The sequence below is a fragment of the Mesoplodon bidens genome (genome assembly GCF_964165515.1).
Source record: "Mesoplodon bidens genome assembly, chromosome: 3".
In the NCBI taxonomy this organism is placed as follows: Eukaryota; Metazoa; Chordata; class Mammalia; order Artiodactyla; family Ziphiidae; genus Mesoplodon; species Mesoplodon bidens.
The window spans coordinates 93,857,753-93,914,238 of record NC_138178.1 but is presented as its reverse complement, the minus strand read 5'-3'; the positions used below and the strand labels follow the sequence as shown (position 1 = coordinate 93,914,238).

The following is a 56,486-nucleotide window of genomic DNA, read 5'->3' as shown; positions in this document are numbered from 1 at the left end:
CCCCAGGTTCAAACCCTCGTCAGTGAACTAAGATTCTGCAAGCTGCGTGGCACAGCCAAAAAAAAAAAAAAAATTAAAAATTAAAAAAAATAACAGGGCTTCCCTGGAGGCGCAGTGGTTAGTAATCCGCCTTCCAATGCAGGGGACACGGGTTTGAGCCCTGGTCCGGGAGGATCCCACATGCCATGGAGCAACTAAGCCCATGAGCCACAACTGCTGAGCCTGCACTCTAGAGCCCATGAGCCACAACTGCTGAGCCCACATGCTGCAACTACTGAGGGCCGTGTCCCTAGAGCCTGTGCTCTGAAACACGAGAAGCCACTGCAATGGAAAGCCTGTGCACTTCAACGAAGAGTAGCCCCCACTCGCTGCAACTAGAGAAAGCCTGCACACAGTAACAAAGACCCAATGTAGCCAAAAATAAATATATATATTAAAAAATAACAAATAACAAATGCTGGAGGTGGGGGCGGAGAAAAGGGAACCCTCCTACACTGTTGGTGAGAATGTAAGTTGGTGCAACCACTATGAAGAACAGTCTGGAGGTTCCTCAACAAACTAAAAATATTGCCATATGATCCAGCAATCCCAATCCTGGGCATATATCCAGACAAAACTCTAATTTGAAAAGATACATGCACCCCTATGTTCACAGCAGCACTATTCACAATAGCCAAGACATGGAAACAACCTAAATGTCCATCGACAGATGAATGGATAAAGAAGATGTGGTATATGAATACGATGGAATATTACTCAGCCATAAAAAAGAATGAAATAATGCCATTTGCAGCAACGTGGACCTAGAGATTATCATACTAAGTGAAGTAAGTCTGAAAGAGAAAGACAAATACCATAGGATATCACTTATATGTGGAATCTAAAATATGATACAATTGAACTTATTTACGAAACAGAAATAGACTCACAGACATAGAAAACAAACTTATGGTTACCAAAGAGGAAAGGGGGTGGGGGAGGGATAAATTAGGAGTTTTGGAGTAGCAGACACAAACTACTATATATCAAATAGATAAACAAGGTCCTACTGTATAGCACAGGGAACTATATTCAATATCCTTAATAAACTATAATGGAAAAGAATATGAAAAAATATATATATTTAAAACTCAATCAATTTGCTATATACCAGAAACTAACACAACATTATAAATCAACTATTTCAAAAATATATATGGGAGGCATAATAATTATAAGGATAGTGAAATTGGGTTCTGTTACTGAAAGCCAAGTGTGAAAGCCAGAGGGCCTCCTTAACAGCATATGAAGAGGTCTTCGACACCTGCAGTGGGACAGCTGAGGTCCCAGATAATCATCAGAATAGTTTAAGCTCCAATAAGGTTAGAACTCCCAAGCAATGCAGGTCAGCTAAGGGCCCTAGTTAGGAAATAATGAGATCATGACACATGGAATGGGGATATCTGATTGATGCTCCTGAAGATCTTGAATTTCCAGATTCTCCTGAACCCTCTGAACCTAAATAAATGGCCCACCATCCCACACTTCCCTCTTGTAGACAGTACAGAAGGCTGTACCCTGTAAGACTGCATGTACCCTCCTCGAAATCTGCCTGTGTCTCCCTCCTGGATACTCGGCCAATAACCGGGGTTAAAGCACCATATAAGCTAGTAGAGGACATATTGGGACTGATAAAGGAGGAAAGGGACTACCCAAAGGAGCTGTAAGAACTAGCCAAGCATGTAAGGGCAGGAACTGGGAGAGAAGCAAGGGACTGGATTCTGAGGGTGCTTGATCAGGGGACCAGGTTGTAAAATTGGGTTAGGGAGAGTTTATTGATTTGGGAGCATTCTCCTAAGATACAGAATTTATCACTCTGCCAAGGAGCCCAGGAAATGGTACAAATTTGTTACTAGAATGGCTCTTAGAGGCACAGAAAACTTTACAGCCCACATGAGGTAAAAAATGCCAGAGCTACTAAGACAGATGGTGTAGGAAGAGATTTAAAAAACTCAGAGAAGTCAGCATGAGGTGGATGTACTATACAAGGTCAGAAATCCCACAGACTGATTATTTTCTGTGGGAACACCAAAGAGGATACTGCATTCACCAAGGCCATAAGGAATATGACGGTAAGAGGTGCAACAGCATCACTAAAAGTTCAGTGGTGGTTCCTATTTGGGCCAGGACTGACAGTATGAGAGGCTGTTAGAAAACTGGGCTAACTAACAGCAAGGGGGCAATAGGGTCTTGAAACAAGAGGCCAGGTGGCAACACTTAACTGCCAGAAGCCAGGTAGATGCAATTATTATAATGAGTGGAAAGGTCAGAATGACAGCCACAGAAGCCTGAGCCTCAGAGAATCATGGAGATGTTTAACAGAATATAACATCCCGAAGGGCAAAACAGATAGGCAGACAACAAGGGTACTCCTCAATTTTCAATCAGAAGAAATTAAGGTTGCGTGATCAGGGGGCTGAGGGCAGTTGCCCCAATGGAAAGTGATCATCCTTTGCCCACTTTCAGATCTGGGTCAATTTTCAGACCCTGAATTCATTAAGAGATGGTCAGGTCACCAAAAGGAGGACCCTGCAACACCATGGCAAATACACACAGTAATGATTTCCGAGTCCTTCTCTCAAAGTTCACATACATACATGTATTACTATATTCAAATATATTTTTAGATATAGTTGTAAGGAACAGAATACAAGTTAATTTAAAATGGTTAATGAATACATAGTAATTTTTTGGCATATAAACAACAGAAATTTATTTCTCATAGTTTTGGAGGCTGGAAGTCTAAGATCAGGTTGTCAGCATGTTTGGGTTCTGATGAAGACCCTCTTTGGGTGCAGACTGCTGTCTTTTTGCAGTGTCCTCACATGGCAGAAGTGGTGGGAAAGCTCTCTGGGGTCTCTTTGATAGGGCACTAAGCTCATTAATGAGGGTTCCACACTTATAACCTAATCACTTCCCAAAGGCCCCACCTCTTTACACCATCACATTGGGGATTAGGAATGCATAGTAATTTTTGTCATTTTGTATTTTCTCAAAAACAACAGATGTTAAAAATATCTCTTTTGTCCTTTGGGGTGGTCTGCATGAAAAGGGATCCTCACAGCACTTTAAATGTGCATGTCTTTTGCAATGTGTATGTGTAAATAAATGTAATCTCTTGAGAGCAGGGATCTTGTCTTGGTGACTTTTTCGTCTTATTCAGCATCTAGCTCAGTGCCTGAGCTCAGGCATACAGTAGGTGCTTGATAAATACATGTTGAACAAATATATACACATGCAAACAATTTTGTTTGTTTTGATAAAGAGTGGATGGATATCTTGGGATGGGAGAATTTTACATAGATTTTTTTATTCCTTTATGTTCTGCCCTTAAATTTATTTATAAAAAGTAGAAATCATTTTTATAATTTAAAAATTATTCTATTCCCCCAAAAAACATTTTAAAATTATGATGAAAAATTCATATTCAGTGTAATAAGTTCACACAACACCGTGTACAAATTAAAAAATAAAAATCTCCCATCTCCAACACTCTTCCTCCAGCCCCTTCCCACTCTACTGTAATCTGCCTCTCCAACTATAACAATGATACCTGACATTTACTGAGTGCTTACTCTTTACCAGGAAGTATTCTGAGCACTTTTTTAAACTGTGTTAACTAATTTATACCTTATTATAACCCAAAAAGGCAGATATTATCATTATCCTCATTTTACAAGGGGAAACTTTCACAGGTTGTGTTCCTTGGGAAGCCAACTCAAGAGGAAATTTAGAGTACAGAATGTTCATTCATTTCAGTTTTGTCTCAGTATGGACTAACTCCAGTCCATGATGCATTAGAAGACCCCTTGCAGAAAGATCAAAATCAATAGATTTCACTCAAATAAAGAACCTATCTTTCTTCATTGCAGTCAGGGGTCACTGACTATATTATGACTTTCTTTTATTCACACATTTAGAGAGGGTCCTCAGAGAAGGGCACCAGCCTTTGGGGTAGCTAGAAGCAAGGGAGATGACCTGGTCATTTTGGGTCATCTTGGCCATGGGCTCAGTTCCAAGGGTATGCTGGGGGAGAGAGGTCTAGGGGACTTCTCTTAGGAAAAAATCTTTTGGAGTAAAGAGATAGTTGAGCCTTATTTTAGGTTGTCTTCTCTACCTTAATACTGAACCCTTTTCAAGTTAACTGGCAGCAAACTTGACATGTAGGTATGTGTTTAGTTCCAGGGATTTCTCTGTGTATGTTATATCTTCTTTTATTATTATTTTAAAGCATGCACATTTGTGATACAAACTTGCTGGAGAAAATAAAATATAGACAGTAAAGGGGAAAGGAAAAGGGAAACCAGACAGCAAGATCTCATCAGCCTGCCTCTGCCCAATAACAGCTCAGGGAAGACTGAAGCCTAGCTCTCAAGTTCACTACCAGAAGAAAGAATTAATGGACTCCAAAAACTTTTGAGAACAGTTTCAAATTATTATTGCTGACGCTCCCTACCTTATATTCCAAATCCCACAAAGAAGTCACTTCTGAATTTGTTTTTATCAGCTGACCTCAACAGGCATAAAACTGAACTGATTTCCTGCACCCTCCAGTCTCCCCAACCTCCTCTCCACTTGTGTTCCTTATCTCCATGAAGGAACCATCAGCTTCCTAAGCCAGAACCTGAGCATCATTTGTATTTGGAACGTCACCTTTTCCCTCTCCCAACTAATCTTCAAGTCCTGGTAATGCTACCTTCCAAATTATCCAGAATCCATCCACTTCTCTCCAATTCCACTGCTTCTTCCTTACTTGAGGGCATCATCATCTTTTGCCAAAATGCAATCAATAGCCTCTGTGGTTTCCCTGCCTTAGTCTCCCTCTTTTTTAATCCATTCGCCACACTGCAGCCAGAGTAATTTTTTAAAAACACGAATCTGATAATGCCGTTCTTCAGTTTAGAATCTTTCAATACCAAAGTTCAAACTTCCTAAGAGTTTATTAGGTCTGAATGATTTGGCCGCTGGGTCCCTCCGCAGCCTCATCCCCACACACCATACACTCTGTTCGGCCATAATGAACTTTCAGTTCCCTGAGCCCAACTTTTTCTATTATCGCTAGGTCTCTGACCAAGAGGTTCTTTGCTTGGAACACCCTTTCCGCTACTCTTTTTCTGGGTAAATCAGATGCATCCTCCACACCCCAGCTCAGTTGTCACTCGCACAGCCCAGGTAGGAAGGCTTCATCCCACGACAGGTGCCCTCAGCGTGGTCCAGCCGATTCGTGTCTCCCAGGCGGACAGCCCTGACGGTGCCCTCGACACTCCATCAGTGTCGGACAGTTGAAAGGCTCCTTAGAGCGGACCCAGATGCTTGCCGCTCCAGTCCACGACAGGTAGGCAGCACGTGAAGCTTCAGCCCCGCAGGAGAGACACACCCAAATCCTCCAGCGGGCAGCGCTGGTTACGGAACGGCGGTCCAGAGCCCGGAACCCAACCCGGTGCCCCCGCCTCCCACGCTGCGTCGGGGGCGGGGTGGGGCGGGGCTCTGGGCGCCGGCGAACGGCGTGCGACGAGCAGGGGGTGGGGCCAGGGGCGGAGCGGAGCGCGCATGCGCGGTCGCCTTTGTGTGGGTCGAGCAGCGGCGACGGCGGCGGCAGTGGCGGTCCCACTGGCAGGCGGGCAAGAGGGGAGTCCGGGCGGCGTCCGGCGTGGGAGCCGGGGGACCACGATGGTAAAGAAGCGGAAAGGCCGCGTTGTGATCGACTCAGACACGGAAGACAGCGGCAGCGACGAGAACCTGGATCAGGTGAGGGCAGGCCGCGGAGGCGCGGGCCAGCGGAGCGGGAGAGCTGAGTCCCGGCCACGGTAGTCGGTAACCGGTCGGGCCCCGGGCCTCCTGGCCGGAGCGCCCGGCCTGCCTCGTGTCCTGAATGCCCGCTGCCGCCCCTTTCTGCTCTCCCCACGGTGCCCGCGGCCCTTGGAGTCTGGCCGGGGCCTGAAGACAGAGCCCCGAGGACTTGGCGCCTTGGGCGGGGAGGCGGGGCAGGGGCCAGGCTGGTGGGCCTCGGGCTCGGGGGACTGGAGGGGTCCTTGGTCTGCCAGGGCCAGATCGGGGCGGCAGGCTGCAGGCCAGGAGATCCGGGCACGGAGAGATAGGAAGTATCGCCCGCCAACCCGGGAGACTGGGAGGTTTTGGAGGAGGTGCAAGGGTGATCGTGGGGCGGTGGGGGGGGAGGGAGGCCGAGAAGGTGCAAGCTCTGGAAGATGAAGTTTTTCAGACAAGGGTGTGAACAGAGAGGAGGGGAACCTCTGTCGTGCTGGGCGAGGAATACGTAGCTGTGGGCACGAATCTGTTTGGCAGCTAGGGTCGTTTGTGTTTGAGAAGGGTCTCTGTTGAGATGTCAGACCCAAGACAGCTCATGGGAGGAGGAAAGAGGGCATAAGTGGAGAAATATCTAGGGCGTCATGGAGAGACTGTGGCGGGGCCTCTTGGCCCTTTTCATGCAGCATCCCAGAATTCTTTCTACTTGAAAGATGTGCAGGAGACACTGAAACTAACTTTTGGTCTCACTGTCTTGGGGTTGCTTGAACTGTTATATACTCTAGAAAATACTGTAGGGAGGAAGCTGTCCTTTGTAGCAGTGCTCTAGTGATACCAGAAGATACAAAGAGGGTTTCCCCCCACATTTTGTGAACAAATGATATAAAGAAAGAATATGCAAGAGATAATAGTTCTATAAGTTGAGTAGAGAGAGTACTGAACTTAGAATCTGAACTTTTTGAGTTCTAGGCTGGGCTATGCTGTTTTCTAGCTATGTATCTTGGGCCATAACAGTAAAGTCTAGATAAAACATCAGCCTAGTGTATCTGATTGAGTTATTATAAAGGATTGGGCCTCCCTGGTGGCGCAGTGGTTGAGAGTCCGCCTGCCGATGCAGGGGACACGGGTTCGTGCCCCAGTCCGGGAAGATCCCACATGCCGCGGAGTGGCTAGGCCGGTGAGCCATGGCCGCTGAGCCTGCGCGTCCGGAGCCTGTGCTCCGCAACGCGAGAGGCCACAACAGTGAGAGGCCCGCGTACCGCAAAATAAATAAATAAATAAATAAATAAAGGATTAAGTATTTGTAAGAATTAATGTTGGGGGCTTCCCTGGTGGCTCGGTGGTTAAGAATCCGCCTGCCAATGCAGGGGACAGGGGTTTGATCCCTGGTCCGGGAAGATCCCGCATGCCACCGAGAAACTAAGTCCGTTAGCCACAACTACTGAGCCCGCGCTCTAGAGCCCGCGAGCCACCACTACTGAAGCCCGCGCGCCTAGAACCCGTGCTCCGCAACAAGAGATGACACCGCAATGAGAAGCCCGCGCACCATAACGAAGAGTAGCCGTTGCTCGTGGCAACTAGAGAAAGCCCGCGCACAGCAACGAAGACCCAACACAGCCAAAAATCAATAAATAAAATAAATAAATTCATTTTTTTAAAAAAGAATTAATGTTGGTACAAGCACTTAGAAACTAAAGCATTTCTATAAATGACTTCTTGGGAGTCCTTTGTATTAGGTCAGAGGTCTCAGAAATTAAATATTAGGGCATGAAAGAGGAGGACTTTAAGAAAGAGGGACTGAAGATGTGTTGAAGAAAAGAGGGCTGTTTTGAAAATGGTGGTATGGAGGTGGGAGGTGGGGAGTAGTGGGGCCTGTGGAGAAGTATCAAAGGGATAGACACCTTGTTATGGGATAGGAAGTAAAAGATAAATTGAAAATGTTCTCACCCGAAAGACTCCTGAAATTTATAAAAATATTTTTTAAATTTATTTTTTAAATTAATTTATTATTTATTTATTTTGGGCTGCATTGGGTCTTCATTGCTGTGCGCAGGCTTTTCTCTAGTTGTGGCGAGTGGGAGCTACTCTTTGTTGCAGTGCGTGGGTTTCTCATTGCGGTGGCTTCTCTTTGTTGGGGAGCCCGGGCTCTAGGCACGCGGGCTTCAGTAGTTGTGGCTTGCGGGCTCTAGAGCACAGGGTCAGTAGTTGCGGTGCGTGGGCTGAGTTGCTCCACAGCATGAGGGCTCAAACCCGTGTCCCCTGCATTGGCAGGCAGATTCTTAACCACTGCACCATCAGGGAAGTCCTAAAAAATATATCCTTGACTCTAAAAGTTTGTTGATAATTTTAGACTGGCACTTAGGAGGATTAGAACTTTTTTAAAAAAACTATTTTCTAATCTAGAAATATAGATATTTCTGATGATAACATTAGCTACCATTTACATAGGGCCTGGGATGAACCAGTCACCTCAATTAAGTGCTTTATTTATATTGTCAGGTTTTCAAATTATGGTGAAGTTGGTACCATTTTCCCCACTTTATTTTATTTATTTATTTTTTAAATTTATTTTTGGCCGCGTTGGGTCTTTTGCTGCGTGCGGGCTTTCTCTAGTTGTGGCGAGCAGGGGCTACTCTTCGTTGTGGTGCATGGACTTCTCATTGCAGTGGCTTCTCTTGTTGTGGAGCATGGGCTCTAGGCGCACGGGCTTCAGTAGTTGTGGCACGTGGGCTCAGTAGTTGTGGCTTACGGGCTCTAGAGCGCAGGCTCAGTAGTTGTGGCACATGGGCTTAGTTGCTCCGCAGCATGTGGGATCTTCCCGGGCCAGGGATCAAACCCGTGTCCCCTGCATCCTCTGGTGGATTCTTAACCACTGCGCCACCAGGGAAGCCCCTTCCCCATTTTAGATATGAGGAAAATGGAGGTTGAAGATGTAACTTATCTAAATTCACACAACTTGTTAGTGGCATTTCAACCCAAATCTGTACAACTACAAGGCCTATACTCTTTCCACTATACTAACTTAATCTGTTTTTAATATTGCAAAATGAAAATGATGTTTCATAGCCATTTTCTGTGTTGCTAGAATTCATGTTTGTCAAGTATATTGAATAGTTTAGAGAAAATTGATACATTAGTTTAAAAAATTATTTGGGGGACTTCCTTGGTGAAGCACTCTTAAGTCACCTGTTCTGATGATGCATGAACTAAGCTGTAAATTATTCTGTCTTTGGTGATTTTCCACAGAAGTCTGACATATGAAATGAGTTGAGAGCTTCCTTTTGTAGTAGAGAGATTTTTGTGATCCACAGAAAGCTTTTCCAAAGTGGGAACTGGAGGGATTGCAACTTTAAACCCAACTTTATCTATTTGTGAAAAGAAATTAGCATAAAATTTGTAAGTAATACCTAATGCATTTTAACAGCAATTTCAACTTCCTCCTTTTCAACTACTCATTGGAGTTCTTTTATCACATGGGAACCAGATCAAAATTCCCTTTTCCTGCGCATCCTAACAGCCACTAGTGCCTTCTCTATATGTTTAGCACTGTGCGAGGCTCTCAGAGGAATCAAAAAGATCTATGCTGTCTAGAAGATCTCCCAGAGATCTTTAGCAGAAGTACAAAGTCAGCCTAGTTTTGGGGTCTTTAGGACTCCTCTGAACAAAATTAATGCATTCTGGACCTTTCCTCACCAAGATGCCTTGGACTGCTCCATCTAAGTTCTGGGTCTTCGTTGGGGGGTATAACATTGTATTTGCTGTCTAATGGAAAAGAACAAACCATGACAAATCTCTGAGTGTCAAGTGTGAGAGTGGAGCACAGTTAATAAGGAGATCCTTTGTCTCTGAGTATTCCAAGTGGGAATCTAAGCCATTATGTCAGAAATATTACCTCCAAATTAGTCCTTAGCCTTCTACATTGGCTTTTCCTGGTGGTGAGAGGAGGAACATGTGTGTCAGAAACTGCTTGGGTTGCTTGTTTAAGAGGTACTTTGCAGGGGCTCCCATCCCAGACCTACTGAATCAGACTCTCTGGGGACTCTCTCCTCTGCATTTTTACCAGGTACAGCCCAGGTACTTATTTGTGTTAAACACTGAGACCACTGTCTGTATGCAAGTTAATCTTTTAGTAAGACACTGTAAGTAGTTTGGGAGAGAAATAGCTTCCTGTCTCAGCCATAGTGTGTGCACATATAACCAAAAGAACTTAACAGAGATGTTCAAAGTGGCAAAGCTGCTGGTTTTTCTAAATCCCTGAAGCTGTTTGAATTGTTGGGATGATTTTTTTTTTGAGGCCTGTTTCTTTTTTCCCTTCCTTCTTCTTGGTGGGAAGAGGTATGTAGTAACTGAATCGGAGTCCTTTACAATTTGTTGTAACTTTCAAAAGTTTTAAAATCTCAGACCTTTGAGAATTTGAAGGATTTATTTTAACATATGACCTGCTAGTGACCTTACTTTTTTATGTTGGCCACACCCTTTCTTCAACATTTCAGAATTGCAAATCATGGAGATACTTGCTTTTGGTGCTTCTTGGAAAAAAAATAACAGAATTTGAGCCAAACCTAGGCTTTTTTACCCCACCACGTACCTCCACGGAGATAACATGTGCACTCTTTATGGAATAATATCTATGCAGTGGGTCCTATAACATGAAAAGCATCCAAGATAATAAAGGAATCAGAGTTATCTATTCAGATCAATACAACTCAGTATTTATAAAAACTTTGCCGTTTTCAAGGAAAAAAAAGCTACATGCATACTGGGATGCTTTATTTCATAATTTCCATCCTTATTTAAAATGGGGATTGTGTTGTCCTGTCCTCTCTTTCTCTGCTCATGCTACTTGAAGTAACCATAAATTAAAAATTTTTTGAAACAATAGGCCCCTAAGTATTTTCTAGGAGTTATTTTTAGACATTATGTGTTACAAATAGCATTGTTATAAAGTATCCTTCCATAAACCTTCCCTATAAAAGGTGGGAAGTTTAAAAGTTGTGCTTCTCACCCAAGTGTCCATTGACAGATGAATGGATAAAGATGTGGCATATATATACAATGGAATATTACTCGGCCATAAAAAGAAACGAAATTGTGTTATTTGTAGTGAGATGGATGGACCTAGAGACTGACATACAGAGTGAAGTAAGTTAGAACGAGAAAAACAAATACCGTATGCTAACACATATATATGGAATCTAAAAAAAAAAAAAAAAAGGTTCTGAAGAACCTGGGGGCAGGACAGGAATAAAGATGCAGACGTAGAGAATGGACTTGAGGGGGGAAGGGTAAGTTGGGACGAAGTGAGAGAGTGGCATGGACATATATACACTACCAAACGTAAAATAGATAGCTAGTGGGAAGCAGCCGCATAGCACAGGGAGGTCAGCTCGGTGCTTTGTGACCACCTAGATGGGTGGGATACGGAGGGTGGGAGGGAGACGCAAGAGGGAGGAGATATGGGGATACATGTGTATGTATAGCTGATTCACTTTGTTATAAAGCAGAAACTAACACACCATTATAAAGCAATTATACTTCAATAAAGATGTTAAAAAAAAAATAAAAGTTGTGCTTCTCATTGATAAAGTCTTTTTACATTAGAGCAGAGTTGGAAGTCTAGGATGAACTTGTGAGAAGTGTTGGGGTTAACTTGTGAAGTTTTAAATTTGTGTCATAATGTTGCATCTAGCCTGATGTAACTCATCTGCCAATTTCACTTGATTTTCTTTTAGAAGTAGTGCAGGGAAAACTGAGTCCCATGGGAGCTTTAACAGAGAGGCTTTCAGGAAAAATTCAAAACCTATCTTTCAACACTGGTTCTCTTGATGTACTTATTTGCTCCCTAGACCATAAGTTCCCCAAGGGCAAAGATTGTTTTTTTGTTTTTTTTAATCTTTCAACAAATGTGTTAGACAGTGCAAGGCAATAGGGCTATTGGGTGAACAAAATCGAAGCAGTCTCTACCCTCAAGGAGCTTAGGGGATGGGGGGCAAAGGGAGGGACAGGGTCAGGCATTGCTCAGAGAGTCATTTCCTTACACTTGCGTTACAGGCTATGAAGGAAGAGCAAGGGTGCTGTGAGAGTTTGACCAGGGACTCTATGCTCGCCTGATGGGAGTGACATTTAAACCGAGATCTGGAATATGGGTTAGGGATAAGGAGATAGGAGACTGAAGAGTACAGGGACGTGTGAGTGTTCATGGTTGAGGGAGCAAAATGTACAAAAGCATTGAGGCAGGACGGACCTAGCACCCTCATGAAACTGAAGGAATCAGAGTAACTGGGACATCACTAGTTGGAGGAAGAGTGGTACAAATGAAGCTGCAGAAGTAGTCTGTTTGGACCCTTTGAGGATGGAAAAGCCAGTTTAGTGAATCACAGCCAGTGTTAAAAATAAAAACAAAATTGAATCAAATAGAAAAAAAAATCATATGTCAGACCTAGTAAAGATAAGTATTGTTTCATAAAACTTGTGTTTCACATATATGCATGTATGTACATACTGGGTCATAAGGTATAATTTATCTTTCTGTGGGCGGGGTTAAAAAGATGTTTAAGCCACTGGCAGGTCCAGGTTGGCAATAGTAAGGACTGTGGACTTTATTCTGAGGGTAATGAGAAACCACCGAAGGACTTTAAGCTGAAAGAGGTGTTCCAACTTGTCTTTTGAAAAGTTTTCCCAGGCTGCTATGTGGAGAGTAATCTGGAGAAGGGACACTAGTTAGATGGCAGATAAGGGAGTCCAGGTGAGAGATGGTGGAGAGCATAAGTTCCACTAGAATGGAAGCTCCAAGAGGGCAAGGCTGTTTGTTCAATGTAGTATCCCTGCATCTAGAACAGTGCCTGGCCTGCAGCATATACCTTGTCAGTATTTGTTGAATGAATGCCTGACTTGGACTGGTGTAGTTATAGAGATGACAGAAAGTGGATTAATTGGACATAATATTCAAGCTATAAAACTGAGTGGATTTGATGACTGGTTGGATGTTAGGGGTGAGGAAGAGGAGATTCTGGCATGAGATGGGGAACCCTGGAGGAAGATCAGGTTTAAAGGTGAAGAGCATGTGTTCAGTCTTGTATGTGTAGAGATTAAAGTTGTCTATGAGATACTCAAGTGGAGACATTTAAGTACATAGTTGAAAATAATGCCTGCCTGACACAGAGTAGACAATTAATAAATCTTTGTTGAATAAGCAAATGCTGCTTGGCATATCCACGGTAGAAAGTTAGATTCTAACTTTTCTGATTATAGTAGTATTACTTGGAGGTAAAGGGACACTGTAAGATTGGGAGTTCTTGCTTTAGCCCCTCTGCTGTAATACTGATACCTGTTCTATAAGGCATGGAAAGTGCATTAGTTAGAAAGTGTATTAAAAGAGGGATCCAAGTAGAAACAAGTAACAGTAGTAGAATTTAAAAAAACATTTTAATGTACGTTTTATTTTGAATGTGTTGAAAACTGGTTTTATTTTATCAATTCTATGACATTGTGGGCATTTATGTAACTCAGTATTTTATCTATAATTATAATCACTTTGCTAGAAATTGGAAAGGGAAGTTGCCACATTTCATGCCAGTCATGTGAAATGTAAAGGAATGTTACACTGTCACTTTGGAATTACTACTTCAGAAGGGTTTTCGTGTGTATGTTCATTGTTTTGGTTTGTTTTCTTTTGGTTTTTTTTTAATGATAAAAATAGTACATACTTGTTGAAACAGTTCCAGCAAAACAAAAATACCTCCCTGTTCCACAAACGTATATGCACGCAATGGCTCTGTTCCTTACTCCTGAAAAATAACCAGTGTCCACTGTTGGAATGATGTTCTTCAATCAAAAATTTTGATATGAAAGAAATAATAGAAAATAATGTCTCAGATTTAAACCTCTATGAATTACTACTCTTTTCTTAGCTTCTCTCAAGTCCTCCCACTTCTCTCTGTCCCTGTGGCTTCTTACCTTGTCCAGGTCACCATCTACTCTGATGACCCTGCTGTGGACTCCTCTCCGCACTTCCTCCCTGGCCCTGTAATCTGTTCCTCTGTCAGTCAGAGTGCTATTTTAAAAACCCTCAGAGGATGGTTACTTCCCTGCTTAAAACCATTTGATGGCTCCCCACTGCCTTCAAGTAAAATTCATTTTCCTGATCCTGCTGTATAAACCTGGGAATGATGTGATTTCTTCTTACCTTTAACCTGCCTCATTCCATCACCACCCCCCACCCCCGTCCCCTTGCCTATGAAGCTCTAGTCACCCTGGTTCCCTTTTAGTTCTTTGGTTAAGCCAAACTATTGCCAATTTCAGGGCCTTATCTATTCTTTTTTTAATATATAAATTTATTTATTTATGTATTTAGTTTTGGCTGTGTTGGGTCTTCATTGCTGCATGAGGGCTTTCTCTACTTGCGGCGAGCAAGGGCTACTCTTCCTTGCGGTGCGTGGGCTTCTGATTGTGGTGGCTTCTTTTGTGGAGCGTGGGCTCTAGGCACGCAGGCTTCAGTAGTGGCATGCGGGATCAGTAGTTGTGGCTCACGGGCTCTAGAGCGCAGGCTCAGTAGTTGTGGCTCGCAGGCTTAGTTGCTCCGCGGCATGTGGGATCTTCCCGGACCAGGGATCGAACCCATGTCTCCTGCATTGGCAGGCGTACTCTTAACCACTAGAGAAGTCCAGGGCCTTATCTATTCTATCTGAAGACTTCTATCCAGAAGACTGCACCCCTGTCTCTTCCCCCCGTTTCTAGTCTCAGCCTAAATACCATTGCCTCAGAGAAGCCTTCCCCCAATCACCCTATTGCAGATAGGTTCCCCACTCACTTTGATTCACTTCCTTCTTAGCACTTATCACTAAATATACTTGTTTCTTTACCTGTTTATTGTCTGTCTCCCTCTCTTGACTTTATTTATTTTTAAATTTTTATTGGAGTATAATTGATTTACAATGTGTCAGTTTCAGGTTAGTACAGCAAAGTGAATCAGTTATACATACACCCCCTTACTTGATTTTAAATTCTGTGAGGTCAAGGACTATGTATCTCCTATTCCTGGCTTTCTACCCACAGCTTGGTATATAGTAGGTGCTGGTAGCAGGGGAACTATCTGTCCCGCTTGCCAGGAACTGAGTTTCCCAGAATTCAGGACTTTCAGTGCTAAAACCAGGACAGTCCTAAGAAAACCAAGATATTTGGTCACCCTAGATGGTAGTAATCACTTGCATTAGTTGTATTTGTGGAATGAATATGTGAAAAAGAGCTCAGCGTGCTAATTAGCTATAAAAAACCTCTGAGGTTTATCCATTTGGGCTTTTATTCTCCTTTTCTGGGGTGCAGAATCTGTATCCCACTTTTGTGTGATCATGGGAGGCTTTATTAAAGAGATGAGATTTAATTTCCTTTAAGTAAGTAATTTCCTTTAAATAAGTCGCTTTATTACAGATTGATCCCGACATGGCATTGCAAAAATACACTGTGAATGATGGGGTGGGGGAATTAAATCCTAAGGTTTATGAGTCTTCACATATTGATGGATTAGAATTCTAATTTTAACCAGAATAACACTATTTTAATAAATATTACCTTAGTGCAATTAGGCTTGCAATTTGGCTGTCTAGTTTATTGTTAAATATGGTTTTCAAGCAATGTTAATGAAACTGCTCTAGAAGCCAGATGTGGCATCCTACACAGTCATACCTATAGTGTGTTAGGCATTGGCATTACTCTCAGCAGATCTTTAATTCAGCTTAAGTTTGATAAACCATGTGGGCACCCCACAAAGCCATTCCATCCTAGAGGAATGCTGAGATAAGTAGGGGAGGTTTTCACTAGATGTGATGAAGTATAGGGAGGATGGTGAGAGAGAACCACTGGACACACAGAAATGTCATCTCAACCAGTGTGGCACAGTGAAGCGGGCTAGCAGGAGAGAGCTGCAGAAGGACCTACGCCCTGTGCATGAATCAGTTTTAGACTGGCTTTTTTGAGTATTGGTGCTGGATAAATCAACCGCTACAGGTAACAAATCTGATGATCTCTTCATGTGTGGAGTGTTGGCAAGACCTTTCTGTTGCACATTAGTGTGTCCAGCTGTATTTATGAGCCCTCAGAATATAAAGGACTTGGGCTTCCCTGGTGGCACAGTGGTTAAGAATCCGCCTGCCAGTGCAGGGGACACGGGTTCAAGCCCTGGTCCGAGAAGGTCCCACATGCCACGGAGCAACTAAGCCTTTGCGCCGCAGCTACTGAGGCTGTGCTCTAGAGCCCGCGAGCCGCAACTACTGAAGCCCGCGTGCCTAGAGCCTGTGCTGCGCAACAAGAGAAGCCACTTCAATGAGAAGCCCGTGTACCACAAGGAAGAGCAGCCCCTGCTCGCGGCAGCTAGAGAAAGCCCACACACAGCAATGAAGACCCAACACAGCCAAAAATAATAAATAAATAAATTTATTTATTTAAAAAAAAAGAATATAAAGGACTTAACTGTGAAGAGTAGCCTTGCCATGAGTTCCCCCAGTAACTTCCTATACAATTCTCAGCTTGTGGAAAGGGTATCTTTCACATTTTTTAAGAAGAACGTCTTTGCTGTCTCTATACTATTGTTAATATGGTATTTAATGTAGTAGAAGAAGAAGGACTGTGCCTGTCAGATGCAGTTGTTTGCTGATGGAGAGATATTTTTTACGTTTTTAGTATAAAGTGGAATCTCTTTAACAGGAAGGCGATACTAACACATTAACACTTTAGTTACTTTTAATGGATATCTACTGCTTGTAATATATCTACTGCTTGTTTCAGGAAAGGATTTGATTGCTAGCATGTCCAAATCCCTGTTATAATGAGTTGGTATTAAAACAGAATTCTAGTGCATTTGTGAACCTCAAAGGGCCAGGAAGTACACTACCTACCAGAAGTCTTTTTAATTTTTATAAATTTGCATGAAGGTAATGTGGAAAAAAGATAATAGTAAAGGTCGTACACAAATCACCATATAACCCAGCAGTACCACTCCTAGGTATTTATCCAAGTGAAATGAAAACTAATGTTTACACAAAAACCTGTACATGAACAAATAACTGCCCCAAGATGGAAACAACCCAAATGTTTTTCAACTGGCATATGGATAAAGTGTGGTGTATCCACACAATGGAATACTACTTTACAATAAAAAGAAACAAACTGCTGATACCTTTCCAATCTCAAATGCGTTATGCTAAGTAAGGAAACCAAATTCAAAGGACTACACACTATATGATTCCATTTATGTGATATTTTACAATAGGCAGATCTGTAGAGACAGAAAACAGGTATGTGATTGCCAGGGGATGGAGGGAGAGAGATGAAGAGCACTTACTTCCTGAAAAGGCTTCAGATCATAAACACTCTACTTTTTCATACCAAAATGGTAACTACTATTGACCAGTGTAAATTACAGCAAAATTTGGGGGGATGATGGAACTGTCCTATATCTTGATTGTGTGAGTGGTTCAACTGTATGTATTTGTCAAACTCATAGAACCATCCATAAGAAAGGATAAAAGGTACTGTATCTAAATTACACCCTCAAGTTTTTAAAAGACTGTAAACACACAAACATTGCTGTAATTTGCATTTGGTCAATAGCAGTTACCATTTTGATGTGGAAAAAGTAGAGTGTTCTTATGATCTGAAGTCTTTTCAGGAAGTTAGTATGCTAGCTCTGTCTAAAGAGATGAGAAGAGTAACATTTCGTTACTGCTTATGAAGAAGAGATGGTGTCAGCTGTTAATCTGAGAAGGTCATTTTCTCATTCTGGCCAAGGAGGGTATACTCCTAAAATAGAAAGAGACTGGAAGAAGAAAACATATTTTATAGCAGTCTGTTTTTAAAAAATTTGTCTTGGCACTTAACCTATAATTGTATAGCACCAACATCATCAAGGAATAATACTACTAGTATTTATTAGTTATATTTTTCTCTCTTTTGGCCCAAGGGGAAAATGTAAACCATGATTGAAATAGGAGCTAGGATTTTATCTGCCCTAGTTTGAATCCTGGTTCTCTCATGTACTAGCTGTATTACCTTGGGTGAGTTACTTAACCTCTCCTGCTCCTTAGTTTCTTTATCTTTAAATGGGGAAGATAACAATACTTACCTTAAGGCGGTTGTGAAGATTAAATGTTAGATGCTTAGAAAAGTACCTGGCATCTAGTAAGTACAATATAATTTTGGGCTGGTATTGATATTAGCAGAAAGCAAGAATCAGAGTGAGTATCCTTTTGTTGTGTTTTTGAGTGACTGGACTGAGTTGGGGAGAAGTAGCAGGAGCGGGAAACCATGTGAGAGAGCAAATCCTGGTTGTAGCCATGTCTTACTAAATGGCGTATCTCTTCTCCTTTAAGCTCCCTTAAATCACCAGGACAAGGCAGAGGTGGTGAATGGGAATATTGGGGTTGTCAAATTGGGATTCCCATGTAGAGGCCAGCATACTTACTGCTTGACCCTGGGTTCAGCACCAGAAATATACTTTTTTTTTTTTTCCTGGTTTAGGCATCCAAAATAAAAAATGACCTCAGAAATTTGTAGTTTGTCAGCTTATTCAGAACAGCCCCACAAATGCCAATTTTACCATGAATTATATATAATAAGAGGGTGCTCAGAGTATTAGCTATACCAATAAGAACAAGGAGCAGATTACCTTTGTAGACATGGTTCTTATCATATCAATTGCTGAGAATCAGTACTTCTGTAACTTACAGAGGAAACTCGGGGGTAGCCTCCAGTTTAGTTTTCTAGTCACTTTTCCATCTCAGACATACATTTCCCATTAAGAGTGAGGGAACAGATTTTTTTTGGCTGTGCCGTGCAGCTTGTGGGATCCTCGTTCCCTGACCAGGGATCGAACCCGGGCCCCCTACAGTGAAAGATCAGAGTCCTAACCACTGAACAGCCAGGGAATTCCAGACTTTGAAAGCATTTCTTTAGCACTTAGGAGTGCTGGCAGTTGGTCTGTTCATGTGACCAAAGTTCCCATTGATGATGTCCTTCAAGTGAAACCACAGAGAAGTAGAAGAGATCTAGAGAAGGTGGGCATTTTATTATTTTTGGATATATTTTCTCTGTGAACAAAACTCACATGGCTACTTTTGCCCTCTCAGGAGCTCTTGTCCCTGGCAAAGCGGAAACGAAGTGACTCTGAAGAGAAGGAGCCGCCTGTTAGTCAGCCTGCAGCCTCCTCAGACTCGGAGACGTCTAACAGTGATGATGAGGTGGGTGTGGAGGGCTAGGCCTCTGGGACTAATGAGTGTTTGAGGGTCCTGAGTTGGTGACTCCTGGCAGCCTCTTTTCCTTAAACTGAGACCTTCCTGCCTAAGATCTATGAGAACTTCTTGGGAAAAGAAAATTGTGTATGGAAAGCTCTCGCATTGTGATGTTCTTTGTACTGCTAGTTACCTAGTGGGTACCTCTGCAGTGCATTCGTGGCCATTTTTAGTCTTTTATTTTCAGCCCTTTTGCAGAGGGAGCACAACTTGTTAGTCACCATCTCTTTTATTTTTTGTCACCTTTTTAATCCCACTTTTATGTTAGAAAAGAAAGTCTATCAGTAATGCCTGATAAAGTATTAGTGAGAAATACTTTAGCAAGGTAAGAAGCTTTCTTTGGGTAGATGGAATCAACATCTCTCAGAGTAGTGGCATTAGCCTTTAATGAGAAACGTCCAGCTGTTCATTGTTTAAGCCAAGGTGACTTTCCCAAACTGCTGCCCACCACCAAACAAGGCCCTGAAAGATCCAGAACTTTAATGGAAGAGAGAGAGATTAGGGCAAAGGTCTTTGAAGCACTCCTACATGTTCCTCATTTGATTTAAAATACTTTTTTTCCCTTAGTAATTTCCTGGGGGGAGGCTGGATATCATCTTTCTGTTTAATCTCTTACCCTGCAGTCTAGGAAAATATTTTTAACAGTGTACTAACAGTATTTTGTTTTAAAGTTCCTCTAAAATAAAAAATGTTTTTTATTATAATGAAATTTAGTTAACAGCTAGAACAGTATTTACCAGTGCCCTGCATATGCAAATTAGGAACGATTGCATTCTGATTGACTGTACTGATATTCTCTTAATCTTAAATAATTCAACAGACCTAAAATTGCTTTGATAGCAAGAGGTAGTGAATGTGCGAGTTTTATTCTTTTGTTTCGTTTATTTTTCATGGAGGTACTATAATTCCTCTAAAATTGATAAAGTAACCCAATCTGCTTAGAAAAACAGTGGATTTTATGAAATAATTTGCTTTGTTTTGTTTTTCTATTTTAAAAAAATGCAAAGATAATATAGGAACATCTTGAAATAATTCCCTTTCCCACTATTCCTACATCAACTCCTTTCATTTTCCATGTTTCAGAAGTCAGCTGCTGTGGGATATTAAGTTTGAATCTGTGTTGTGTTTGGAATACCCTGTAACATGTTTATTGTCTTTGCACTTCCTTGAGATACAATCAATAACTATCCTTTGAAGCATTTTGTTTTCCATATTCCTTTCATTAAGTCACTCCTGAGTATGCAGTTGCTGTAGGGATTCGCTTCATCCTTTTGAGCTGCTTCTACCAGAAGGTCAAAGTATGTATCAACTCCACAGCATTAGAGAAGCCCAAAACTTGTGCTAGGGTAGATCCAGCGTCCATAAAAATGTTTACAGCTTAGGATTCCCTTTGTCACTTGCAGCTACTTAACCAAGTCTGAGAGTCTTCACCTTAGAATGCTACCAGCTACTTATGTACTTATTGGAGAAAAAGCTGACAGGCCAGCTGTACCCTGTCTAGTGGGGATTGAGAGTTTGCGTAACTTTCCTCCCAAGGTTCTGAGCTCTTGCTGCTGCCTCCCCGTCCCAGCCCCCTGGCCCACTGGCTTCTGGCAGCTCTACTCTAGTCCCTCCTCACCCTGCACTGGGAATAGCAGTCTCTATAGCATGGCCATTCTGAAAAGAGCCTGTTTTTTTGGTCTGCATTATCGCTTTCTGGCCCAGGCTACTAGCTTAAGCACAGAGCACCCCAAAGTTAGGGTAAATACTTCATTATTTTGGACAATTAAGAAAATCTTTTTAAGAAAAATCCTACCAGCCACTAGAGAAATCAGTGGTATTGTAAACTCAGATTTATGGCTGCCATAGAGATATTTTAGAGTGGGTAGGGGACTTCTGAGAGATCCTTAGAATACAGTGTTTGAGACAGAGGCTCTTGTTTTTTTTTCTCTCTCATAATGAATATTCATACATCTTTGTAGGTGAAACCCATATACTGAAATAATTTGCTATGTTTTCTAGTTTCTGCTATGGCTTTAATATCCTTGTTACCTACGAACTAGCCTTTTAGAAATTTGGTTGTTAAAATGTCAGTTCTCAGTCAGATGGAGCCTGCTTGTACTAGAAGCTACTCTGGAGTTTTTTTCAAATACACTTCCCAACCCCTTTCCCCTCCCACGTGACTCTTGTTTATTGTCATTCATGATGATGAATACAGGTAGAAAGAAGTATGTTGTTCTCCTCAGATTTGCTAGGACAGAAAACTAGTCAGGAACAACCGATTTAGGAGGTTAATGGGTAGTTTGTTTTAAGGAGAGACATGCACTGACTTTAGAGCAAGAAGATATCTAGCTAATTGTTGGGGGTGGGGAGGGGGACATAGCAGTTATGAAAGTTTCCTATCCAGAAAAAAGTGGGTGCATTGGTTATTAAGTGTAAGGCCCAATTAGGGGGAATTCCTTGGTGGTCCAGTGGTTAGGACTCTGTGCTTTCATTGCCAAGGGCCCGGGTTCAATCCTTGGTCAGGGGGCTTCCCTGGTGGTGCAGTGGTTGAGAATCTACCTGCCAACGCAGGGGACATGGGTTCGAGCCCTGGTCTGGAAAGATCCCACATGCCGCGGAGCGGCTAGCCCCGTGAGCCACAATTACTGAACCTGCGCGTCTGGAGCCTGTGCTCCACAACAAGAGAGGCCGCGATAATGAGAGGCCCGCGCACCGCGATGAGGAGTGGCCCCCACTTGCCGCAACTAGAGAAAGCCCTCGCACAGAAACAAAGACCCAACACAGCCATAAATAAATAAATAAAATTTTAAAAAAAGCAAAAAAAAAAAAAAAAATCCTTGGTCAGGGAGCTAACATCCACAAGCTGTGCAGCGTGGCAAAAAAAAAAAAGGTTCAATTAAGGAGAGAATAGTAGATATCTTGTGTATTATTTTTGATGAGTGAATTATTCTCAGTCATATCTTAGGCACATGAGAAGTAGAACTCTTCCTGTCAGGTTTACATTGACCAAGCCTGGGCAATTGGAAAGCACAACCTCAGTGGTAGGTTATAATGCTGTGGTGTGGCATTTTGGTGGTGTCACTTCCTGTCCCTGAAAGCATTTGGTAATAGAAGCACCACCAAGGGTGCAGACAGGAGTGGCCGGGAAGAAAAATAACAGGGTTAGGAGGAGGGGAGCTAGCAGTGCTCATTCATGAGATTTAAAGTTTAAAAAAAAAATGGCCAAAACAAAAAAGTCCATTTGTTAGGAGGAACAGAGTCCTAAATCGGGTACTTCAGAGTCCTTTTGAGAAACATGGTGAATCTCGTGGAAACAGATAGCTGCACCTAGATAAGAAATAGGAATAAAGCCTAGATTTTCCCTTGTTACCAGTAAAAATCATGTTATCAATAGATACCAAGAAAACCCTTTATTTGTTGTTCAAAATTGAATATAACTACATTAGACAAAGTAAGGAAACAGCTGAATTATGTTCTATTGCCCTGTGCCTGAGCGAGAATGATTATTTTAAAAAGCTTCATGTACAGTCCTGTTTTCAACATTTTTGAGAAATAAAAACATTTGGCCCAGCCGTGTAGTTCAGCACTTGTCACCTGTTTTTTCTTTCCCGGAACTTCCTGGATACATTTTACGCTCCAGTTTACTACCTCTTCAGAGACTTTGGCCTCTTCTTGCTTTTCCCCCATTCCATTTTTTTCTACTTTCTTTCTTTCTGAAGCGTCTTCTCTTTCTCTCTTACCCCATTTAATCTTTTGAGCGCTCCCACTTTGATCTAGTTGCACTCCTATTCCCACTATGTTATTGCTTGTTGGCTCCAATATTTTTATTAATAGAACATTTTGAAAAAGATACAACTTTTAATTAAAATTCATTTAGTAATAATTTTTCCAGGAAGTCAGCCTAGATACCCAAGAGCATTTTGTTGTTGCTTTACCATGCAGATAATACATAATCAGCACATACTGATAAAGGCCTTCACTGCTAAGCTAATAGTTTCCTGTGTGTATATTCATCTAGTAAGGTTTTCATACACACAATACCTCTGGAAAAAGATGTTCCATATAGATGAATTATCCCAATACTAAAACTAAACTTTTGAAAGTTTAAAATATAAAACCACTATATTTGAAAAATTTTTTGATAGATCTTATTATATATAGTTTTTTAACTGATTTAGTCATGATTATGAATGACAGTTCTTATACTGTGAAATAGTGACTTCCAAAATACCAAGCTCTGTGGTGCTGGTTTTTATCTTTCCTTTCTCCCCCAGTACCGAAGGTAAGCAGTGGCCATTGTTCTCATCTCCTAGTTATCTGCTCTACTTCCATCTTCCTGTGTCTCTGATCTGCTCTGGGGTCAGGAAACCAGGGGACCCCATAGAGTTCAGGTTGGAATACTCTGCTTTAGTACTTGAATTTAACAATAGCTATTTGAATTTCTCATAAGCATTTTTTAAAAATAAATTTATGTATGTATATATGTATTTATTTATTTATGGCTGTGTTGGGTCTTTGTTGCTGCACGCGGGCTTTATCTAGTTGTGGCGAACGTGGGCTACTCTTTGTTGCAGTGCGCGGGCTTCTCATTGCAGTGGCATCTCTTGTTGAGGAGCACAGGCTCTAGGTGCCTGGGCTTCAGTAGTTGTGGCACACGGGCTTCAGTAGTTGTGGCTCGCAGGCGCAGTAGTTGTGGCTTGCAGGCTCTAGAGCTCAGGCTCAGTAGTTGTGGCGCACGGGCTTAGTTGCTCTGCAGAATGTGGGATCTTCCTGGACCTGGGCTTGAACCCGTGTCCCCTGCACTGGCAGGCAGATTCTTTTTTTTTTTTTTTGTGGTACGCGGGCCTCTCACTGTCGTGGCCTCTCCCGTTGCGGAGCACAGGCTCCGGATGCGCAGGCTCAGCGGCCATGGCTCATGGGCCCAGCCGCTCCGCGGCATGTGGGATCTTCCCGGACCGGGGCACGAACCCGTGTCCCCTGCATCGGCAGGCAGGCTCTCAACCACTGCGCCACCAGGGAAGCCCTGGCAGGCAGATTCTTAACCACTGCTCCACCAGGGAAGTCCCTTTTTTTTTTTTTTTAGCATGCTTCTGGGTTCTTGGCTATGTAGATTACCATACAGTAGCACCTCATTTATCTAGATACCTAAAATCTCATCACAAGAAAAATAAAGTGATTTTCATGTACCACTTGCTTAAACTGTATGACAAATTCTGACACTTCCTACCAAACAGTGCAGTGGAGTACTGATTATATTTTACATTTTTTTGGTATCATTTGTTTCACTTTTGTTTTTATCTCCATAACCAGACTATACGTTTTTGTGATTGAGTATAGGGATTCTCTGTGTTTTCCAGTTAAATATAACTGATTGCTTGATTATAAGATACAGTAGTGCCCTTTGTACTTTGTCTGATTAATTACAAATAATTTCTTTTAAGGGAAGAGAAAACTTAGCTATTCCTCATTGTTCTTTAGGCTGACATTTGCATATACTCTTCAACTTTGCTGACCCTTTTCTATCTTCAGTATCTTCACAGGGAAAAAATACCTAAATCAGGAACCAAGCCCTCTCCGCACACCTCTTTGTTGGCCACTGTTAAGATCTAGAATAATGACTACCGAATCGTTTTGACAAACACTTCAATTTAGTGTAACACTCAGTTCATATAGAATCCTACAACTTTAAAACTCCAAGGGGTCGTAGAGATCTTTTAGATTCCCTTATTTCAGATAAGAAAACAGGCTCCCAGAAGTTCTGGTTTCCTTTTTCCATCATAAAATAGTACCCTCCATTTATATAGAACTTCATGGTTTCTGATATGCTCTTAGCGTCTTTTATTCTGTCTCCTTTGAGTCTCATACTACCCTGATAGGTGGTCAAGGTGGTATTATTATTCCTACTTTACAGATAAGGAAACAGTCTCAGTTTGAGGACTTGGGCCTTTATTCCAGTTCTTTTAACCTCTAGTCCCATAGTTTATCACTAGCCCAGCTGTTCTTGAACCCTACTTACCTCAAAGTATTTCATTTCACTGTAAATTCGTTTCAGGAGTAACTGGGCTGCAATGGTTTCTACTCTGGGTCCTGAGACCTAGAATATGATCTTCCTTGTCCATTAGAGATAACCTCTCTGAAATGTTGAAGTTTCTTAGCTTTTCTGCCTCCAGGATAAAAGTACTCAGCATGTCAATGGCACCCACGTCCAAGGCAACCACTCCCCACCCCATGTTCCTTCCTGTCTTTCAGCTGAATGCCAGGAAGGTCAGCTGCTTCCCAGAGTAGGGACCTGCTTATAACAACCCCTACACTCTCAGTCTGGCACAGGATTATGTAGTACTTTCTAACCCTCCTTGTATCATTAGATAATTGCCGTCCATTAGAGTATCAGTTACAGCAGTGAGAGTCAAAGTGCTAATCTCTTTTAATTTATTAGTTAAGACATCTTCCTTCTAGTCACTGTTTTAGGTTTTCATCACTGCATTATATGTAATACTTTCCTGGTGTTTTGTGTGAGCCTGCATGCATGTAGAATGCTTGGGAAAAGCAGGGTGTCAGTGTGTATTAGAGTCCTGACTGACAGTGGACCCTTTCCCTTTCCCAGATTGTTTTTAAGCAGCTCTCCTTGGGGGATGCTCTGGCCTCTGTACTCAGATGCAGATCAGCAGGCACTCATTTTCTCATTCTTGCCTTCTGTGTGGTGCATTTTAGAGCACTTTTAAGGTCACAACAGAGCTTGCCTTTCAGTGAAGCCATAGTTCCCAAAACAAATTAAGAAAAGCCAGGTCATTTCTTCTACTCTCTGATGGATGGGGAAAGCCTGAGAGCATCTCTTTAATCCTGTACTGTACTCTTTAGACTCCATTTACTACCACACTCTGGCAATGAAAGAATTAGTTTTCCTTCTGTCTTGGAGTCAACAGAATAAGGCTTTTGCAGGAATAGTTGAGCAATCTCTGGGCTAATGGCTGGGTTAAGATATTTCTATGTCAGTTTTGCCTACCACAAGTCTTGACCATCTCCTTTATGGTTTATTAGATTCTGTGATCTTGAGAGAAGAGGTACTGGGCAAATATTTAAAATATGTGCTCAGACCAAAAAAAACACTCAGGAGCCTCTGGTTTAAAGGAGTAAATGTAAAATATTACAAATACGATCTATTCTGCAGGAAAAAAAATCTTTTGGGAAATTATCAGTACCCATTTGAGTCTCTTTCTCTATATTAAATAGGAGTAATGAGACTGGTCCCCATATTTTATTTATTTATTTTTTTTTTTGTGGTACGCAGGCCTCTCACTGTTGTGGCCTCTCCCGCTGCGGAGCACAGGCTCCAGATGCGCAGGCTCAGCGGCCACGGCTCACGGGGCCCAGCCGCTCCGCGGCATGTGGGATCTTCCCGGACTGGGGCACGAACCCGTGTCCCCTCCATCGGCAGGCGGACTCTCAACCACTGCGCCACCAGGGAAGCCTGGTCCCCGTATTTTAAGTGATTATTTTATTTCCCTAAAACCCTGTCATATATAGTGAGTTTGGTTGTTTGCCATTGGCATGACAGACTCTATTGAGTTAGCCTCATGGGAGGTGAGGCACTTTTGTCATCTCATTTCTTTTGAAATTTGTGTTGGAAGGAAAAAGACCAAGGTTCCCTTCCCACACTCAGGTTCAGCCAGGCAAGCCCTTGTTAAATTGAAACATTTTATTTCTTCTATTTTAACTCTTATCTTTTCTCTCTCCCCTCCAGGGGATAAGCATCATAGGCTATAGATGACAGTTGCTAAGCTTAGGCAATGGTAGATTGCAGCAGATAGACAGTGGAAGGATAAGGAAACCAGATAGCTTTCTAGCACCTCCTGAATTGGATTCACATGTGTGACTTCACATTTAAGCCTTTTTTTACTCTCATACACAATCCCGCTTTTCCCCCCCGACCCTGGAAGTTCAGAGTTTGACTCTGTTGCAGGTGAGAAATCCAAATCTGTAGGTGAAAATAGATCTATCCACTCTAACACACATGTGACCCTGGTAGCTCACCCTTTACGCTCTCAGCCTTTTCATATTCCCATTGGGTAGAAGTACAAAGGGACTTCTTTGTAAAAAGAAGGGATTTCTGTACAAAGAAGTACAAAAAGATACCCTGTTTAGAGGAGATGGGTCATGCTCATTTTCATAACCAACCAATAAATATTGACTATTATGTGCATAGTTGTGCTATTTCCTGTAAACAAAGCCAATGCAAAAGATGTTTTATACATTATTGCCTCTAGTAATATCTGTATTCTCAGCATAGGAAGTTGATATATTTTAGCTCAGTTAACTATGAAACTGAACACTTTGGCCTCTTTTGGATTCTTTCAAACTGACCTAAAAAGTATCTTCCTTGAATGATTAAGATTTCAAATGGTTGAAAAATAGCTTTTAGAAGAGAAGCATTAGGATTTCTTTCTAAATAGTGATCTAAGTGTTGAATTGTTAAAAGTTTGAGAAGTAAATTCACTTATAAAGAGAAGTCGCTGTTAATGTATATCACTTAATACGTAAGTGGTATATTACTTAATATATCATTTATTCACTTCATATATCATTCTAGAACATGGAGCTGTTTATTTTCACTTGTCCCTCCTTCCTAGCTCCTGAGTACAAAAATAAAGTGGCAATTAAAATAACTAAGAGTAAATTAAAATAAAAAATCAGAAGATTAAAATAGTGCCCTTTCACAATATTTTATCAAGGTAAATTAACAGACTGTAGTTCTTAAAAATAGCTCATCTGGAACATTTCTAACGTGGAAACCTCATCAGAACTATCCCTCCACCCCACACCCAAAAAAAACTCCAAAGTAAATTTACTTCTGATCTTGGCTATTGTGAGGTAGGAGGTAGATTTATGATCACATTATAATATGATCACATTATAGAAGGAGCAAAGACTTGGTGCTTTTGTTAAATATTAGATGTAGAATTTTTATGTTAATACCAGATTTATAATTCAATCTGTGACGATGGAAAGATGAATAGTATTTTGATTTTTTTATCCTCTCCCTCCTTGGTTGGTTGGTTGGTTTATTTAGTATTGTCTCAGTTTGTTTTACAATTTCCGTTTTTTTTTAATATTTATTGAAATATAGTTGATTTACAATGTTGTGTTAGTTTCAGGAGTACAGCAAAGTGATTCAGTGTTTTTATATACACTTAAAAATTTTTTTAATTTAATTTAATTTTTTATTTTTTTAAATAAATTTATTTATTCATTTATGGCTGCATTGGGTCTTTGTTGCTGCGCCGGCTTTCTCTAGTTGCAGCGAGAGGGGGCTACTCTTCGTTGCAGTGCACGGGCTTCTCATTGCGGTGGCTTCTCTTTGTTGCAGAGCACGGGCTCTAGGCCTGCGGGCTTCACTAGTTGTGGCACGTGGGCTTATAGTAGTTGCGTCTCGTGGGCTCTAAGCGCAAGCTCAGCAGTTGTGGTGCATGGGCCTAGTTGCTCTGCAGCATGTGGGAATCTTCCCGGACCAGGGCTCAAACCCATGTCCCCTGCATTGGCAGGCAGATTCTTAACCACTGCACCACAAGGGAAGTCCTGAATTTTACTTTATTTTATTTTATATATATATTCTTTTTTAGATTCTTTTCCATTATAGGTTATTATTGAGTATAGTTCCCTGTGCTATACAGTAGGCTCTTGCTGGTTATGAATATTATTTTTAGAGTACCTAAAATAAAGTTTCTAAGTAAAGTATTTTTCACCTAAAATCATTCTCCTAAATTGACAAGTTAAAATATCAAAGGAGGTATGGTTTAATGTAACTAAGTAGTCTCTGTGAATTTAAAAAATGATTTTATGGTCTTTCAGACTTATAATTAAAGTGCTTGATGAAGATGATTTTTTTGGCCTTGGAGTGATCAACTGTGTATTGCCTGCCTGTTAGTTTGATAATACAAGTTACAGGTTCCTTATATTTAGATGTATGGGATCTCCTATTGAAGATCCAATGTAAACATTATGTTGTAGGGTAATATATGCAGATTTAAATATATATATATACACACATATATATATATATATATATTTTAATGATCTATTATACTTTCTGACTCCTTGGAGTTGGTACCAGTGATGCTACCATCCATCAAAGAGTGGCCTTCATCATTTTCTCCCTGTGTTTTCTGAAGTTTTCTCTTGCTAAAAAGCTTTATTCCCTGCTTTCCTGGGACCCACTTCAGAACTCAGCCATGCACTGTGTACTGAAACCCAGACATACCAATCTCTAGCAGTTGCTGACCTCTCTGCCACAGGAAACATTAGAAGCTGTTTCCTGTACCAACTGAGTTTTAGTTAACTCAGTTGACTTGCCATTAAGTTGATATATTTGCTTTTCTATTGATAAAAAGTATACTAATTAAATTTTAAGTTTATTATATTATATTATTATATTATATTATATTATTACCTACTGACATTAAGAAATTACAAACCAGAGGTTATGAAGTTTTAACAAAGGTTTCAAGAATCAATATCTTTCATCTTATAAAGTGTATTTGTTTCAGATCCAAAGCAGTAGAGACTTGTAATCACTTTGATGAATGTCAGAGACTCTTAAGTCTTGAAACTTACAGCTTTTCTCAATAAAATCCCTGGTTCAATTTTCCTTTTTCTTTTTTCCTTGTAGTGGACTTTTGGGAGCAATAAAAATAAGAAGAAAGGAAAAGCCAGAAAAATAGAAAAGAAAGGAACCATGAAGAAACAGGCCAATAAAACTGCTTCCTCAGGCAGTTCGGACAAAGACAGTTCAGCTGAGAGCTCAGCCCCTGAGGAAGGTGAGTCAAGTGGTGCAGACTTGGGAGTGAACTCTTATTTAGTAGAAGCTGCAGTCAGAAATGGAGGGAAAAGGTGCCTGCATTACAATTACAACATGGCCTCTGCCTTTATTGCAGGGGTCTCTCATCTTTTCAGTGGTCATGGTCTGTTTAGAATCTGAATGAAGCAAGAAAAATACATGCATTCCAAAGCATTAGTGAGGCCCTTGAAACCCATCCTGGAAACCCATGAGGATTCCCTGCGTTAGAGTCTCCATTTACCTTAACTTGAGTGCCTTCTCTTTCCTTTTTCTTGGTTATTCATAGGGGGAAAATCCTTGAACCAGATACAAAACTCAGTAAAAAATGTTGTTTTGAAATGAGAATTTTTGCTAACACTAGTTTGAAAGTGAACTTGTTCCAGGACTAAAATGGTAAACTTTATATTTGTTTTGAGTAATAATGTTTATATACAAACCGGCTTGTACAGAATTGGCCTAACCTGCTTTTTAAGCACATGCCTGTGAATGTTAGCTCAAATTGAGTCAAGCACAAAATTGCTAGTTTAACTTAATAAGTACTCAGTTACAATATGTAATGCTTTTTGCCATCACCCTTTGTCCTGCCAAGATCCAATATCATTAGGAATTCACTAATCAATTTAATGACTTATTAAAACATTGATTTTTTAAAATGCCAACTAATGTAGAAGAAAGTATAGTTAGACAGTCACCATTTTCAACCATCATAGTAATAACTGATTTACTGAAGTGTTATCGACGAGTGTTAAAACCACTGGATGATAGTTTGTTGAGGAACAAGATGTTTACACAGTCTCAAAGCATCTCCCTATACTTATTATGAAAATTGAATATGGACTATATGTCAGATAATACTATTTCTTAAATGTTAAATTTCCTGAGTTAGATCATTGTATACTTGGTTATATAAGAGACTGTCCTTTTTGCAAGAAGTATTTAGGGGTGAAAGGTCACAATCTCTGCAGCTTACTCTCAATTCAGCAAAATAAATGATAAAAATGTGTAAATTGTTTTATGTATGTAGACAGAAAGTGAATTGGCGATGTTAACAATGGGTGAACCTAAGTAACAGATGTACGGGAGTTGAATTATTCTTGCAACTTTTTTCTGTAGGTCTGTAATTTTTTCAAAATACAAAAGTCAAATTAAAAAGATCATGCTGGTTTCTTAATCCAGCCTATGTTTCTGTAACCTGTGTTTGCATTTGCCAAAGGCAGACCAAGGGTTTTCCCAAGGGAGGTGAGATGACCATGTTCCACTTCACCTAGAAGAGCCAAGGGGTAATGATTATCAACACTGTGGGGCCACCTGTGGCTCTGTCTTCTGCAGCATCACCTAATCTTGTGTTTGGTCCTTCGTTGCAGGTGAAGTGTCAGATTCTGACAGCAACAGCTCCTCCTCCAGTTCAGATTCAGACTCTTCCTCAGAAGATGAGGAATTCCATGATGGCTATGGAGAAGACCTCATGGGAGATGAGGAAGACAGGGCCCGTCTGGAACAGATGACAGAAAAGGAGAGAGAGCAAGAACTGTTCAACCGCATAGAGAAGAGGGAGGTGTTAAAAAAAAGGTAAAGTGGTAGTTCCTTAATGATAAAATAAAATAATAAAGTAATTTCCCAAAGTTCACATTTGGAGCCCTGTCTTCACAGGATTCAAGACTTGAAATTTCTCCTCATTATTTATGAGTTAGGAATCTAGCCTCCCAGCATGCTTTTTGTATTTTTTTTTAAGCTCAAATGTTAAATTGCTTTTTGATATACAAAGCTGCCTCAGTATTTTGGATTACTTTTGCCATATTTAAATGGCAGAAGTTTTTCCTTATCTCCTAACAGAATTTCAAGGTGAAAATAAACTTGACTTTGCCTCAGGAGATAAAATAGTCCTCACAATTTGGATCCTTCCCTACCTACCTAATATTGCGAAATAAACAGAAGCATTTTCCTTGGCAGCAGTTAGTCCCATTTCGTCTGGGAGCCTGTCTGTCCCTTCTGGAGACCATATTAAGTCTGGTGAGTTATTCTAGACAAGAATGTTTGGCTTTCACTCAGCAGCAAGTAATAGACATTTGTTTTGAGTGTGAATGCTTCCACGGTTACCTGTATTGGAACAAACAGGACTTAAGAAACTATCACAGTTGCCACATGGTTAAGAATGACTTCTGAAATTTGTATTTCTGAATTGTGGAGAGCATAACAAGAGGTTCTCATATAAGGCCAATAGGGCCCTATGATAAAATCACAAAGTAGCTCAAGAGTAGTGGGTGGCTGATCTCAAACTTGGGTTTTTTATTTTTTACCTTATATGAATGAAGCAGTTGACTGACTGATTCTGTGACTTTTTTAGTGATTGGAAGAATGTTTACAGTGATGATAATTAAGACAGAAGTTCAGAGCCATTCACAGAAAATGGAGGTTTTTGTAGATCATTTGTTTAGCTGCAAGGCAGTACAATATGGTAACTCAGAAACTTTCTTCATCTTTTTAATGTAAACACCATTAGCATCCTGTTTTATAGTTGGCAACACCAGTAGTGAGGTATCATTTTTGGTTGTTAGATTCTTCACCTATTCTAGAGCTTCCTCTTTTTTTATTTAAATTTTTTTTTTCTTTTAAGGTAAGTGCAGGCAGCATAAAGGTAGCTTGGTTGTGCAAAGAGCACTGACATTTTCCATCAGAAAGTCTAGGCTCAGGACTTCTGTGGTGGTCCAGCAGTTAAGGATCTGCCTTCCAATGCAGGGGATGCGGGTTCAATCCCTGGTCAGGGAACTAAGATCCCACATGCTGCAGGGCAACTAAATCTGCGCACTCTAGAGCCTTCATGCTGCAGCTAGAGAGCCCGCTGCCACAGCTACTGAGCCCGTGTGCCACAAGGAAACATCCCACATGCCACAACGAAGATCCCGTGTGCTGCAACTAAGACCCAATGCAGCCAAATAAATAAATATTTTTTTTAAAAAAAGAAGAAGAAGAAAGAAAATCTAGGCTCAAGTCAGACTCACTGGCCAGGTTATCTGAATTAGTCACTTACCCTCCTCCTGCCTCAGCTTCCTCGTTGGGGATTGTTGTAAGTCCTCAGTGAGATAATACGTATAAGAACATAATGTAAATATAAGCTGTTAACTTTTCTAAAATTGAAGTATAGTTGATGTACAATACTATATAAGTTACAGATGCATAATTTAGTGATTCACAGTTTTTAAAGGTTATACTCCACTTATAGTTATTATAAAATATTGGCTATATTCCCTGTGTAGTACACTATATCCTTTAGCTTATTTTATACATAATAGTTTGTACCTCCTAATCCCCTACCCCTATATTGCCCCTCCCTGCTTCCCTCTCCCCACTGGTAAGCACTCGTTTGTTCTCTATATCTATGAATCTGTTTCTTTTTTGTTATATTCACTAGTTTGTTGTATTTTTTAGATTTCACATGTAAGTGATAGCATACAGTGTTTGTCTTTCTGTGTCTGACTTATTTCACTTAGCATAATCTCCTCCGAGTTCATCCATGTTGTTGTAAATGGCAAAGTTTCATTCTTTTTTATGACTGAGTAGTATTCTGTTGTATGTATATACACCACATCTTTATCCATTCATTCCATATTTTGGCAATTGTAAATAATACTGCTATGAACATGGCGATGTATGTATCTTTTCAAATTAGCATTTTTGTGTTTTTCAGGTATATACCCAGGAGTGGAATTGCTGGGTCATATGGCAGTTCTATTTTTAGGTTTTTATTTTTTTTTTAATATTTTTAAAAATATTTATTTATTATTATTATTATCTTTTGGTTTCTTTTTTTTAACATCTTTATTGGAGTATAATTGCTTTACAGTGGTGTGTTAGTTTATGCTTTATAACACATTGAATCAGTTATACATATACATATGTCCCCATATCTCTTCCCTCTTGCGTCTCCCTCCCTCCCACCTTCCCTATCCCACCCCTCTAGGTGGTCACAAAGCACTGAGCTGATCTCCCTGTGCTATGCGGCTGCTTCCCACTAGCTATCTGTTTTACGTTTAGTAGTGTATATATGTCCATGCCACTTTCTCACTTCGTCCCAGCTTACCTTTCCCCCTCCCCGTATCCTCAAGTCCATTCTCTAGTAGGTCTGCATCTTTATTCCTGTCTTTCCCCTAGGTTCTTCATGACCTTTTTTTTTTTTCAGATTCCATATGTATGTGTTAGCATATGGTATTTGCTTTTCTCTTTCTGACGTACTTAACTCTGTATGACAGTCTCTAGGTCCATCCACCTCACTACAAATAACCCAGTTTCGTTCCTTTTTATGGCTGTGTAATATTCCATTGTATATGTGTGCCACATCTTCTTTATCCATTCATCTGTTGATGGACACTTAGGTTGCTTCCATGTCCTGGCTATTGTAAATAGAGCTACAATGAACATTTTGGTACATGACTCTTTTCTCAGGGTATATGCCCAGTAGTGGGATTGCTGGGTCGTATGGTAGTTCTATTTTTAGTTTTTTAAGGAGCCTCCGCATTGTTCTCCATAGTGGCTGTATCAATTTACATTCCCACCAACAGTGCAAGAGGGTTCCCTTTTCTCCACACCCTCTCCAGCATTTATTGTTTGTAGATTTTTTGATCATGGCCATTCTGACTGGTGTGAGATGATATCTCATTGTAGTTTTGATTTGCATTTCTCTAATGATTAATGATGTTGAGCATCCTTTCATGTGTCTGTTGGCAATCTGTATATCTTCTTTGGAGAAATGTCTGTTTAGGTCTTCTGCCCATTTTTGGATTGGGTTGTTTGTTTTTTTGATATTGAGCTGCGTGAGCTGGTTGTAAATTTTGGAGATTAGTCCTTTGTCAGTTGCTTCATTTGCAAATATTTATTTAATTTATTTATTTAGGCTGCACCGGGCCTTAGTTGCGGCACACGGGGTTTAGTTGCGGCATGCGAACTCTTAGTTGTGGCATGCATGTGGGATCTAGTTCCCTGACCAGGAATTGAACCCAGGCCCCCTGCATTGGGAGCTCAGAGTCGTACCCACTGAACCACCAGGGAAGTCCCTATTCTTAGTTTTTATTATTATTATTTATTTTATTTTATTTATTTTTGGCTGCATCGGGTCTTAGTTGAGGCATGCGGGATCTTCGTTGAGGCACGCTGGATCTTTCATTGTGGTGCGCGGACTCCTCCCTAGTTGTGGCGTGCAGGCTCCAGGGCACGGGGGCTCTGTAGTTTGTGACACACGGGGTCTAGTTGAGGCATGCAGGCTCAGTAGTTGTGGCGTGCAGGCTTAGTTGCCCCTTAGCATGTAGGATCTTAGTTCCCTGACCAGGAATCAAACCTGCGTCCCCTGCATTGTAAGGCGGATTCTTTACCACTGGACCACCAGAGAAGTCTCTATTTTTAGAGAAACCTCTGTACTCTTTTCCACAGTGGTTGCGCCAGTTAATTTTCTCCACATCCTCACCAACATTTGTTATTTGTGTTCTTTTTGATGATGGCCATTCTGACAGGTGTGAGGTAATATCTCATTGTGGTTTTGACTTGCATTTCCCTGATGATTAGCAATGTTGAGATCTTTTCATGTACCTGTGGGCCATCTACATTTCCTCTTTGGAAAAATGTCTCTTCAGGTCTTCTGCCCATTTTTTAATCAGGTTGTTTGTTTTTTTGATGTTGGGTTGTATGAGCTGTTTATATATATATATATATTTGATATTAACTGTGTATTGGTCATATCATTTGCAAATATTTTCTCCCATTCAGTGGGTTGTCTTTTTGTTTTGTTGATAGTTTCCTTTGCTATGCAAAAGCTTTTAAGTTTAATTAAGTCCCATTTGTTTATTTTTACTTTTATTTCCTTTGCTTTAGGAGACATCCAAAAAAATATTGCTGCGATTTATGTCAAAGAGTGTTCTGCCTTTCTTTTCCTCTAAGAGTTTCATGGTTTCTGGTCTTACATTTAGGTCTTTAATCCATTTTGAGTTTATTTTTGGATATGGTGTTAGAAAATGTTCTAATTTCATTCTTTTACATGTAGCTGTCCAGTTTTCTCAGCACCTCAGGTATTAACTTTTAAAAATAACTTTATTGAGATGTAGTTTACACACCATAGAATCTAGCCATTGAAAGTGGTTGAAAGTGGTTCAGTGGTTTTTTATATATCCATAAAGTTGTGTAGCCATCACTACAGTTAATTTCAGAACATTATCATCACCCCAGAAAAAAACCCTGTACTTATTGGTACTCAGTTCCCTCTATTGCTCCTAGCCTTAGGAAGCCACTAACTTACTTTTTGTCTCTATAGATTTGCCTATTTCTGGGCATTTTATATAAATGGAATCATAAATATGTAGTCTTTTGTGCCTCCTTCTTTCATTTAACATATATTTGAAGTTCATTCATGCAGCATGTATCAATACTTCATTCCTTTTTATGGCTGAATAATATTCCATTATGTGTATATACCACATTTTATTTATTAATCTGTTTTGATATCTTTGCTGTTGTGAATAGTGCTACTATGAACATTCATGTACAAATATTTGAGTATCTATTTTCAATTCTTTTGGGTATATACATAGGAGTGGAATTGCTGAGTCATATGGTAATTTTATGTTTAACTTTTTGAGAAACCACCAAACTGTTTTCCCTAACAGCTGTACCATTTTACATTCCCACCAGCAATGTATAAGAGTTCCAGTTTGTCCACATTCTTGCCAACACTTGTTATTTTTTCTTTTTTTGATAATAGCTATCTGGTGAATGTGAAGTGTCTTATTGTGGTTTTGATTTGCATTTTCCTGTTGACTCATGATGTTTAGAATCTTTTCAAATCCTTGGTGGAGAAATGTCTGTTCAAGTGCTTTGCGCATTTTTTTTTTTTTTTTTTTTTGCGGTACGCAGGCCTCTCACTGTTGTGGCCTCTCCCGTTGCGGAGCATAGGCTCCAGACGCGCAGGCTCAGCGGCCATGGCACACGGGCCTAGCCGCTCTGCGGCATGTGGGATCTTCCCGGACCGGGGCACGAACCCATGTCCCCTGCATAGGCAGGCGGACTGTCAACCACTGCGCCACCAGAGAAGCCCTGCGCATTTTTAAATTGGGTTATTTGTCTTTTTGTTGTTGAGTTATAAGAGTTCTTTATGTGTTCTGGTTACTAGACCCTTATCAGATAACATGATTTGCAAATATTTTCTCCCATTCTGTAGGTTGTATTTTTCACTGTCAAGTATTGTTTAATGCACAAAATTAAAAAATTTTTATGCACAATAAATTTTTTCTTTTCTTGCTGCAGCTTTTGGTATCTAAGAATCTTACCAAATCCACATTCATGAGTGTTTACCTGGATGTTTTCTTGTAAGAGTTTTATAGTTGTAGGTCTTATGTTTAGATCATTGATCCATTTTTTTTAATTTTATATTGGAGTATAGTTGATTTACAATGGTGTGTTAGTTTCAAGTGTACAGCAAAGTGATTCAGTTATACATGTACATATATCTATTCTCTTTCAGATTCTTTTCCCATACAGGTTGTTACAGAGTACTGAGTAGAGTTCCCTGTACTATACAGTAGGCCCTTGTTGATTATCTATTTTATGTATAGTAGTGTGTATATGTTAATCCCAACCTCCTAACTTATCCCTCTCCCCCTCATTGATCCATTTTGAGATCATTTTTTGTACATGGTGTGAGGTAAGAGTCCAACTTTATTCTTTGGCATGTAGCTATCCAGTTGTCCCAGCACCACTTGTTGCAGAGACTGTTCTTTCCCCAGTCTTGGCACCATTGTTGAAAATCAGTTCTTCATGGATATATGGATTTATTTGTTGACTGTATTCTGTTCCATTGATCATTATGTTTATGGTTATGCCAATACCATACTGTTTTGATTACTGTAGCTATGTAGTCAATTTTTAACTTGGGAAGTGTTAAGTCCTCCACCTTTGTTCTTCTTCAAAATTGTTTTGGCTATATGGGGCCCTCTGCATTCCCATAGGAATTTTAGTATCAGCTTATCAATTTCTGCAACAGCAAAAGAAGCAGCTGGGATTTTTATAGGAATTGTGTTGAATCTGTTTATCAAATTTGGAAGTATTGCCATCTAATATTAAGTCTTTTAATCCATGAATGTGATATCTTTCTACTTACTTAGGTATTATTTAATTTCTTTCAACAGTCCTTTAGTTTTGGGTGTGAAAGACTAGCACTTGTTTTGTTAAATTTATTACTAAATATTGTAATCTTTTGGATGCTACTGTAAATGGAATTGTTTTCTTTGTTTCGTTTTTGGATTATTCATTGCAAGTATATAGAAATACAGTTAACTTTTGTATATTGACCCTATTAAGAATTAAGTAAAAAATTTCATAATTGGGGTTATTTTAGAACGTTATGAAAAGAGTTTAATATTTATTATATTCCTTTATTCCTTCCATAAAGTTCCTTAAATTCACACACACAAAAATAGTTTTGTTTCATAAAAGCCTGCTTTTTGTTAGAGGGAGAAAGCCTAGATTGCATTTGTTTAAGAGAATAGCATATTTATTCACATGTTTGCTGGGGTGGAGCTGAGGGAGGCATTTTTCCTAATGAAGAAAGATGGAGAGTGGTGTTTTTAAAATACAGCCTGTGTCTTGACCACCTTAAAAATGTGACAGTGGCTCTCTGTGGCTTCATTATGTTTCTAATGGGACACCATTGGAGTGGACCCAAGAATCAGCTGTTTTCTTCCATTATGTGAAGTTGAGGAAGAGCAGTGCGTTACCAACAGGATACAACAGTATCCTCAGTATTCTCTCATTTTAAGTCTATTCCACCTTAATGCTTTCAAGTACTTTTGGTGTATTTATATTCAGTATTTCTAATGTACTTATAAGATACATTGGAGTTTCTTACAGGAAACCAAAACATTTATTAACTCCTTCCCTGCACTTAATTCCTTTCTCCTATGTAATAGAAATCAGTCTACAAATATTTCATTGCCACTTAAAAACCAAACAAATATATTTTAAACAGATTTGAAATCAGGAAAAAACTGAAAACAGCCAAAAAGAAAGAAAAGAAAGAAAAAAAGAAAAAGCAAGAAGAGGAGCAGGAAAAGAAGAAACTGACACAGATTCAAGAATCTCAGGTAGGAGATTCAATAGCCCTCGTTATCCAAAGAATAAAACCTCTATTTTGAGTGTGTATGTGTGTTTATATAAAAGATGGGTTTATATTAATCAGCCTAGGTCAGTTAGTGCAAGACTATTTATGTACTGTCTTCGTCTTATAGGTTTCATTAATCTCTGGACATATCATTTCACCATTAGCTGTGCTGTTTAACTCCATGGGAATTCTACTCAAGTCTGCATGTAAAAAGCAGCTCATTGGTGTGTGAGCACTCCTTAAGGGAAAGTTTGTAAACTTCCTGTCCCAGGTAGCTGAATTGGTTATGATGTTTACTCAGGTGTATGTCATCCTGGACTTGGTAATAAATGTAGCTGGGAAAATTAGGCATCTCTGCATTTATCACAAAAAGCTTTGTTGACAGTATTAACATATATTAGCTGTGATCTAGGGAGTCCTTCCAGAAAGTATTTATTCTTATACTTCTTAGGCTTTCTGTTTATTAGGCAGGTAAGACAGGGACTGACTTTACTGCTCTATCCTCTTTGTCCACAAGAGGATGCTCTCTCCTCTTAAGCAAATTTCAATTTCTGCAACCAATATAGATTCACATTGGAGAACTGAATGATTTTTAGATATAGAGAATGTAATCATCAGCTGTTGGTAAAAAGAGCCATCCTACATATTTTTCCCTTCCCAGGTAACATCCCATAACAAGGAACGACGTTCCAAACGGGATGAGAAACTAGATAAGAAATCTCAAGCCATGGAGGAGCTAAAAGCAGAGCGAGAAAAACGGAAGAACAGAACAGGTAGGTGGGGAAAATGTGTTTGCGTCTACTTTGCGTCTTTGATCATATGATTTAACTTCCTGATGCCAATTTTTATTTTTCCCCCTTTTTAGCTCTCTAGTATAGGCAGTACCAAACACATACAGAGAATAGTATAATGAAACTCCATGAACCCATCCTCCAACTTCAGCAGTCAACTCATAGCCAGTCTCATTAAATCTACACTGCCCTCTTCCTTTGGGTTATTTTGAAGTAAATCCCAGCATCATCATATTTCAACCATAAATATTTCAATATGTGTCTCTAAAAGATAAGGACTCCTATTTTAAACATAACTACAGTACCATTACTACACCTAAAAAATAGTAACAAATATTTTCTCCCAGTCTGTAGGTTGTCTTTTCATTCTATTTATGGTTTCCTTGGCTGTGCAAAAGCTTGTAAGTCTGATTAGGTCCCATGTGTTTATTTTTGCTTTTATTTCTTCGCTTTTTAAAAATTATTTATTTGTTTATTTATTTTTGGCTGCATCAGGTCTTAGTTGCGGCACACGGGATCTTTCGTTGTGGCGCGTGGGCTTCTCCCTGGTTGTGGTGTGTGGGCTCTGTAGTTGCAGCACACAGGCTCTCTAGCTGTGGCATGTAGGCTCAGTAGTTGCAGCATGTGGACTTAGTTGCCTGGTGGCATGTGGGATCTTAGTTCCCTGACCAGGGATCAAACCCACATACCCTGCACTGGAAGGTGGATTTTTAACCACTGAACCACCAGGGAAGTCCCTGCTTTTATTTCTATTGCCTCCATGGGATACTGACCTAAGAAAACACTGGTACGATTTATGTCAGAGAATATTTTGCCTGTGTTCTCTTCTAGGAGTTTTATGGTGTCATGTCTTATATTTAAGTCTTTAAGCCACAAAATGGTGATATTCTAATCTATCATTCTTTCTTCATTTATTATCTGGTATGCTTCTGGAAAGAGAAACTTCTCATCAGCTATTCAGTTACCACCAGGGACATTTTGTATAGGAAAGGCAGAGTAAATTATTGCCTTTTTTCCCCCTTTTATTTACTAGTTTTCAAAAGAATGAGATAGTTCCTTGGCAAACTCCAAAGATAACCAGTGAAATTTGCTTATTTTGAATATCCCTGTGAACTCATGGATTCTAACATACTTTATAGGTTTTTTTAATATAAATTTATTTTTATAAATTTATTTTTGGCTGCATTGGGTCTTCTTTGCTGCGTGCAGCCTTTCTCTAGTTGTGGTGAGCAGGAGCTACTCTTCGTTGCAGTGCGTGGGCTTCTCATTGCAGTGGCTTCTCTTGTTGCGGAGCACAGGCTCTAGGCGCGCGGGCTCAGTAGTTGTGGCTTGCAGGCTCAGTAGTTGTGGCGCACGGGCTTAGTTGCTCCTCGGCATGTGGGATCTTCCCGGGCCAGGGCTCAAACCCGAGTCCCCTGCATTGGCAGGTGGATTCTTAACCACTGTGCCACCAGGGAAGTCCCCATACTTTATGTTTTTACTCCATTGCAATTATTATTATTATTATCGTTGAGACTCAAATTGTCTTATCTTCAAGCAGTTGTAGCCTGTGTCCTTTTTTTTTTTTTTTTGTAGCCTGAGTCCTTTTGATGTGAAACCCCTGTAGTCTTTAATAGCTTTCTTGCTTTCTGGATTTGGAATCAGCCATTTCTCTAAGAAGCCCTGGTTTTTTTTTGGTTTGGGGTGGGGTTTTTTTTTTCTCATGAGAAATTGTATTTAGACACCATAGTCTAGACGCAGGAGTACAACTGGGTTGGTTATTATTTCTAAGTCTTTTCAGTGTCCACAGCTAGGATTTTTTTTTAAGAATAAATTTATTTTGAGCCTCATACTGGTATGTCTGTTTCAAAAATAGGATACCAAGTTTTTTTGTTTTGTTTTGACTTATAGCAACTTTCTTAAGGTATAATTAAGGTACCATACTGTTTACTCATTTAAAGTATACAAGGCAATGGCTTGTAGTATATTCACAGCTATGTAGTAAAACTCAATGAGTTTTAAGATGTTTCATTACCCCAGAAAGAAACCCTATATCCCTTAATTGTCACCCCGCTACAGACCTGTTATCTCCCAGCCCTAGGCAACCACTGGTCTACTTTCTGTCACTATAGACTTGCCTATTCTGGGTATTTCATATAAATGGACTCATACAATATATGATCTCTTGTGTCTGGCTTCTTTCACGTAGCATGCTTTCTAGGTTCATCCATGTTGTAGCACATAACAATACTTCTTCCTTTTATGTCTGAATAATATTCCATTGTATGGATATACACATTTTATTTATCCGTTCACCTCTTGAGGGACACTGGGTTGTTTCCACTTTTTATTTATTTATTTTTTTTTGCGGTATGTGGGCCTCTCACTGTTGTGGCCTCTCCCGTTGCGGAGCACAGGCTCCGGACGCGCAGGCTCAACGGCCATGGCTCACGGGCCCAGCCGCTCCGTGGCATGTGGGATCTTCCCAGACCGGGGCACGAACCCGTGTCCCCTGCATCGGCAGGCGGACTCTCAACCACTGCGCCACCAGGGAAGCCCTCCACTTTTTGACTGTTATGAATAATGCTGCTCTGAGCACTTATAGTGGAATTGTTAAAGCATATGGTAACTCTGTGTTTGACTTTTTTTTTTTTTTTTTTTGCGGTACACGGGCCTCTCACTGTTGTGGCCTCCCGTTGCGGAGCACAGGCTCCAGACACGCAGGCTCAGCGGCCATGGCTCACGGGCCCAGCCGCTCCGCGGCATGTGGGATCTTCCCAGACCGGGGCACGAACCCGTGTCCCCTGCATCGGCAGGCGGACTCTCAACCACTGCACCACCCGGAAAGCCCTGTGTTTGACCTTTTGAGAAATTGCCAGGCTGTTTTTCAAGAGGCTTAACCATTTTGCATTCCCAGCAGCAATGTATAAGGGTTCCACTCTTTCCACATCCTCACTAACACTTGTCATTGTCTTATGATTATAACCATTTCAGTGGGTATGAAGTGGTATCTTGTTGTGGTTTTGATTTGCATTTTCCTAATGACTGGTGATGCTGAGTATCTTTTCGTATGCTTTTTGGCCATTTGGATATCTTCTTTGATGAAATGTCTAGTCAAGTCCTTTGCCCATGTTTTAATCAAGTTCTTTGGTTCTTGTTGTTGAGTTGTAAGACTTTTTAAATTATTTTGAATATTCTTTATCAGGGACACGGTTTACAAATATTTTCTCCCATTCTCCCATAGGTTGTCTGTTCACTCTTTAATAGTGTCATTTGATGTATAAGTTAATTTTGATGAAGTACTGTTTACCTTCACTTTTCTTTCTTTTGTTGCCTGTACTTTCGGTGTCACATCCAATAAGTCATTGCTAAATCCAGTGTCATAAAGCTTTCCCCTGTTTCCTTTGAAGAGTTTGATAGTTTTAGCTCTTACATTTAGGTCTTTGATCCAGGGACTTCCCTGGTGGTCCAGTAGTTAAGACTCCACGCTCCCAATGTTGGGAACCCGGATTTGATCCCTGGTCAGGGAACTAGATCCCGTATGCCACAACGAAGGTCCTGCACGTGGCGACGAAGATCCCATGTGCCACAACTAAGACCCGGCGCAACCAAAAGAAAAGATCTTTGATCCATCTGAATTAATTTTTGTATATGGTGTAAGGTTAGAGTCCACTTTTTTTTTTTTTTTTTTTGGCACATGGGATATCTAGTTTTCCCAGCACAAGTTTGTTTTTGGGTTTTTTTGGTTATTTTTGTTTGTTTGTTTTGTTTTTTAATATTTATTTATTTATTTGGCTGCATTGGGTCTTAGTTGCGGCACACAGGATCTTCGTTGCCATGTGCAGTATCTTCGTTGCAGCATGAGAGATCTTTAGTTGCGGCATGCAGACTTCTTAGTTGAGGCATGTGGGATCTAGTTCCCTGACCAGGGATCAAACCCGGGGCCCCTGCATTGGGAGCATGGAGTCATAGCACTGGACCAGCAAGGAAGTACCACAGCACAAGTTTGTTTTTCTTTTGTTTTTTATAAATTTATTTATTTTTGGCTGCACTGGGTCTTTGTTGCTGTGTGCGGGCTTTCTCTAGTTGTGGTGAGCAGGGGCTACTCTTCATTGCAGTGCATGGACTTCTCATTGCGGTGGCTTCTCTTGTTGCGGAGCACGGGCTCTAGGTGCGCGGGCTTTAGTAGTTGTGGCACGCAGGCTCAGTAGTTGTGGCTCACAGGCTCTAGAGCACAGGCTCAGTAGTTGTGGCGCACGGGCTTAGTTGCTCCATGGCATGTGGGATCTTCCCGGACCAGGGATTGAACCCGTGTCCCCTGCATTGGCAGGCAGATTCTTAACCACTGCACCACAAGGGAAGTCCCCCCACCCCCAGCACAAGTTTTTGAAATGACTGGCATTTCCCTATTGATTGGTCTTGACACCCTTGTTGGAAATCATCTGACCATATATGCAAGGGTTTATTTCTGGGCTCTTTATTTCATTGGTCTGTATGTCTGTCTGTCTTTTGAATGACTATGTTTTAAAGTCACTTGTTGGGAGTTCCCTGGTTGTCTAGTGGTTAGGATTCAGCGCTTTAACTGCCGTGGCCTGGGTTTAATCCCTGACCAGGGGAATGAGATCTTGCAAGCCCCACAGTCAAAAAAAAAAAAAAAACCAACACAAAACACTTGTTATAGTTGTTTTTTGTGTGGTTGTGCCATCAAATGAGTACTTTATTTTATTTTGCTTGTGATCTGTAGAGATGACTTATTTTTCTGTTCTATGATTATACATGATGCAAGGTTCCAAAGTCAAATCTACTAAGCAAGGTATATTCAGAGAAATTTAGCATCTATAGCCTTCTCTTTCACCCCCTACCTCCCTCCCATAGTAGACGACCACTTAAAAAAATTTTTTTATATCCTTCCTTTTTATTTTTTAAACAAAAGGACACATTCACCTTCCATCTTAGATTAATGTTAGTGCATTATACACACTTCTCTCTACCTTGCTTTTTTCACTTAACCATATATTCTAAAGATAACTCCTTAGTTTTTATGTTGAGCAATGGTTAGTAGACTACCTGTTTTTGTAAATAATTTTATTGGAATACAATGATGCCCATTTTTTCATAATTGTGACTACTTTCTGTCTGCAGTAGCAGAGTTGAGTAGTTGATACAGTGACCATATAAAGCCTATCCTAAAAATATTTATGTGTTCATTTAAAACATTTTCTGACTCAGGCTGCAGTGTAAGGCTCGGCTCTTTCCTTTTTTACAGCTGCAGCGTAGTTCATTGGGTGGATGTGCTAGAGGTGATTCAGCCACTCCCCTTTGTGGACATTTGGGTTGTTTTCAGTCTCCTGCTATTACAGATAGTACAAACTCAAAGTAAGTTTTTCCTGAAAGACTCTCTGAAGACATCTTAAGTTTTTCCCCAATTTTCCTGCCAATCTTCAAGTGCCTTGAGAGAAATAAAAGACAACTGTCAGTAGAGTTGGTGACCCTTTTTGCCCACTTAGTGACAGTCTTCCAGCCCTTTTTTTTTTGTCTACTGCGGCTTGACGTTCGGTGTGACTTAAACTTTCTGCTTAACGCACTTGTTTGTTTGTTTTTGCGGTATGCGGGCCTCTCACTGTTGTGGCCTCTCCCCTTGCGGAGCTCAGGCTCCGGATGCGCAGGCCCAGCGGCCATGGCTCACGGGCCCAGCCGCTCTGCGGCATGCGGGATCCTCCTGAACCGGGGCACGAACCCGTGTCCCCTGCATCGGCAGGTGGACTCTCAACCACTGCGCCACCAGGGAAGCCCAACGCACTTGTTAACACAGGTAATCACAAACCAGGCCAGAGAGGATGGAGCTGTCTATTGAGTCCTTTTCCATGTTCCAGTTCTTTTTCAGGGATGAAAGATGTTTCAGCTTCTTATTGAGAGAATCTAGGTAAACATTTCCTCTTTTTTTTAAGCTGAGCTTCTCGCCAAGAAACAGCCATTAAAGACCAGTGAGGTGTACTCTGACGATGAGGAGGAGGAGGAAGATGACAAGTCCAGTGAAAAGTCAGACCGCTCATCCCGAACGTCGTCATCTGATGAAGAAGAGGAGTAAGCTGTGTACATTTTGGTCTAGTAGTCAGGATAGGTGGGTTCTTTGGGGAAAGGCTTAGTGTAGTTTCCAAATTTCCCCTGTTCGGGTGACGAACTTTGGTTTGGTTCCATACCCTGAATTGCTGAGCTGGGTTCCCCAGCACATCAGTCCAAACATATACTTCTGCTGTTGGCTCTTAGCCTGTACCCCTGCACATTTCATCAGGGCCAGGCGGGTAGGAGCTGCCTTCATGTCACCCTCAGATTGGCCAGGAGCTTCCATTAGTTTTCCTAGTCTGATAGGTTATCTGGGATGGCAGTCTCATTTGAGACAGTTCACACTACTGGTTAGGAATAGGATTCTATTCCCACTTTCCTGTTGCTTCATTTGTTTCTCCTACTGTGTGAAATCACCCACACTTCGGTTAAGTTTTAAGAAGTTGGTATTATTTATTTACCTTGATCTGTTTTTATGATGCACATTTTCCCCAGTGTCCTATGTTCCTCACAGGAAAGAAGAGATCCCTCCAAAATCACAACCGGTCTCCTTACCGGAGGAACTGAATCGGGTTCGATTATCACGGCATAAGCTGGAACGTTGGTGTCACATGCCCTTCTTTGCTAAAACTGTCACAGGATGTTTTGTACGGATTGGCATTGGAAACCACAACAGCAAACCAGTTTACCGGGTTAGTATTTCTTTCCTTGGACAATTGTCCATGTTTTAAATATAATGATTCTTAGCTGGGAGTAGGAACTACTGAACAAATTTGTCACTTTTCCCATTTGATGGGTAAATAGACTCCAGTTGAGATGCCCTTAGAACAGTGACAGTCTGAGCCAACCAGAGATCTATTGTGACCTGCTGCCAGGAGGAGTACTTGGAGCCCAAGGGTTTAGATTTAGAACAATTTTCTCTATCCTCCTTCCATGTAAATGTGAGAAGGCAGACACTTACAAAGTATTTTTCAAGAGTTATGTAATCTGGAAGATACATTCATTTGAAAAATAAATAAATGAAAAATTTCCATGTTACATACTAAGTGACTTCTGGAACAGGGAGTTATATTGAGGTTTGAAAAATGACAAACAGGGACTTCCCTGGTGGCACAGTGGTTAAGAATCCGCCTGCCAGCATGGGGGACATGAGTTCGAGCCCTGGTCCGGGAAGATTCCGCACGCCATGGAGCAACTAAGCCCGTGTGCCGCAACTACTGAGCTTGCATTCTAGAGCCTGCGAGCCACAACTACAGAGGCCCGTGTGCCTAGAGCCCGTGCTCCACTACAAGAGAAGCCACCACAGTGAGCAGCCTGCACACCACAATGAAGAGTAGCCCCTGCTCTCCGCAACTAGAGAAAAGCCGTGTGCAGCAACGAAGACCCAATGCAGCCAAAAATTAATTTTTTTTTTTTTTTTTTTTAAAAAAAAGAATCTGGGCTTCCCTGGTGGTGCAGTGGTTGAGAGTCTGCCTGCCAATGCAGGGGACGTGGGTTCGAGCCCTGGTCTGGGAGGATCCCACATGCCGCGGAGCGGCTGGCCCCGTGAGCCACAATTGCTGAGCCTGCGCGTCTGGAGCCTGTGCTCCGCAACAAGAGAGGCCGCGATAGGCCCGTGCACCGCGATGTGGAGTGGCCCCCGCTTGCCGCAACTAGAGAAAGCCCTCGCACAGAAACGAGGACCCAACACAGCCATAAATAAATAAATAAAATTTAAAAAAAATAAAAAAAAAGAATCTGCCTGCCAAAGGAGGGGACATGGGTTCAAGCCCTAGTCCGGGAAGATCCCACATGCTGCGGAGCAACTAAGCCTGTGCACTACCGCAACTGCTGAAGCCTGTGCTCCACAACAAAGAGAAGCAATCACAGTGAGAAGCCCTCGCACCTCAACGAAGAGTAGACCCCACTCGCTGCAACTAGGAAAAGACCGCACGCAGCAACAAAGACCTGATGCAGCCAAAAATAAATAAATTAATTAATTATTTTTAAAAATCCCTCCAACCTAATAGAGATTATTTTGTGAGTTCTAGCTCTGCTTCTATGGTCTAGATAACTAGAACATAGCTGTTTGATTTTTTTTCTTTTTGTTTTTGTTTGTTTTGTTCTGGGTTGTTTGGTTTTTGTGTGTGTGTGTGTGGTACGCGGGCCTCTCACTGTTGTGGCCTGCTCCCGTTGCGGCCGGACGCGTAGGCTCAGTGGCCACGGCTCAAGGGCCCAGCTGCTCCGCGGCACGCGGAATCTTCCCGGACCGGGGCGCGAACGCAAACCCATGTCCCCTGCATCGGCAGGCGGACTCTCAACCACTGCGCCACCAGGGAAGCCCGGTTGTTTGGTTTTAACATGTGTTTTGCCTCCTTCTGTGAGGACCAGGGGCCCTGCCATGTCCCAGAAACCTTGGCAACAGAAACAGACCTCATGGTCTTCACACTTGATTGATAAAACTGACCTCTGAAATCCAGGTGCACCCCTTAGTAAGGTAGAATTAAGTTGGAGGGGAAGCTTCCAACGCCCCACCAGGCTAACTGCCTCCTCGCCTGGCGCTTGCTTAACTCTGGGCACAGGTGCCTGGCCGTCTGAGTTCTAAGCCTGAGAAAAGTGCCCAGAACACCTGGCAGCTGTGGGCTTCTCTCAGTGCGGGGTCACTCATCTGCATTTATGCAGATGGAACCAGACGGTGGGGTGGAGAGCTCTGCAAGAGTCTGTTGTGATTGGTGTCTCTGTCCTCACTTAGGTTGCTGAAATCACGGGTGTAGTGGAAACCGCCAAAGTTTACCAGCTTGGTGGCACCAGAACAAACAAAGGGCTACAGCTACGGTAGGAGAGGTGCTTCCGTGGCAGCTTCTGCTCCTACTGCAAACAGGCACTGCCTGTTCGGGCTGTTATTCACTCCCAGTGTGATGTTTCTTGTTACAGTAATACTGTTTGTGTTATCCCCACAGGGGACTTGGAGGGAAACTTGTATTCTGCCTTTGCCTATAGGGAAAGAAGGATATATCTCTCTCGTAGGGGGAAGTCAGGGCTATGGAGTGGTGGGACACATAGAAGGAAAATGTCAGATTGCGAGACCCCCTCCTCCCAGAATCCTGCAGGCATTCCTTGGGAGCATGGTCAGGAGGCTTGCTTCTGGTCCTGGCTCCATCACTAACTAACTTGATCTTTCACAAGCCAGGTTACCTTTTTGGACTTGGTTTCTGCTTCAATAACATGATATTGACTGAATGCTGGCTACATGCCACAGTTCTAGGCATCAGGATAGAAGCAAGAACAAAATACACACACAAATCCCTATCCTCTTGGAGCCTGAAAATTCTAAAGGCCCTATATGGGAAGGAATAGAAGTAGCTTGCCAGGTGACTGCAAATAGTGGGTCATAGACAAGGCTCTGCCATGACCTTATTTGGCCTCTCTGGTCTCTCTGTTCCCTTCTCCCATTCCCATCATTTCTCCTGGACTGTTTGAAAAGAGCCAGTTGGGGTGGGCAGCAGCCATGACGTGCTGAGAGTGACTATCTCTGGGAGGGTGGCACTGACTCACGTGACCAGCACAGGAGTCAGTAGAACGGCAGTGTTCTTCCTCTCTAGGGATAGAGCTTCCTTGTCATTCAGATATCTATGTAATATTTCATATTCTTGATGCCAGTTGACTGTGATGGATTTTATTGTAAATGGACTTTGGAAGCACTGGCCAAATCCACTTGTTTCCGGGGCTCACTTTGATTCTTAATCCCTGCTGCCCGTTAGAACAACCTGGGAGGGGTTTTTTGTTTGTGCAATTTCAGTGCCTGGTTCCTACTCCCAGAGATTCTGATTCAGTTGATCTAGAGTGGTGCTTTGGCACTAGAAGTTTTGTAAATATTCCTAGATGATTCTAAAGGGTAGCTAGGATGGAAACCCACAGAGACAGGTGGTGTACAGTCTGGTGGGGTTGCTCTTCTGGTGCTGCAGTCAACATACCCATTCCTGAAGCTGCTCTTTTTTGTGTAGGCACGGCAGTGACCAGCGAGTGTTCCGCCTAGAGTTTGTCTCAAACCAGGAGTTCACTGAAAGCGAATTCATGAAGTGGAAAGAAGCGGTAAGTGGACAGACAGCACCTCCCTGGCAGTTGTTGATGAAAACACTGAGAGAGCCTCTTTCCAAAACCCTTTATCATAAATAACCTTTTATCATGTTTTGGTCCAGATGTTCTCTGCTGGCATGCAGTTGCCCACTCTAGATGAAATCAATAAGAAGGAATTATCTATTAAAGAAGCTCTTAATTATAAATTCAATGACCAGGACATTGAAGAGGTAAGAAACCTGGTACCCCAGAGTCCGGAGGCTCATCAAGAACCAGTGTTAGAGAAGATCATGCCTTTCTTTTCTTTCCTGTATCTTGACATTTTTGGCTCTGCTACTGTTGCATGAGGAAGAGGGAATACTAATATCGCTACCATATTATTTATAGTTCATCAAGATTTTCTCCATACATTCTCACTTGAAGTCATAGACTAAGGAATTGTATTCAGGGTTCAGGGATCTGTATTCTTCTTCTAGACTTGGTCCTTCAAGAGTTTTCTTTTTCCACAACATTTTGGTAAAATTCTTTGATCTCTGTTCGCTTGGACAGTGGCTAGCCTGACGGTACAAGGTCCTTGGGCTGCTGCTGTTTATTGGTGCATGTTTCTTCCCACTATCCCAGAAGAATCTCCATGACCCCGGAAGCAGCATAGTATCCCTTGGAATGAACTCGCTCTCTCTGTGGGGCATGGCATTCTTACAGGAAGAGCAGCCCCTGTTTAGCTGCTTACCTCCAAAATGGGCTCACCTATCTTGCCTACAAAACTAATTTAGAAATACCTCACTGCTGGTGTCTCCTCTCTGTTACAGATTGTAAAAGAGAAAGAAAGATTCAGGAAAGCTCCACCCAACTATGCTATGAAGAAAACGCAGCTCCTAAAGGAAAAGGTGAGGACTTGTGGTTGAACCTCTCTCCCTGTCCTGAAAGGAGATGTGGAAGTCAAACTTGTTCACCGTCTGTCAAGTTAGTAGTGGCAGGATTGGGAGAAAATGCTGGGCTCAAATGTAAGCAACAGTGCTTTCTTGGCACCTGGGCAGCATCCTTTGGCTGTTTTCCTTTCTATAAATTGAAACTGATCTTGCTTGTTCCATTTTCCTCACTTTCTAGTCACTTTAGTTTCATGTGTAATAAGATAGACCCCAGGGTAGTATCAGCACTGGGTCTGAACAGACGAATGATATTGCCAAGCCCAGCTGCGGTGGGTGGTTTTCCATTCTTCACATCAGGGTGGGGTGAGCCTTGTTAGGCTGAGTTAGCCATGTGGGGCCTGGGTTCTACGGTGTTTGTTTTCAGTACTCTTTGACACCTCCTGTCATTTGTTCATCATGTGAGGTATCTTGCCTGTGCTGGAAGTAATGGGACACTTAATATAGAGCCAGTCATAGCCAAAATCTCACGTGTCTCTCTATGTGCAGGCCATGGCCGAGGACCTGGGGGATCAGGACAAGGCCAAACAAATCCAAGACCAGCTGAATGAGCTGGAGGAACGAGCAGAGGCCCTGGACCGCCAGCGGACCAAGAACATATCTGCAATCAGGTGTGTTACAGATCCTTGGTCCACAATTATCAGGCGAGCCTGTGGCCTTGTACGCACTGTGCTCCAGTGGCTCCACGTTATCTCCAGGGTGAGGTCTCAGTGGTCCCCTCCCTCCTTTCACAGCCCACTGACTCATGCCTCTTATTCACCCCACAGTTACATCAACCAGCGGAACCGGGAGTGGAACATTGTGGAGTCTGAGAAGGCCCTTGTGGTGAGTAAGACAACTTTATCTGGATCACTGAAAATAATTTTAATTAATAAAACAATATGTAATCTTTTCTGTATCTTGCTTGAGTTTTTCTTTCAATTATTAAAGTAACGTGTACACTTAACACACACATAGTTTCTCTGTAGGCACACATACAACCACATAAGTTATTAATTTATAATAAAAAGCAGCTGTCTTCTGCCCTGTCTTATCCCTCCCCATCTTTAGATTCTACTCCATGCATATTCATTTTTATCAATTTCCAGTCTTTTTCTTTTGGTTGTTGCCCCCATAATCTGCTCTGGTGTTCTTAAAGGGAAAAGGATGATAGACAGCCTTTGACTTTTTTCAGGACCTTGCAGACTGTTATTTATATGTAAGCTTATGATGAATGAGAGGTGGGGGGCAGGAGATGCAGTTCTGTAATACACGCTCTTTGTTTCAGGCTGAAAGTCACAACATGAAAAACCAACAGATGGATCCTTTTACCAGGCGACAGTGTAAACCTACCATCGTTTCTAATGTGAGTGCCTAAAGAGGACGTTTTTAGTCAGGGCCTAGATTCTGGGACATAAAATGAATTCCATTAGGAGATTAATAAAGAAGTTAAAAATAATATTGTCTTAGTGGGATTTGCTTGCCTCAAACTCTTGGGTCTGGATACTTCCTTTTTTTATCTTACTGTAGGACATACAGGTAGTGAAAACCTGGCATGGATTTGTAGAAACCTATGGACTAACCGCCTATGCCAGGGCAGGTTTACCAGTGCAGCAGAGGTGAGGAATGTGTAGGCTGAAGCGCCTAGCTAGGGCCCGTCTGGGCTGGGCTTCAAAGCTTTTAATTTCCCCTTTTTGCATCCTGGAGGAAAACCCCACTGATCTGCTGATGGGCCCACTGTGGTGCCTGTGATGTTAGTGGTGGTAGGTGGGACAGAAGCTGGTGGTAGGGCTGTGTGAGTGTTGAACAATCTCTAAAATAACTTGCATTCTCTCTCAGTCCAGAGACCCGGCTGTTCAAGCTGCCATATTGGCCCAGCTGAACGCAAAATACGGTTCTGGAGTGTTACCAGATGCTCCAAAGGAAATGAGCAAGGCAAGTATACTACTGGAGCTCGGCCACTGGTCCGGACACCAGAGCAGGCACTTCCTGGGTCGGGTTTGATTGTCCCCACCTGGAGGAACATGGCGTCCCACTTGCAGTCCTTTCTCCATCCTCATTATTTACAAATGTAATAAACAATTACTGAATTCTGGTCAGATGACCTAAATTCTAAACCCAACACCACTACTGAATGAAGTCCTTGACTACGGCTTTAGGCAACTGACCTCAAGCCCTCTAATCCACATTTTCTCATACGTAAAGTGGGGGTAATATTATATACCTGCTTCTTTAACTCATAGGACAATTAGAAGGAGTAGCTGACGTGTAAGGATGAGGCAGTTGTAAAAGTGAAAGCTCTTTGGAAACTAAAATGTTAAACCAAGAGGAACTGCCCATTTAGAAGCCATTTTCTGCCTTTTCCTGAGGAGCCCAAACTGTTCCAGGAATTCCTAAAATCTTGGGTCAGAGGTGGCTTGTTGTCTTAAGCCCACCCTTTCTCCCTCACACCACAGACATGAGCCTTCCCTTCCCTCTCCTCTTTTAGGCTCAGAAAAGAAACTTCTTTGTGGCCTCTCTTGTCCTCCCTCTGAGAGAAGGAATCAGAAAAGGGCCTTAGGGCCTCCCTGGTGGCGCAGTGGTTGAGAGTCCGCCTGCCGATGCAGGGGACATGGGTTCGTGCCCCAGTCCGGGAGGATCCCACATGCCACGGAGCGGCTGGGCCCGTGAGCCATGGCCGCTGAGCCTGCGCGTCCGGAGCCTGTGCTCCGCAGCGGGAGAGGCCACAACAGTGAGAGGCCAGCGTACCGCAAAAAAAAAAAAAAAAAAAGAGAGAGAAAAGGGCCTTAGTAGGAAGATCTAATGAACTCGAGCAGGAGCCTTTACCATTAGTGGTCGCTGCTTCTTGAAGTCCACTTGCATTTATACTTTTGTAATTACTTTTTCTCTTCACATTGCAGGGTCAGGGAAAGGATAAAGATTTGAATTCTAAGTCAGCCAGTGACCTCTCAGAAGACTTGTTCAAAGTACATGATTTCGACGTGAAGATTGATTTACAAGTTCCCAGCTCAGGTAGGTGAAGGTGCAGATTGGCGATGAGCAAGAACCACGTGGCTCCATGGCTCTCAGCCAGCAAGGAGGCCTGATTTTAGGGAAGAAATGGGGGTGTCTGCTTACCAGTATTTATGGAGACCAGAGTAAGACAGGCTGCAGGTCTGTTTTGAGAGGGAACAGGGACAGTAAGGAAGGCTACCTGAAGGAGTGAAGCACAAGACCAAAGGACCTCAGATGCCGATTTGCTTCTTCTTTCCCATAGAGTCAAAGGCTTTGGCCATCACCTCCAAGGCTCCGCCAGCCAAGGATGGAGCTCCAAGGAGATCTCTGAACTTGGAAGACTACAAAAAACGACGAGGGCTTATTTGAGCGCACCCAGCCTGCTGCTTCTGACCCTGCATGCCCCATCACGGTGTCCCACCTTTCCTCTTTTCCTTTGATTTGCCCTCACTGGGCTGGAGCAGCAGTAAAACTGGGAAGAGACTCTAAACTGCCAGTCATCTGTAATATAAACCATTTGCTGTATAGACTTCCCTTGTCTGCGACATCTTCCACCAACCCCCCAGGCCCCACCCAGTGTGAACCTGGGCTCTCTTGGGCTTTATCCATGTCTTTAGATTTGTGTTTGCCTTTTTTTTTTTTTTTAAACCAGCACAGTTCATTGGCCACTCTGCACGCATTCAGTGTTACCGTGGAGCTGGGATTCTTGCTGGAGCCCCTGGCGGTGATAGCAGCAGCACCGGGCAGCCTCCTCTATGGACTGCCTTGGACCCAACCATTGCACATTTGGCACCTGACCCTCTGGAGGGAGTGGGGACTGGGCACCTGCAGTCCTCCTTCCTCTCTCCTCATCTTTCTCTTCTTCCCATCTCTGCGGAAGAAGGATTTTCAAAACCAGTTTAGTTTCCAAAAAGTGTACATTTTTGGGGAGGGAGGGGGGTCTATTTGAGAGAGAGTGTGTATGTGTGTATGTGTCTGTAAGTGTGTGGATTTTTTAATCATTTTTTTAAAATGCAGTACTCTTTGTATCAGTCTGTCATGGGTCTATAGCTGTTTCAGATTTTTTTCAGCTGTACTTGAGCATCTGAAACTGCAAGAAAGAAACTCATTAAATGTGATTCTTCTTACTAAACAGGCCTGACTGCTGTAGCTGTGTAACTTCCCCTCCCCCACCTCCTCTTCCCCATCACCTCCCCACCTTGGAGAAATCTCCCCAGTTTGGCCCCTGCCCTGTCGGCTGTGTCCTGGCAGGTGGGAGGGAAGCCCACAGCCAGGTACCAGGGAGGGCAGTGCAGGTGTCTTGCTCAGCCCATGTGTATAGACTACAGCTTCCTGGCTGAATGTAGAGTGTGTCTATTCCCCACCCCATGCACTTGTCTCTTCTTAGTGATGCTGTTTTGCCATTTCAGCAAGAATGATACTTTGTTCTGTTTTTTAAGAGAAAGTATTCAACATGAATGTGGAGAGAACGAACACAAAGATTTAGGTTGCAAATGTTACAAGCATGTGCAGTTTTGTGTGTGTGTATACATATATATATGGTAAGCATATATATTGTTGTGCAGCTAGGGTGAAGCCAGCAAAGAAGTATGTATGTCTTTATGAAATGTTTGCAAAGAGATAAGCTGACTGCTTGATAATCATTCTCAGGTGTAAAGCTCCAAGTGTAAATAAAAGTGGCATTTAACAGATCTTTTCAGAACAAAGTACAGCTGACTATATAAAACAAGAACTAAGATAAAGGAACAGCTGAGAGCTGCTGATTCCCACAAGAGGGAGAGGCATCTCAAAGCCCCACTTTGTATTTCTTCACCCTACTTTCTATAAGAAAGTGGGATGATGGGACATCATGAAGTTAAGTTGTTTTTAAACATAAAAATGAACTTGGTAACTCTTCCGGGTTTAGTAGAGCCTCAGTGTTGCTTTAACTTAGTTTATACTTTTTTTATTTAAAAAAAAGAAAAAAGCAGCAATCGATGGTTTTTAAAAAGAATTGTGTCTGTAAAATTGATAAATATGACTGTAACACAGCTATGTGGTGGCTGTGACACAGTTTGGTTGGGCAAAGGAGTGGTGATGGACTCATTAAAATCATATATACTTGAATAGTCCATTGACCGAAACTCTTTATAGACTATTGTGTAAATGTGGAATCACAGACTGTTAAACATTGCCTGGACTCCAGCAGAGTCCTGGAAGCTGCTGGGACCTCTCCTATAGTGACAAACTTGGACTTTTTTTTCTTCTGGTTTTAAAAGACATGAAATTATAGAATCCATATAATTTGCTGGAGTCATTCTGATCCACCATGTAGATCTGTATTTAGTATCATTTGGATTTGGAGAAGTGTCGGTTACATTATGGCTGTGTAATAAAATTTTTATTAAAACTACATCACACTGTAGCCATTTTGCCACTACCTCCCCACATGCAGCTAATGAAACTTTCATTCTGAGACACCAAAACACAGCAGGGAGCAAAGCCAACCAAAGAAGACAGAATGTTACCTTGTCACCTGAGTAGCCTACTTGGTGATTGGAGTCAAGACTGAGGACTTGTCTGCAGTCTCAGCTGAGGCAGGGCCTCTGAACTGAGATCTGGTCCAGGCATTGGCTTTATCCCACCAGCTGCGCTTCTTGGTGGTTCAGGGTATTTCTGGTGCTGGGG

General features: G+C 41.7%; 1 protein-coding gene across 1 annotated transcript; it reads left to right on the top strand.

The window, feature by feature from the left end:
- Positions 1 to 5,589: 5,589 nt before the first annotated feature.
- RTF1 (RTF1 homolog, Paf1/RNA polymerase II complex component) lies at positions 5,590 to 56,213 on the top strand (the record flags this gene model as incomplete). The annotated part of the gene is made up of 18 exons (XM_081227516.1): positions 5,590 to 5,787; positions 18,921 to 19,031; positions 29,728 to 29,875; positions 31,260 to 31,464; positions 38,900 to 39,014; positions 39,693 to 39,804; positions 45,750 to 45,885; positions 46,379 to 46,556; positions 48,596 to 48,678; positions 49,848 to 49,935; positions 50,043 to 50,150; positions 50,730 to 50,807; positions 51,336 to 51,457; positions 51,614 to 51,671; positions 52,114 to 52,191; positions 52,665 to 52,760; positions 53,726 to 53,837; positions 54,082 to 56,213. The coding sequence occupies 18 exons, from the start codon at positions 5,590 to 5,592 to the stop codon at positions 54,186 to 54,188; spliced, it is 2,133 nt and encodes a 710-aa protein (XP_081083642.1). The 3' UTR covers positions 54,189 to 56,213.
- Positions 56,214 to 56,486: the final 273 nt, after the last annotated feature.